A 65,561-nucleotide genomic window follows, 5' to 3' on the forward strand; every position below is an offset into this window, starting at 1 on the left:
TTTTTTACTCTTTACCTATTTGTTGGTAAATTTTGATTTTATGCTATTTATCTTTGAGTGAATTTGATTAATAAAACAATTGCAAGTTCTATAAAATTCATAGAGAACCAATTCAAACGAACATGCCATCAAAAATACTAAATCACATTTTTAAAAAAAGATCGTCGCTTTTCGCTTTCCATCATAAAAATCTTTTTAATTAAGAAATTTATAGAAACAAAAAGGAAAATGGCGCGTTGTGACACCACAATTTGAATCCATCATATTTCGAAAATGTCTTCATCCAGAAAAAATCTTTAAAAATTCATATGGCGCGCTTTAAATAATGCATTTCTAGACAGTTTTTTCAGTGTTAGACACGACCAACTCTAAATTTTACAAAAGAATAACCAAAAAATCCTAAAACTATATCGCTTACTGCTGAATAAGTCTGAGTTTTTAGGTAAGTTGACAACTTGATTGTCGTTAAACATTTTTGCCCCATCTCTAGTAGTACAGAATGATTTTTTTAAAGATTTTTAAGATTTTCAGGTAAAAAGCACCTTGTGCTAACCTGATCTCTATTTTTGAAATTGGAGTTCAGATTTAATATTGTTTATTCGATTGTGGAAATTTATTGAAAATTATTGCTACTCCAAACATGCTACGTCTTGAATGATGTTTTCTTTAATCGTTTATGATATTTCACCTGTTGTTTTGTATAGATTGTGCTTTTCAAATACAGTTTTTTTCTTTACTTAAGAAGAGTGCTTTGCTTTGAAGCATGTATGTAACATTTTTAATATTTTCAAGCTATTTTTGAAAATAAGGTGTAAATTTCTCAAAGAATAAAAAACGTAAGATCTTACCAGGGGGGGAGGGAGGGTTTTGAAAAATCTTACTTTGTCTTACCAGGGGGGGAGGGAGGGTTGGAAATTTCCAAAATCGTGCTTACGTAATTAGTGAACGGCCCCTTACTAACTTTAGCGCTACTCTAGACTTATCGCTGAATGATTCCAACTGTGCCGTAGTAGAAAGGTCGATGGCGTGAAATGTTCACTACATAGCACATTTCGTGCAGCTATACGTATTTATGACGGCTCTTAACAGTACCGATGACGTGCAATAATGTGGCGACTTTTGCCTCCAAAATTGTGTGCAGGAAAACACGCTTCCCGGGTCGAATAATCATTTACAAAAAAACCTCTCTGCTTTATGGTGAAAATCATAGAACAGTGGTAGGAGAACATGATTAGGCAATTATTATCTGTCTAAACTGAATGAGAAGCGTTCGTATGGTATTTATTTTTTCGTTGCACAGTAGATATCCAACAGAGAATCATCCCCCCTTTCCCCCGTACTATTCGTCCCGACGTACTAATTCGAGAAACAGCTGTCGCGTGATGTATTACTGCTCTAATTTGACGCACCACTGTGTGAGCTCAGCTTGTTAGTTGTATTTTGGGAGTTTTAACTAAGAATTCAGAAATGTCAATTCTTTTTGGCTGTATTTGAAAAAAAATGCTCATTTATGTTCATATGCGGTCAAAGGTCCTTAATCTACTTCAGATGTGTTGTACATTGGAGACTTGATATTGGTTTATTTGAAAAAATATATTCAGTGTAACTACAAGACACTAATGAAGTACTTCACGGTGTCTTTTTTGAGACAAATAATAATTTTAAAAAATCTGCATCTCTGAAAATATGCCACATTACAGAGGAGAGTCTCCCCTATCCAGTGCCATATTCACAAAAATAACCGATTAAGGTGTCTAGAACATTTTTTTTTTGAAAATTTGCAAACAAAATACATAAGCAATTTTTCTAAAATTCAATAATAATTATTGCAAAAGACTTAATATTTTGCTTTTTTAAGCTTAGAGATGTATTGATTGCTTAAAATTTATAAATAATCCCAAACATTTGGCGGTTGGTTTTGATGACAACACTTTTCCGATAACATTTTTTGAGCAATTCATTCAGAAAGAATATTTAAAAAAATTGAAGGTTTTATGTTATTATTTTGCTTTGAATTATTTTCAATAAATGTTAGGTATTTATTTTATTCTATATATATAAAAATGAATGATTGTCTGTCCATATTTCTGTTCCCTATAGACTCAGAAACTACTAACCGGCCATCGTCAAAGTTGGCGTCTGAGGGTTTTTGGGGCCGGAGATAGTTTCTGTAATAGTTACTAACCCCTCCGACTTGAGGGAGGAGTTGGCTCCCATACAAAGTTTACATAAAATATGACACAATCCATACAGTTTGTTAATAATTTTCATCAAATTTCCCACACCATCGTATTTTGAGATGATTAAATGATCTATTAAGTATGGTGGTGGACAGGCTTTGATATATTTTGACCGATAATTGTGTTTACAAATATTTTTATAGGAAAGGGGAGGGGGGGGGGGGTGGGGGGGTTATTACGTATTCGTTGTAAAATATATCAGAACTCGAAAAATTTTTCGAATGATTTTGACCAAATTTGGCACATAATGAAATTCTTGGTGTCATGAAATCATTAAAAAGTTTTAAACGTTTACTGTTTTTGTAGAAACAATTTTCAAAAATATGATTAATGTCCAACAAATTTTGTTGAAAATTGATAAAAATGAACGTTTTAACACGATAAAATGATTTATTGATTTGGAAAATTATATGATACGTTGTATTGAAACACTCTTTCCGGTTTAATAATGAGAGCACTCATCTCTCTGTAGGAAAAAAATTATCTGTTTAACCCGTTTGTTTCGTCGAAATTACTTATCTATCTATATATATAAAAATGAATGTTTGTCTGTCTGTCTGTTACCTATAGACTCGGAAACTACTGAACCGATCATCGTGAAACTTGGCATCTAAGGGTTTTTGATGCCGGGGATGGTTTCTATGATAGTTCCAAACCGCTCCGACTTAAGGGAGAGGGGGCTTCCATACAAAACATGTAGTTTTTCGAAACAAATTAAAGTCATGACATCCATTTTCTCGATGTTTTATTTTCCTTTGGGCGGTTTGTTTTTCGTCTCCATGGTCGAGGCGTCGCAAACATACGTTGCGAGAGGATAGTAACCATGGCATAGCATACTGATCAGTGGGAATATTTTGGTGGCGATATGAAGCCTTGATGTGATTTTTTTTCTACTTGATTCCTAGCTCATTTGTACAGCACATGATTATGAATGACGCCTAGATGTTATCCAGATTGGCATTTTGCCGATCGAATAAAACATATACATTTTTTTTTGCCAAAATCTGAAATTGAAAAGTCATGGCATCCATTTTTAGAGATTTTCTTTTCTTTGAAGGGTTTGTTTTTCGTCTCTATGGTCAAGCAAATGTCGTCGCAAGTGGATAGTAACCAAAGCTGTTCGTTGATCGCTGGAAAAATTGAACAATTAGGCGCCTGTTTCTCAACCAAGTTTCTATATTTCTTATGCACGTGGGGGCGATATGCAACCTAGATGTGCTTTTCTTGCCTAATTGTACACAGCACGTGGAAATAAAAAATATATATTTAGTTCTGATGCCAATGAAATAATGGTATGACACTTTGCGGACAATTGAAAAAAAAAAACACTGAAATAAAAGAATTTACATACAATTTTTTAACCCAAGGTTATTTTTGAATCATATTGAAAACAGAAATATGAATAAGCTGTCTACATAGGTAGATCGGAAACATTTTGTTGATCATGTAAAAATGTACTTAACTGAAAAAGAAGATAAAAAAATCTGATCCGACACATGAACTGATCAAGAGCCCTTTCTTTAAATTAGATAAGATAGGACTGACGTGTTCATAAGTGAAAGGTATCAGTGAAATAAACTGATTTTTATTGACCAAAAGTGAAGGAATTCATTTTTCGAAAGAATTTTCATTAAAGTAACACTAGAGCATATTCAAAGGTTCAACTTTTCTCTGTTCCAAAAAAAATATAAAATTATGTTTTCTTCTAAAAATTGTTACTTCAGCCCAAATACACAACAGAAACGAATTTAGAAATAAAAATGGGAGCTTTTAATTTGAAATAATTCTGAAATAAACATCGTACTTTTTGCTTACATACCAATTTAAGTACGTAAATACTTAACATGAAAAGTGTTTTTGTGTTACATGGCTGCATAAAAGAGACTTTTGGTCCGCTTCTTTTTTGAAAAGTGAGACTTTAAAACTCATATTCAACTGGAAGCAAATTTTTTATGAGAAATTTTAAGTATGCTTTGAAAGTGTTCAAAACAATATCCCCTCCTGTCAACTTGGGGCAAGGGCAAACGTCGAACTTTTAAGAAATTCATCTTTAAAATGATTCAATATGTTGAAAAGACCAGAAGGGGTATTCCGAAAGTTGAAACTGAAGCGGATATTTAAAATTCTTAAATGTCTTTGTAAATGAAAGTCATTTTCTTTGAACAGCATTCGTTTAAAGTGGAATAACAAACATAAATTTATGCTGCTAGAATACTGCAGATATATAAATGAAACTTGACAACAAACAAACAGATAAACGTTTTAAATCCATTTTAAAGCCATTACTTTAAGCTTTGCATCTACACTTGCCCCAATATACGGGACAACGTTAACTTAGAAATTTGTTTTTGCCAACTTTTTTGAATATTTGACTTTCAAAGAGAAAATAAAAAAAACGCGGAGAATTTATTTAGTGATGCAACTGATATTTTTTGCTTTAATAAATTAACTAAAAAGAAAAAAATTGCACTGTATGAAATCGATAATTTTCATACCATGATAAGTGTTATTTGGGAAAACTTCAAGCTATAATGTCTCATGTCCACGAGTTTGGCATATGGCGATACATTTTTTAACATAATTTTGACGCAAAAGGATAGATATTTAAACTGCTTCGAAGGGCGAGGATGGTGAAAAAAGCTGTTTGATAATGTTTATAAAAAAATCCTTTTCATCGTTTTTTTTTTTTCAAATTTCGATAGCTTATTTTTTTTAACTTAAAAATTACATCATCTAAAGCTTATCAGGGGCAGGAAGTGCTCATAATACAGAAAACCAGGAATATACTCAAAAAACTGTCCCGATTCACGCTATTGATCGGTTTTCAAAATTATATTTCCATCAAGTACAATGTGCAATAAATTCCAATATGCGAATCATTTTCTTTCAATTAGAAATTTATGTAAACTCGAGCCGGATAAATCAGCCTACCTTCTTCAAGCAGTGGGGGACAAAATTGGAAAAGATGGGGGAGCTCCCATGTAAGTTTAAGATAAAGAGCTTTTAAAAGAAGGGATCATATTTTAAAAGAGGGTTTTCTTGCGTACGGATATTAAGCATAACTCAAAAATAGATGTGACAAATGTTTTTATAGAAGTTCGTAACTTCCCATTTTGGGGAAAAAGGTGCAAAATCCATAAATATTGACATTATTTGAGTCATTATGAAGCTTTAAAAACAGAATACAAATTTCAGACCTTGAAAAACAAGTTTAGAGATCAAGCTTCAGTAAATAATATATACCATATTTGAATTGCAATTCTGAACTCCAGCTGCAGCTCTCATCTCAAAGTTGTTGGTTCTAAACCATGATGAGGTTTGATTTAAAAAAAATGCTTACAAATATCAAAATTTGAATAAATTTTTGCAAGGTGTAGCAATGCACACCGGGTCAGCTAGTTTTTCATAAATGTTGGGTGGTACTTTTCAACAGGGATAGCATTTCATCAAAAACGATCGATGCGCACTCTGGAATCCACATTGCGTACTGCTGCAAAAAATATCGAACAAACTAAATCGAGTGTCAAGTCAGTATGGTCAGAGGTATAACTTCCCTCATTAAATTCGCATTTGTATTTATAACAATTTTTTTTGGACAGTATTGTGAAGCTCCTTGAATCTCCTAAAACCTATTCTCAATATATGAAGTTTTGAACTAGGTTTCGGAATATGGCTATTTTGGCTACCTCGATTATAAAATTATTTTCAGAAAAAGTGAAAGAAATTTCAACAGGAAAATTTAACTAACGTATATAAAACAGATGTCTGCTCATGCGCATATTTTTTTTTTTACAGATTCCTATCTATTGGAATATGGGAGAAAATGAGTACTTTTCTTTAATATACGCATTAAGCCTGCCTCTCCCCTACAACCCTTCAAATTGAGCCATGCCATTCTTCCATTTTTCCTTGCTTCCTTCAGTTCGATGAAATAAATTCGAAAAAGCAGGCGAGTCAAAATTCAAAAGTGCCTTCTGCGTCACCCAAGCAGCACAGAAGCTTTAACCAAAGCAACCAAAAGTTCGAATAACATTCCTCTGTCAGGTTTGATCAGCTCTATCGTGTATGCAACTTCTTTTCAGCTCAATTTTCAAGTAGCTGAACGAACTTTAAAGTTGACAAAAAGTTAGCATAAATTGCTAAACAACTTCTAACCAACTTTAAAAAACACTTCTATAAGCAGCGCAAAAAATCGACAAAATACTCTTTTTGCTCCTTCGATGCCTTCTTAAGTCTGCTAATTTGATTAATATCAATCAACCATATTTGTTACTAGCTCACATTTAAATAACATGTTCTTACCAAGCCTCGAACTCGAGCTCACCGCCGCTTGAAAGTCGAGCTCCATACTTGCTGCTCTATATGAACATCATGAGTAGGCAACGATTTTACTTGATGTGATGATTTTCCTTAAAACGACTTTCAGGTTCTTAATTTCTACTCAGTTCCCACTTTCATGTTGTTAAAAAGTTCTTCCGGAACTAAATGTGGACTTCACATTGTCGTTTCCGAAGTAAAGGTGTGTTTATTTATGCAAACACGGGTTGAAGTTCGAAACAAGTAGATTTAAGCCTTTAAATCTACTTCAATGTTCCTATATTCCTGATATTTTCCATCTTTTCGGGTACCGTTTACTTAGCCTAATAATGTGAATTTAGAAAGGTCCTGTTTAAGTCATTATGTACCTTTCGGATACTTGGGGGATATTTTCTAAAAAATTAAATATGCAGAAAACAGCCCAAGTAACAAACTTGAAGCTATATGGCTATATTGAAATCATTGTTTTCTGAAGGTTTATGTATCACAGTTTTTTCACTGTTTTGTATAAATTTTAGGAAGTGTTTGAAATATTATATTTGTTATTTTCGGCACTTGAGCCTTTTATTTTTAAAATTACCTTTAATTTATTTCAACGTTTCAAGATTGATTTGTCTCATCTTCATTTAAACTACGAAAATTGAAATTAAAAAAAAAACACATTTTTGTAATCGTTTTTATTTTTTTTAAACATTACAAATGAATGATTCTCAGAACTCAAGCGGTACAAATTTGCCACCCATCAGAGTAAACGCACGACACAAAGGTATGATTCATTCATCGGGCGCCGTATTGCATCCATTTGTTGTCTTTTTTGCCACTTCTCCTTAGGTAGGTACCTACCTATGTTTTCCAAGTTTCGTCATAAGACGACATTCAGCTACTTAGCTTTAGACATTCGAGTGTTTCGCTCCTATCCAGATCGTGATGGTGTTTACTACTATTTGTTGATAAGTTTGCTACGAGTTGGACCCATTTTGGTAGCTACATATGTCTGAACGAACAGTTCCCTGAAAGAGAATTCAATTTCGGTTATCTGTGCAAAAGATAAAAATACAAATATGTAGGGGTTCATATCAGCTTTGGAGTAGAATGTCACAAAAAAGCGGCTCATTGAAGCCCGGAGTTCTTATCGGGTTTTTATTTTCATTCCGTTTCACTGAACCGTAGTGTGTTGATGTATTTAAAGCACACATTACTACATTTAGCTGATAAACATATTTGCTTCAAGTTGAATATTGAAAGACATTTTTGGGATTCCTCACATGTTTCTTTCATTATTTTTTTTTTGTTAATTGCCTACAAGATCAGTTACATGTAAAATGTAGAAACATACGCGAACATTCTCTTCTAAACCACAATACCTTGAGTCACACTTGGGTAACCATCAAATATGTATGAGTAAGAAGAACGAAATCAAATTGTGGCATTTAGCACAGTGGGCAGCCAGCAATATTTATGAGCATTCATCAGTGTTGCTTCCAGATACAAATACCGCAATAAATAGCTAGGCGTTTTTAATTGAATCGACATCCAAGTGAGATTTTTTGATTCACCAATGACGTCAAAAGCCGGGCATCAACCTATTGAATATCTGGCCTTTTCCCGATACCGCCAATCAAACTGTCTATATCTCTCAATTAAGGGGATCAATATTTTTGACGGCCGACTTGCTGGGAATATGCTGTGTTGATTCTCATATTGTTTCCGATTTTTGCACATGGAGGGTCAAAAAATCTTAATTTTTTGTGAACACACAACTGATTTTTTAAATGAATACTCGGTGCAAAAAAAACTTCATGAGTTCAATGCCCTAAGAAAATGTATAGATATGTAAATGTATAAACACCTAGGTTTTTTTTACGCGGTTTTTTACACGGCTTTTTTTAAACGGTTTTCGGGAATTAGTACGATTTTTTTTATGGTTTTCGCGAATTAACACGGTTTTTGAGAGAAAATATTCCTTTTCAAATAAATAATAAGGGGGCATCCATAAATTACGTAACGCTCCTAGGGGGGGGAGGGAGTAAGTTCGAGCGTTACGAATTGTGACATAGGGGAGGGGGGGAGGTATGCTCATCGTTACGTAACGATTTTTTCCCTTGAAATTTTCAGTTTACTTAATCGCAGCTATTTTGATGTCATGCCATTTTCGCAGGATAATAAACATACCAAAATCTGCTAAGAATTTGTAGGCTTCAACATGATTGAAACTGGTTTGTATCCTTTCCGCTTTAAAGATTCTGAGATAGACACCGACATTGATTGAATATCCGTGAAATAACCGTTGGAAAACCGAATATTAGGTTCATTTATTCCCAAGAACTCAGTTCAACCTTAAGACGGAAATTTTACTTTTTTTTCTCAATTGATTTAAAAAAAAAATGCAATTTTGATTATTCCGACGAATACTACTAAGTGGAATATATTTTGCATAACAAGTTATACTCCTTTAGCAAACTAAAGTAAACAAGGTAGATCATCAGTGAACAAGCACAGAGCAACTCGAATTAAGACAATCAATTTATTTTATCAAAAAGTTATCATCATTGAATACTAAGAAGCGATTTGAATGGATATAAATTCCGTTTTGTAAAACGTTAAAAAAAATTATGTCAAAATCTTTTTTTGATCTTCGAAAATCAGTATTTAAAAACATTAGAAGATAGGAGGGGGGGGGGGGGTAACTATCAGCGTTACGTAATTTTTAAAGGGGGGTACGTCGTAGCGTTACGATTTGTGACATACGGGGGGAGGGGGTCGGAAAACTGCATTTTTTGCGTTACGTAATTTACGGATGCCGCCTTAGTCCTTTTCAAAGGAAAACACTTAGAATCTTTTTGAAGTTGGGAAAATCTTAGCTCTGAGAATAAGAACGTGAAACATGAGACCTGAGACTTGAGACATGAGACTTGAGACCTGAGAAATGAGACCTGAGACCTGAGGCCTGAGACCTGAGACATTAGACCTAGAACTTGAGACCTGAAATATGAGACCTGAGATTTCAGAAATGAGACATGAGATATTAGACCTGAGACATGAGACCTGAGACCTGAGACTTAAGACATCAGACCTGAGACTTGAGACCTGAAATATGAGACCTGAGATCTCAGACATGAGACACGAGACATGAGACTTTAGACCTGATACATGAGACTTGAGGCCTGAGACCTGAGACCTGAGACCTGAGAAAAGAGACATGAGACATGAGACATGAGACATGAGACCTGAGGCCTGAGACATTAGACCTGAGACTTGAGACCTGAAATATGAGACCTGAGATCTCAGACACGAGACATGAGACATTAGACCTGAGACATGGGACCTGAGACCTGAGACTTCAGACCAGAAATATGAGACCTGAGATCTCAGACACGAGACACGAGACATGAGACTTTAGACCTGAGACATGAGACATGAGACATTAGACCTGAGACATGGAACATGAGACCCATATCTCATGTCTAATGTCTCATGTCTCATGTCTCAGGTCTAATGTCTCTGTCCCATGTCTCATGTCTCAGGGCTAATGTCTCATGTCTCAGGTCTAATGTCTCATGTCCCATGTCCCATGTCTCATGTCTCAGAACTAACGTCTCATGTCTCAGAACTAATGTCTCATGTCGCATGTCTCATGTCGCATGTCTCATGTCTCATGTCTCATGTCTCATGTCTCATGTCTCATGTCTCATGTCTCATGTCTCATGTCTCATGTCTCATGTCTCATGTCTCATGTCTCATGTCTCATGTCTCATGTCTCATGTCTCATGTCTCATGTCTCATGTCTCATGTCTTAGCTCTCATATCTCATGTCTCATGTCTAACGTTTCATGTCTCATGTCTCATGTTGCATGTCTCATGTCTCAGCTCTCAGCTCTCATGTCTCATGTCTCACGTCTCACTTCTCAGGTCTCAGGTCTCAGGTCTCAGGTCTCAGGTCTCAGGTCTCATGTGTCAGGTCTCAGGTCTCAGGACTCATGTTTTGTGTTTCAGGATTCAGGTCTAATGTCTCATGTCTTAGGTCTCATGTCTCAGGTCTCAGGTCTTAGGTCTCAGGTCTCAGGTCTTAGGTCTCAGGTCTCAGGTCTTAGGTCTCAGGTCTCAGGTCTCAGGTATCAGTTATAGGGTCTCATGTCTCAATTGTCAGATCCCAAGTCTCAGGTACCAGTTCGCAGGTCTCAGAGCTCAGGTCTCATGTCTTAAGTCTAAAGTTTCAAGTTTCAGGTCTCAAGCCTCAGGTCTCAGGTGTCAGGTCTCTGGTCTAAAGTCTCAAATTACATGTCTTATTGTTTCAAGTTTCAGAGCTGCATAAATTTAAAGATCTTTTTTTGCACGGTTTTCCGGAATTACCCCGTTTTTTTTTACACGGTTTTCGGGAAGTAGCACGGTTTTTTTTTACACGGATTTCGGGAATTAACACGGTTTTTTTTTGCACGGTTTTTTTTACGCGGTAGGTATAAACCAAGGTAAAAAGACCTTGGTGTATATAAATATCCGAAATCACAGATTTAAACCATTTAAATGGTGAAGTTTGAAAATAGTTATATCTATTCCTATGAACACATTAACTTTGAACCAAAACGAGGGTGATAAATTCAAAATTGACTCCAAATCGAGTCCGTCTACTCCCCATTTTTTGGTATTAATTCACAATATAAAAACAACCTAGAATGGAATTCGAGTGAAATGAAAACTACTATTCTTCCATATTTTAATTTAAAGACCGCGTTTAATTACATGCCCTGGTGATTCTGATGAATGGTGCGCTCTGTTTAAATGGAACTGTTATTGCGGACGAGTTTTTTGCGGAAGTGTTTTTCGAACTCTTAATCGATAAAGCAAAGGTATTTTCCGGAGTAGGAAAACAAATTGAATTTCACTAAAACAACTGGACGCCTCCGGGAGAGTTCAACACCCGAAGCTGGAAGCACCGCAATTGACAGCTAACGTTATCCGACTGTCGAATCTAGATAGGACAACCAAAGCAAAGAATGAAAACTCATTTCAATTTCCTTCTCTTGGGGCTGGTTAAAAAAATTGAATCAACCACTCACTTTGTAGTTGGTTTATGTATGGGAATTGTTCCCAGAACGAATCTCAACGCTGCACCTTTCAACCGGGTTCATGCCGGTACAGATCGCTTGGATGTTGATATCTTACTCAGCCGGTCTGTTTACCGGGAATGCTTCATATGGCGGCACATATGGGAGCTACTCCTGCGAATTGCCTACGTTCGTTCCTGCTATAGGTATAGGTAACAGGCTAAACATTCTCGATTGAACCCTGTTTCAGTCTTTTGTGTTGTACGCAAATCTCAACCGCACCTTCCTCACTCCAGTTCTGTTCAGTCAGAAGGGTTCGGAATTCCCCGATCTGAAGTTTATACCTACTCCTATAGGATAGGTGCGGCCATGCCGGGCTAGACAAATAATTTCAATCGCACAGAGCCGACTCATCATGGTCACCATCGAGCAGCGTGCTTTATGATACATTCATTGCCCGCGGAACGAAAACACAACCCGTTCAACATCATCGATTTAATGGCGAACTTAAATTAATTACTGTTTACCGAAGTAAGTACGTACAACAACAGACAGAACACGAGTATCGTTCTAGGAGCTGCTTGTTTTATTGTCGGTACAGACTTCTCTGGGATCGAAAATCATCGAACATCCTATCGTGAAGTTTACTTCATTGGAGATTAAGTAATAATAACACTAGTTTACAAAATTTTAAAAAAATCGTGAACTTGATTAACTGACCAACATTTTTAATGTAAAATCGTGCGCTGAATCCGATAATGAAATTCAAAAAAATCTCAGTAGAACCGTTTTTGAGTTATGCTCCAAATATGAAATTTCGGAAAAATTAATAAAGTTCTTGTACTTAGATTAAAATATCTCGGACGGCATAACAGTAATTTGAAATCTCTCGTTTGCATATTGAAGGTGAATAAATTTTCTATCGATCATCTGAACACTGTTTTTGCGTTTGACTAACAGTATTGTTGATATTAGTGACTTTATGAGGAAAAAATTTATAAAAAACGTATTTTTTTAGAGAAAATTTTGTTTCTACGAAAGTTTTAAACTCGACGGTAGCATTTAAAAAATCTGATTTTCTTTTGCTTCTAAATGTCAATTTAAAACGAAGATTTCAAGTGGTTATTTATTAAAATAGGTTGAAATTTGAAGAAGTTATGGCTACTTTACCATAACTGTAATTTTTGCAGTTTTTAATAATTCAACGAACCGCAGTACACTTATCATAGTATAGGAAGAATGAAACATGATAAATCTCACTCGCACCAAGTCAAAATTATTTATTAGCTTACCAGAAGGTCTCATGCCAAGTTTCAGGAAGATCTGACCATAGGAAGGGGTTGCTTGAGTCTCAAACGTGAATAAAATTTTGAGGTATTTTGCCCGGAAGGAACGAAAAATACTGGTTTTTCATCAATAACTTTTTTCATCACTAGCTGATTGTTTTTTATGGTTAATTTTCTTAAAGCCTAAGTTGAGACAAATATTTCACCCGAAGACTGTAACTCGATTGGATTTGAAACAGAAAAGTTATTTCGGTTCAAAGGCCGCAAATTTTGTCCAACACGCAATGAGTACTTTTTACCCATTGCGATTTATACGACAATTTTCGACCAAAATACAATCTTTGAACCGCAATAACTTTTCTGTTTCAAATCCAATCGAGTTACACTCTTCGGGCGAAATATTTGTCTCAACTTAGGCTTTAAGAAAATTAACCATAAAAAACAATCAGCTAGTAATGAAAAAAGTTATTGATGAAAAACCAGTATTTTTCGTTCCTTCCGGGCAAAATACCTCAAAATTTTATTCACGTTTGAGACTCAAGCAACCCCTTCCTATGGTCAGATCTTCCTGAAACTTGGCATGAGACCTTCTGGTAAGCTAATAAATAATTTTGACTTGGTGCGAGTGAGATTTATCATGTTTCATTCTTCCTATACTATGATAAGTGTACTGCCGGTCGTTAAATTATTAAAAACTGCAAGAAATACAGTTATGGTAAAGTAGCCATAACTTCTTCAAATTTCAACCTATTTTAATAAATAACCACTTGAAATCTTCGTTTTAAATTGACATTTAGAAGCAAAAGAAAATCAGATTTTTTAAATGCTACCATCGAGTTTAAAACTTTCGTAGAAACAAAATTTTCTCTAAAAAAATGCGTTTTTTATAATTTTTTTCCTCATAAAGTCACTAATATCAACAATACTGTTAGTCAAACGCAAAAACAGTGTTCAGATGATCGATAGAAAATTTATTCACCTTCAATATGCAAAAGAGATATTTCAAATTACTGTTATGCCGTCCGAGATATTTTAATCTAAGTACAAGAACTTTATTAATTTTTGCGAAATTTCATATTTGGAGCATAACTCAAAAACCGTTCTACTGAGATTTTTTTGAATTTCATTTTCGGATTCAGCGCCCGATTTTACATTGGAAATAACCGTCAGTTTACTGAGTTCAAAAATGCTGTAAACTAGTGTAATCGGCTGACGATGTTCAAGAGCCACTTGCCATAAGGTTCCGTCAACAGAAGAATGCCAATGTCTCATGGAAAGTTCTTGAGAAAAATATTTCCACCCAGAGTAACAATTATCGCGACACAATCAATTAGGCTGCTACCCGAGACGGACGTTAAGTGAAAAAAGAATAAGAGAGAAACTTCGTTCTATAAGACGATTCAATTTAGAATCCGATCATATGTTACGGAGAACCTCGGAACGTTTACTACACAGACTATTTAGAAAGAGAGAGAACATCGATCGAGTGTACACTGGCTGTACAGTGTACAGTCGACGATGCACTTCGCATAAAATGTCTTACACCCCAGTGATCGTTGGAAGGTTCACTACTCACTACACCAAATGTGATATCGCTATCTCCCGTGGAGGAAGTTTGTTTTCTTGTTTGTGATGATGGTGTTATTGCAATCAATCGGTCACAAATACTTGCACATTGGGTTTCGCGTTTTGGTGTGTAGAGCTGTTTACAAATTACATAGGTTATGATCTATAGAATCACAAGTGTTTTCCACTGGGTGCGGTTTTCTTCAATATGGTTTAAGCAGAATCATTTTGTAATTCATTCAACGCAGGAAATACTGTGTTGAAAACACCAGTAATATTTTACTTGAGTTCCGAGTAAGCTTCAAACGTTTCAAAGAAGAATAAGGTTTGTTCCACTTAGTATTTGGCCGTTTTTAATTTTCTGCAGCGCCTCTATTTGTCGCACCAAGAAACTACTGTTAGTATTTTGATATGAAAGGTTTGTTCACTTAGTGGTGAAAATTTCATCAGGATTGGTACACGCGTTGGAGAGTATTATCTACAATAGAACGCGAGAAGCGAGAAAACCGTGCACACCCATATTGAAGACCCAAATTCTTGGGTCTGGGGGAATGATCACAAAGGCCCTGAAACGAAATCGACCGTGAATACCGTGCTTAAATACACAAACCAAACGCAGGTAGAAGTGGAACATTGAACCGGAAATGATCCTGGGGATTCCTTCCCTAATTTGACGAAAAGGTTCATATTACAGCTCGTCGAATCTGTATGCGTGAAGGATTACAGTCGAATCATCTCAGCAAACAACTCGACAGGATGCTGAAACAGAACCTAGTTACCAAAACCCAAGCAAGGAAGCTATACGACCAAGTCCTGGCAGAGTTTTACAACGGAAGAGTATTCATGCCGCGGAATACTCTCGGATAAGCCACTGAGCCGGGTAGGATGACATCACCCTCAGGATTTATCTGAGTCGTAAGCATAAAGGCTCGTACGTATGCTGTAACAGGCGCTAGCCTAGTATTAGCTGCTCTCGATCAACACACGGCGGCAAAAAGCCTACGGTTGCCAGTCCCAAAGTCTCCATCCAAAGGAAGGAGGAAGACCGGATCACGGTTGTAGTAGAGTGCGTCCGATCCTAGCAGTAATGCATACAAAGATATGACTTTACCTTCTGCGTATGCCGAGCTGCTAGGTACATCGTGAACGCTGTGTAGGTTACCTCCACTGCCGCAGAGTTTCCGAGTAGAACGCGCTTCCTACGACTACGACGGAAGCTGCGGGGATAAGACTTTACCTTCTCCGCAGTAGAACTAGTAGGGAGAACAGTATTCACGCCGCGGAATACTCTCGGATAGAGTGACTTCACGTCTTCGACGAGTAACTCACTCGAGTCGGTGAAGGATGACGTTTTCGTCGGACATCACCCGAGTAGTTTCGTCATGCCCCGGACGTGTGCCTTGACATGCGCGAGTCTAGAATAAGCTGCTCTCGATCGGCACATGGACGGGCAAAGAAGAGAGTCCTCGAGCCAAACCAAGAAAAGCCAAGACCTCAAGTCGTTAGATGCGAGGTTATTGGTCTCTAGCAGTGGTTTTGAACAGAGGCGGAGCGCACGATAGACGTGGTAAACAAGCAAGCCTCGAGTTACAAGTAAAGGCTGGACCTCAAGTTGTCAGAGGAGAGTTCCTTAGTCTTGAATCGTAACAAGAGGCAGGGTCTATATGCTGGAGTTATAACTTGAAATCATGTAAGCCGATGAGCGCAAAACCGCAGACTTGGTCTCCCATCACGGGTACAGCCTTCGTTGTAGATCCAGATGGGAATTATGGCCAGAAGCCCCAGGCAAGGTTGCTGATCTTCGCTCAGAATGGTTTTTCACCCCGATCCCAGTCACCATCGATTTTACTCCTCAACATAGAAAGTATGTTTTCTTTAGAAACGACGCTTTTCAGCATCGAACGACGCAAACTTAGTTTGTTTTTCTTCCCCTCTTTAGTGATCAGTTATTTTCTGAGTTACTATTGGTAACCATCAAACCATCAATTCGTTTCTGATGAAAACAGTGCGCGTAGACGGCGTCGAATTCTTCGACATCTACTCAACTCGACTCGGAAAACTATTTAATTCTTGGAACGCAAGAGATGTCCAAAAACCAAATTTATGCCAAAATTGGCTTATTTTCCTCTCAATGTGTGTTAATTATTTTATGAGATATCGGTCTTAGTCTTTATCCCAGGAATTGATCCCTTGTAGCATTCTTCCTTGAAGGTCTGATTTTGGGCATGAATCAACAGCATCGTCATCAACTCGCGCCGAATCAACTCGCAAACGAATTTATTCAGTAGCGAAGCGAATGATTGCTGGAGTAAAAAATGACTAAAAATCGGAAGGAGAAAATCAACAAGGAACGCTAGGCAACATAAACAGAACGTAAATTCATAGTACATGGTTCACTAAGACGGCGTTCTTATGTTGTATGTTTTGATTCGCTCGCAAGTCAATGCTTAGCAGCGTCGTTACTGTGATTGCGTCCATAACGATTGGAAATATTGAAGTAAACGAAGCGATTATCAGTAACCCTGGCCCCAGGTGGACTTTATGGCATAGGGGTACACAGTATACTAAGCTAATCTCTGTGCCGAATATGCGCTGAAAAACATACATAATGTGCCAAAGATGATATGATTGGAAAAGCACTACTGGCATAAAGACTCGATCTCGCAAGCTAAATAATGCATGACCATTACATTCAAGCGAAAGAAGAAAAACATTTTGTGGGATTTTCATCCTATTGCATAATTCAACCCGAAAAAAATTTTGTGAGTTTCGAACTCACTACAACATCTCATCTCGGCTTGGCAGTCCGATATCTTACCCAGTGCACCATCTGAGTCGGTTAGTAAATGAAAGTTTATCAACGAAAGATAACCAAAAACCCACTGAACAGGCCGTCTGCCGTTTGCCCGGTGGTTTTCATTTCATCCTCGTTGGTTTGTGAATTGGAAAGGGATGAGAATTGGAGAGGAATGGGGTGAGAAGGGAATCAAGCAAAGAATGTTTTTTTTGTCTTGTGATAATAGGGTAACAGACCTATTTTGGACAGCTTTGGGAAGTGGCTTTGCTTTTTTCTGGAATAAAAAAATACATGTTACAATTTTTGATTGCTTTATTCGTTCATTACGAAGATCAAGGGTTTTTCTATCGAAACATATCGTCGTTTGCTGCAATGTAACAAGATTTAAGCTTAAAAACGCGTTTCTTCGATCATTACTCTGGTCAGTATTTTAGACCACCAGGTTCCTATTTTGGACCACCCTTAAACTAAATAAGTTCAATTTTCTTCTTAATTTTGCTATATTTCGACAGCGATGGATGCGTAATTATGCGAATTATTCAGTTAATCTAGTCTTTTTTTTATTCTTGAAGTCAAGTTTCAATGATAAGTTAAGAAAGTTTGACATCATAAAGTCCGCGACATCAATTGATGCATTTTGACTTCCAAAACCTTAGTGGATTTGGTTTGGCTTCAGTTCTGTATATAGATTCAAAAACATAAAAATGCTATCTTTTAAACCATCTAAAATAAGATTTTTTTCGCTGGAAAATTCACAAAAATTCAGTTTTGAGTTTAATACTAACTTTGTTCTAGGAAAAAATTACCACTGGAGTAATTCAACAGTTTTTTTTAAATTTCATAACCACAGAGGCTGAAAAACTAGATTTTCAGCTTGTAAACTTTACACATTTCAACTTTTCTTTTCCCAAGTTTTTGAAACATATATAGCTTTAATTGAATATATTTTTGTTAAAATTGTTCTAATATAAACTGAGATATTTCAATTTTTACAAAAATTGTCGTTTTTTCCAAACCCCTCCTTTAGACGGGTTTATATTTCGTCACAGAGAACAGAGGTCGGGCTGGAGCTCAAAACTTGTGTAAAAATGCCAACCGTTACTTTAAAGAAAAAAATTACTCAGCATATAGCCACTAGATGTCGCTAAAAACAACTTAACGAAGATTTGTTTATTTTCGTTAAACATGCACGCTAAGGTAAAAATCACTTTCAAGCCTTAATGTACAACCTGTCTGAACATTTTTGAATGGTTATTTGGCATTTAACATCCATCGCATTAACTTATGAAATTGAATATAAAAATATAAAAGTTTCATTATGTATACAAACGACAAAGTTTTAGATGGTTTACTTACTAACTTGATCGGCAGTTGAAAAGCTATCGATCCAACATTTTAAAGGAATGGCTGTAAAATCTTTATCTCTTGTTTGCATTTTACTGTGCAAACTTTATCAGACTTGATGAACTATAATTATCAACAAGAAAAACACAAATTTTCTTCATATATTTTACAGAGGTATTGATAACACAGGTCTACAAAATTTACTTTTTCCGAGATGCACATAGTTATGACTTATTTGGAGGCGTCTTAGGTTTTTCCTTCAATGAGCTCTCATTTTTTTTTACTTTTGAAGCAAAATAGAAATCCTTGAAAAAGAATGGTAGACCTAAAAGCCACGCTATGCATCCAAGAAGAATAAAGAAACCTTAATTGACTAGAGGATAAAAAATTGATTCAAAATTAGTATTTTTTTCATAAAGGTGTGTTGGTTTATCAGTGACAAATGATTAATTTACTAGAAACTAAGGAATTTGAGCATTTTCGAGCGCCTAAATATTAGAATTTAGAACACCAGACACTTGAATATTTGTTTTGAATCGTAGGAAACAAAAATGGTGCTTGCTGTGTAAGTTATAAATAGTATTCAAAACCAATTATTGAATGATTGATTGTATGATTTGCAGTGATGAAAACGCTCATTTGAGCTTCAGGATTCAAACCATTCAAACTCAACCAACTTTTTTTTATGCATCGATTCCAACAGTTACATTTTATGTGAGTAAAATGTAAAACTAGTTAATAAATTAAAATTAGTGAGAAAATTGGAGCGTGTGAAACGCAAATTTTTATGTAAACAACAATTTTCGACCACGTGGCGACGAAAATTCAAAACATTATCAGGGATGCCAATTCGATGAAAATTTCTTTTTTCCTTAGAAATCTTAGGCCACCATTCGATTCACATTACTTTGAGATTTTGAATTCCTCTAAAGAAATGCTTTCTAGTGTAATGATACCAGATTGGTCGGTTTCATTTACGAGCTTACCCGGATTTTCAAAGAAAAAAATTAGGAAAGCGAGGTTTGGGGGTGGTATGGATTTCGAGGAAAAAAGCTCGGTTTTTACTGGGATATATACACAATTTTGGCTAAATCAAAACCAAAAGCTCCAATAAAACTAACGATTTATGATTTTTGCATCAAATAACAATTTTTGCTTAATCAAATTGAACTTATAACCATTTTACAAAATTTTAAATAAGATCAATGCCACTGAGGTGTCTCGAGAAAAAAAAAATTCATGTTCACTCCTGAAACTGATCAGCCCGGTTTTTAATTTTAAAATTTTGAGTTCCTATAATTTTGCAAAGATTTCTGGTAAAAATGTCCGGGTTTGTTCGGCCTGGAAAGGTTTATCATGTGACATTTTGGATTTTGTCACTGTCGCAAATATATTCAAAACCCTTTTTGATTTCACACCCAATCGAATTCCAAATCCAATCAAAAATATAAATCCCTCTAAAAATTAACTTAATTATGATATTGGCTGCGTTTTAGGAAGTTGAGGATTAGTTGCATAAGACTTAAAGCAGTTGAAAAAAAACACTTGGCAGCCCTGCTCAGTAACGGGGCAGTTCGTTTAGTTTTTGTTCACTTAGCAATCAGCACCATCTAGTGGCGATATGCCGAGTAATATTTCAACGAAATATTAACGTATTTGGATTCAAATTCTTACACACGTTTTCGGCTCATTTTTGTTCTGGGCCAGACCTCTGTTCTCTGTGATTTCGTCTCTTCTACCTAACCAAGTTTATTTTTCGAAAATCAATCCTCAGTGGCTGTATTTTTTAGACCAAACTTTCAATAATTTTTCATGAAGCATAAAAAACAATGACTTTAAAAAATAGGAGCAAGTCCAGTTTATTCATGTTTTTGAGCTTCTTTAAGCTGTAGCTTTTAACAACTGCTTATCAGTTGCCATTAATGTAGATAGTTAGATTAACGTGATTTAAAGCATATTGCACAAAAAGTAAGTTAAAACTATGATTGGCTTGGTTTTATGCCGACTGAAGTGACCCTCGTCTAATGGCGAGTTGATTAAATAAAATCATGCTTAAATTCCAAATTTTATTTATAATGAGTTATTGAAACAGTCAAAAACATGAAATCCAACAAAGCAACTGGGATCGATTGCATCCCTGCTGAAATGCTGAAAGCCGACCCTGCCCTGTCAGCACAAATGTTGCACCGTCTTTTCGCTGACATCTGGGATACTGCAACATTCCCGGCCGACTGGATGCAGGGTATCCTCGTAAAGGTCCCGAAGAAAGGAGACCTGACAGAGTGCGGTAACTGGCGAGGCATAACGTTGATCTGTACAACCCTCAAAGTACTCTGCAAAGTGATCCTGAACAGGATCCAGGAGAAAATCGACGCTACACTCCGACGGCAACAAGCTGGATTCCGATCCGGACGATCATGTGTGGACCACATCACAACGCTCCGAATCATACTGGAACAAATCAACGAATTCCAGGACTCTCTTCTGCTGGTGTTCGTTGATTTCGAAAAAGCATTCGACCGACTTAACCATGAAAACATCTGGGCGGCTCTAAGGCGACAAGGGGTCCCAGAGAAATTAGTCCATCTCATCGAAGCACAATACGAGTGCAAGGTCTTGCACGACGGTGTCTTGTCCGAACCAATCCCGGTAACTGCTGGAGTGAGACAAGGATGTATTTTATCAACGCTACTTTTTCTCGTCGTAATGGATGAGATTCTGACTGGATCGATTGACTGTGCACCGAACCGAGGATTGCTGTGGAATCCTTCAACAATGGAGCAACTGAACGACCTTGACTTGGCTGACGATATTGTTTTGCTCGCCCAAACACAACCGGACATGCAGAGCAAACTCGACGACCTCACCGAAAGTTCCAAGGCAGCAGGTCTCAAAGTTAATGTCGGAAAGACCAAGTCGATGGAGATCACACAAGAAATACCTCCAGTTTCATGGTAGCTGGGCAACAAGTTGAGAAAGTGGAGTGCTTCCAGTATCTTGGTAGCCAGACAACGCCTGATGGTGGTACCAGGAAAGACATCGAAACCCGGATCAGAAAGGCCCGTTTCGCATTTGCGAGTCTTCGAAACATCTGGCGGCCACGCCAGATCTCTCTACGAACGAAAATCCGAATGTTCAACTCAAACGTCAGATCCGTATTGCTGTACGGGTGCGAAACTTGGTGCACATATGCGGTAACGACGCGAAAACTGCAAGTATTTGTAAACCGCTGCCTGCGGAATATCATCCGCGCTTGGTGGTCTGGCAACTGGATCTCGAATGAGGAACAACATCGCCGGTGTCATCAAAGGCCGCTAGAAATCGAGATTCGGGAACGTAAGTGGAGATGGATTGGGCACACGCTACGAAAAGATGAAAACGAGATTTGCAGAGAGGCTCTAGATTGGAATCCAGAAGGTCATCGAAGAAGAGGCAGACCCAGAAACTCGTGGCGGCGAAGCCTAGCCGCTGAAATCCGAACTGTCGACGAGAATCTTGACTGGGACCAGGTGAAGACGCTGGCCCCGGATCGTCAACAGTGGAGGTCTTTTACCACGGCCCTATGCACCGGAGGATCGGCGCGGGATCATTAAGTAAGTAAGTATTGAAACAGTTTGCATTATTCTTTCATATCGTCGTACAACGTCTTATTACGTTCATAAACATTTAACAGCGAGCTTAATACCCAGGTTATGTTGAGTGGTCCAAAATAAGTCCTAAAGGAATAGAGTAGGACCTATTTTTGACATGGGTCAAATTGCTATTAAACAAGTTTTTTATGCTTTTCGAGCTTGCAAAATAGATTTTATGAGTTCGATTGTAGCTGTGAACATGTTTGTATTTGTTAAATTCATCACAGCTATGAAGCAAACCTCTTGAATGTTGACTCCAATAATGGCACGTTCTCCTGAAATGGCCCTGATTCGGTCCAACTGTGAAAAATCAAAACTTTATTTTCAATTTTCTCTCCGTTATCAGCTTATTTAAATGAAATGCTAGTTATAATTAAAAACATAAGTAGCTTTAACTATATTTGTTCAAAATTTTCATGATTAACATGATTTATGAGAGAAATATTGGCAAAAAGCTACAAGCTGGTCCAAAATATGCACCCGTTCCAAAATAAGTCTGTTACCCTATATGTTTTATTTGTTTTTTTTTAGACACATGCATTGCGGTTGTGCTGGAATGATAATTCCTGTTATTGGAATGCTTGATGATGCCGGTCTGGCATAGAATCTTACACCGATAATACCACCCGCAAGGTTGTTCATTATTGGATTAGAGTCTGATTCGTGGGTGTAGTTATTTCCCTATACCGAAAATACCGGATATTATGTATTGGGAAAATAGTCCGGTATTACCGGTTTCGGTATTGTCGGTATCGCTATTCCTATTTTCAAGGTATTTTTTTCATTTCATTTAATCTTTTATCAGTCTATTATTTTCCAAAATCTTGAAACGTTGTTTTTGAAAAAAAATCACTGAAAAAAAAGTCAACAAACAAAACTTACGATTAATTATTATTTTCCATTTTTATTATTATTCATTTGAAAAAAAATTAAGGTACACCGGGGTAAGTGGGGACGGTGGCTATTAAAACAATACTGTGAACTATTTTTTCAAACTTTTAATGCAGAATGTTAAATTTACTTGTAATCTATCCAGTAACTGTAAAAGAGATACGGTTCCGACAATTGCGGATGTTTACGGTGACTTTTTGTAAATTTTCTATTATTAACTACGATGTGGAGTTGATGTGCATCTTTTTCAATCGCAAATTTCTCGTAAACTAGCTGGCTCTTGACGAAAAACTCTACATTGAAACAATCCTTACATTCGGAACAACCAGTTAGGAAAAGAAACGACGGTTAAAAATTGCGAAAAATGGGTTTATTTGCAAAAATCTAAAATTGTGTCTCCAAACCCTACCTGGGGTAAGTGGGGACGGCTTTATACATAATTGATGTTTACACATTTTTTCAATTTTCTCTCCTTCATTCAATACAATTTTGCTTTATTTAGCATTCAGATCATGAAAAGTTGGAAAAAGTACTTGTTATTTATAAAATAAGTATATATTTTCGATAATATCGGGTTACACACAATAATCATTGAAAGATGCCTTATTAATAGTACCATGAACTTTTTTCAAAATTTCGGACGGTTCGAGCAATAAAGTAACGTATTCAACCAAAAAAACACATATTTGTTGAAAATTTCCTGAGAAATCAAAGGGAAAATCTACCGTCCCCACTTACGCCATAAAGCGGGGTAAGTGAAGACACCAGCCGTCCATTACAATTTACGTGATAACTTTTTTCGCTTTGCGTCTATCAAGCTCAACTCTTCAGCATATGCGAACAACATGTTCTGCATCACATTGAACGCGATTTTATCAAAATTCACCCACTGCTGATTTTTTAATGATTTTTTAAAGTTGAACTATACGAAAAACCGTCCCCACTTACCCCGGTGTACCTTAACCCTTTTTAAATTTCGAAACGTTTGGGTTTTAAAAACATTTTTATTTTCATACTTTTAAAATGAGATAAATTTGAACTTCGGTAGGGGTACGTCTGTTTATTAAAAATATAATCCAAATAAATCTCTGAATAAAATAACCGGCATCGATATGATTCGTTCAATGCTCTTTAAGGCATGCGTCACTAGCTCATTTTTTAACACCCATAGCAAACAGACACAGACCGATCGGCTCATTGGACATCTTCTTCGCCATGAACCTCATAATTCCACGTTTTGGTCCATGATCGTTAAATCAACATTTGTCAGCAAAAAATGCCGGTATCCAAACAAAACGAGCTCACGTCCACGTATTCGCAAAAATAAACCGGAATATTATGTGCTCAACGCACCGCACAAACACAAAGCTGAATAAGCTTAAAACAGCGCGTCAAGGTAAATTAAGTATGGAAAAACGCCAATTCTGAGCCAGGCCATTCACAAGTCTGCCAGAACTCATCTGACGGGGATCTTGAAAGGCGGACTGAAAAAAAAAAATGGCAACAAAAAAACCGGTTGATGATCAAACCCCATCATCATGGTTATAGGTCGGTATTCCCGACCCTCATGAAGTGTTGCAAAATAAAAAAAACATTTCGCAAGTATGGGTGATTCTGACGTTTGCCTTCTGGTTATAGAGATGGTGAATCAACCGGTAGCCTTTCGATTGTGGTGAACAGCGTCAGGTAAAATATAAGCGGTTTGAACGGTTCAGTTTTGTTGTTTTGCTCGTTGTTTCAAATCAGTCTTTGCTAGACCATAGATAGTGTTTAAATTGATGTTGAAAGATATTCTTGCCTAATCGAATAATTCAAGGAATTCTATGATAAAATGATAGAAATGATGAATGAAATGATAAAAAATTCGTTATAGTTTTGTGATGAACGGCTGCTTAGCCTGCCTTTAGGATGTTGGAATTCGAATATTGTATGTAAAGTGAATTGTGTGCCATTACAAGTAGAAGTATTCTGAATAATTCTGTTTGAAACTAAACGAAATCTAAATTGGGATCAAATTTTAAATTAAAATGAAAACCAAAAAATATTCTTTTTGATTTGTTTATTAAAAGAGGATTTTAAGAAACTTGCAATCCGTCTTTGTAAACAGAATATATACCTTCAATTTAGTTGTTCGAAAAATTTGGATTGAAATTTGAATTACGGAAGGTAATTGAAAAAATATTTTGGACAAGATCACGAAAAATCCAGGAAAGTTCCAGTCGGAGACTCAAAAACAGCTAAAAATCAACTATTCGACAAAAATTCACATAGTAAGTCGTTTAAAGACACCTATAGGATCTAAAAGTGTGCTAATTCATCCTCATTTGAACTATTCATGAAGCGAATATTGAAGGTAGGGAACATTAGAGATTTTATCAAGCGCAAATATAAAATTTCGATTATGGAAGTGATAAAACAATATTGTTATACAAGTTCATCTAGCTGACTAATAAAGACGCATGACTCCATTTCTGCAAGAGAAAAAAGCTGCCCACCGTGAAAGGGAACAAATTACGGTGGTCAAATCGTGCGCAAATTATTGGAACAGTTAGCGTGGAAATATTTTGAAAAATTACGTTAAGGACAGCAAAACGAACTCTTAAGCGGGCACTTGGGCAATTTTTGTTGACTAGTTTCACCTGGATGTTCCGAAGATGAACAAAAAGAAAAATTTGATGTCTGACACTTGAGGTGGCTGGCGATCTGTGGAAGCTACAAATCAGTCAGTTTTACAGTTTTACTATTTACACATGGAATGGCTAATTATACAAAGAAGGTTGCCTTCAAACTCGACCTTTTTCCCCGAATAACACTTTTATAGATCCTTTAAAGTTGATACTATATTTTGGTTGGATCTGGAATGGTGCAACTACTCAAAAACAGAGGTAGATTGATTCAAAGTCAAATATGTTGGTTTAGTGTCGATGGAGTACAATCTGATTCAATTGTCATAACTTCGATCAAAATAAATTTTTTCAGTGGTTTTGAAAAGCAAGCTTTAGAAAAAAGAAAAAGTATGAGAAAAAGCCTTGATCTGGAAAAAGGTTTGTTCCTATTATGCATTATAGATGGTGCACGTGACCCCCAAAAATTAATGTCCACGAACTTCTTCACATGACGCTATCTCAAAAACCATTTGTCCACTTCACATAAGAATATTACATGTCTACGTAGTTTCACTTCAAATTTCATCAATTTCTATGCATGTATTCAAAAGTTATTCACAAAACAAAGTGTTGCATTTTTTTCGAGTATACTCCTTAGAACTCCTCAAAGTTTGAACTGCTCTAACAAGTTAAGTTCTACGTATTCGCTGTTCTCAAAGCAATTGTAAGGCGCAAAGATAGGTAGGCATACGAATGATTGATGATTGCCGGTTGATAGTCGTGTAGAGATAAATAAAGGTGTGTGGATGGAGGATGATGATTGTAATGATGATACACTGTCGTTAATACCATATGGATGATTGAAAGTGCGTGGGTGACTAATATGACGTGTTTAAAAAAGAATAGATTTGTTTTACTTACATAGGAGGGTTAAGTTTGTCGTTTCTCACTTTGAACCATCTATTAAGCCTTTCTAAAACCGTTAAGACCGATATCAAAGGATTGAAAGCAGCTTTTCCTTTATTAGTATCTTCAATCACATACGTAGCTATCGGCACACACATCCATATCGCTTAGCGATAAAATATTTCTTCCCTTGCTCCCAGAAAGCCATTTAGTAACTTTTAAATAAATTCTTCGTCGGCCTCTTCTCGGATTTTAACTTATGAACGAATGCGACAAATAACGTTAATTTCATCCAGCACGTTTTTGGCTTCTTCCATCAGACACTTAGTATCGGCTATCCGGGAATGTGCTCGTTGACTTTCGGACTAGCGGTCGCGACCAATGACCACCCAAAAAAAAAAAAAGATATGAAAAACTTGTATTCTGGTTCCCGTTCTTGTCGACTTTCTTCTTCTGCCTTTCGTACATTCTCTTGGAAGAATGTTGCCCATCATTTGGGAGGACCACTTTATGTGTTGGATCTCCTCTTCTGCTCCCACGACTCGTTCCCGGACGTAAATGAAATCCAGTGTTCGGCGTGGTCCACTCGCATGCGAACACTTGCCCAGTCCTCTTCACATTTGGATGCTATAAAGATCTCCCAAGAATAATATATCAATCCGGAGAGGGAAACACTTGAGAATACTACACTTGGCGAGGAGGAAAAAACATTCAACTGCACATTTTATCGCTACCATAGGCACGATTCGATAACAGACAAGCTTTTCATGTTTGTACAATTCTACAAAATCCCAAAGAAAAACACCCACAATCTTTCCCCAAAAACCAGCCCCAATTTTAGAGGAAATCAAAAGAACCCATCAAATGTGCATGCATAGATAGGCACCTAGGAATATATCTTCTTCAAAAAAATTAAACCCTTCAACGACACACACTTGTAGGATTCCCGAGTAGCAACAATAACAATCTCGACGGAGCGCGTGATTTCTTCACATACGCGAGAAATGCAGCAGGTAAAATTTAGCTGTGTATTTAGAACCGAACCAAAATACACATATCGGCACCGGAACCACCAGAAACACACTACCGTTCAAGTGGGAACGCGCGCGCGTTTAACTGTCTCGAGGCGCAGGAAATTTTAAACAACACGTCCGCTACCGGCGACGTTTCACTCGGGACTGAAACAGTCGAGGCGTACGCGATGCCACCGACCGACCGCGTACGTTGTTGGCCATATCAGTTGTTGTTCGGTTGCATGCAGCGGCTCCACGAGTTGTCTGCAATGTTCCTTGCAAGCTTTTGCCGGAAGACGTCGCGACGCCTCGGATTTTACTCCATATGTAAATTGAATGTTCATTTTCGGTTTGTTTGTTTTGCCGTCGTCTCGTTGCGAATGCCGGCTTAAACACTCAGTGGCGTCGCGGCATAAGCGTGTATTCTCAACAACAAAAATTTTGCTAGTACACGCTCTTTTTTTTAAACTCAAAATTAAGTAGTTTTGGTTCAAAACAGCACTTCGGTGGCTTCCCTCAACTTTGAGTTTGACTGGGCAACAGCAAAACTAAGTTCTGATAGGCATACTCAATACTAAGTTCGGCAGCCGAACTCGAATTAATCCTTTTTTTTCGAGGGTAGCTGATTTTCAGGGAATTAAAGGATGATTAAAATTTGTTGTACCCGGATGTTGCTGTTCCGGTACATTGCATTGCAATTACAGAGCGGTGGAAAGTTTTGACACTCCCGGCCAAAGAAAACTTCCGGATGTTACTTACCACGGGAAGTAAATAACATCTGGAAGTTTCCGAACATTCCCAGCCGCTCACCATATGATGACAATGGCGGACAGAATTTTACGCTGACACGGTGAACATGCATTCCATTATGAAGTTCCTTCATATCTTCCGTTAATTGTTCCGGAACGACAAAATTTTGCGACGTGTTCGTTGGTTGCTGCTCCGGTTCGGAATGAACTCGCTAAGTGTTTTCAGTCCAACAAAGAGAGTTCAATTTTTAGTTCATAAGGTCGAACTCAGCTTTGAACCCTCGCCGAAGGAAAAAAAGGGATCAATTTTGAGTTCGCAGTTCGAACTCCTTTTTGATCCATCGCAAGGAGGAAAAAGGGTACTTAAATTTAAGTTCATAGAATCGAACTATGTTTTGAACCTCGGTCATACTTAATTTTGAGTTAAAAAAAAAGAGCGTGTACCTACAAGTGAACACAGTGGGTTGAAAAAATTCAACAAGAAATATAGTTATCCTCCCAGGGAACCAAAGTTCATTGCCTGGCACAGAAACTCTTATTCGCTAATCGCAAACTTTTTGTTAGCAATTTTATTAACCTTATTCTGCAATCTGCAGACCACTAATTTTGTTTTTAAGTCATAAATTATAAAGTTGATCAATTCGTCATTATTCAAGCACGGAGAAGAAAGTATAGTTTTCCCAACAATATTACGCTTATATTCAACTATATTTCTGATTGCTTCTCGCCATTCAAACTGAATTTTTTAACTATATTTATAAAGGATTATCTTATTCATATTTTGGGTCCAACAATCCATATGATAGATTCAACTATATTTGTATAATTGATTTTATGCATTCAACTATAAAAGTAATAGATTCAACTGGAATCGCATGATTGATAATATTCATTAAATAATAAATATAGTAGATTCAACTATAAAGGTAAAGTAGATTTAACTGTAAACATGATAGATTCAATTATATTTCTATGATTAATTTCATGAGTTCAACTGTATGCATTGTAGATGCTAAGGGTATGTTTATTATGAATGTCATCATATTTATTGTAATTGATTGCTGAAAATTATTCAATTATTTTTTAAATTTATATTTCTTAATTTTTTTTCAATAAATGCAAATTAACCTTCAATTTCTGCGCGCTCCAAGTCCAACTTTCGCCAGCATTTAGCCATCGCTGCCATCGGTTTGACCGATTTGTATGCAACAGAAACATTTTATAAATATCAGGAACCCACTTGGTCCTATGGGTTGATTGACAAATGTTTCCTGCAAACAAGGTCTTATTTTAAAAAGCAAAAATTGAAAATAAGGTCCAAATTTACCACATTACCGATGGAAAGAGTCTATTTGCGTACCTGACCACTAGGGTGTCCCAAAATTGCATAATGTCTGGGAATCTGGAGGCTGGCCCTTCAAATGGTAGATTAGGATGTGGAGAACAAACTTTTGTATGGAGCCGACTAAAAAAAATCACGTTTAGAGTTTCCGCAAGCGCGATCTTTGAAGAAAAGTCCACTTTCAAAATATTTGATTTTAAATTAATTCTGGGTCCAAAAATTTTCATAAAATTTATATATTTTATATTTTTTAAATTTAGTTTGGATTAAATACTACACGCAAAAAATGAAAAAAGAACCAAGTTTGTATCAAAATTGAAGATAAACACGCTATTTTGATGAAAAAAAATTTTTTTGGTCCAAAAATTTTGTATTCAAATGACCAAAATTGTAAATTGTACCTAGCGTAAAATATTTTTAATACCATTGCCATCAAAAGATGCGGATTTTGTGCACTTAAATTTTGCTGAACAAAGCATGTTGTTTGTATCATTGTTTGAAGAGCTATTCACGGTTTAATCCTTAATAAAAATCACAATTACCTTTAATATGGTAAGGATTACGTTACTAATTTGACTTAGAAAGGCAAATAGTTCATTAATTGATTACGGCATAATTCAACAAATTTACCTTTCGTGACGACAATATAATTTATTCCTTTTTGCTACTGCTAGAAAACACTTCATGCATATGTAATAATACTTAAAAATTAGTTCAAATATATCTTGTTGCGAAAGTTTTTGGTTTAATCTATTATATTTATAGTTGAATGCCAAAAATCAATCATACAATTGTAGTTGAAACTATCATATTTACAGTTGAATCAATTATACCATTACAGTTGAATCTATTATATTCACAGTTGATTGCGTATGGTCGACCAGCAGTTTGTAGTTTAATCTTTTAAATTTACAATTGAATGCGAAAAAAACAACTAGGTACATCTTGATGATTGGTATAAATAGCTGAAATAATTGTAATAATAAATAGCCAATAAAAGCCAATAAAGTTAAGTCATTATTTCAGATTAAGAATCAATCTACATTGCCATTACTATTCGTACTTTAAGAAGTAGCTTTCTTTTAAAGAGGTTGTTTTAGATGTTCACATTCCAATTGAAAACGATAAACTATCTTATAAACAAAAATTCAAATTGTTTTACACACATTCCTTCAGTTTTACAAAGTGTAGCAAAGCACACCGGGTTAGTTATTTTATAATACTCCACGATTCAATTGGTGGCATGGTATTGAAAACCTTTCCGATTCCCTTGTGTTTGACTTTACACTTGAGCTTGAACTAGAAATCGGTTTGAGAAATACTTGTTTTATCAGTTGAGCTAAATAATTAATGTTTCCATAAATTTTTAATATACATAAATATTAACGTGATTCATAAGAAACTGAAATTTATTATAAACTTTATTCTATGAATGAGTTGCTTAGAGCAAAGTTTCCGAAATCACAGAAATGTCTGTTATTTCACAGAATTTGGAGGAAACTTTTCAACACCACTCTTATGATTTGTCTTGGTACATCTTTGTGCCGGAGATTGTGGGTTCAAGTCCTGCCGGTGAGCCTTTGTATCTTTTTCGAAAATTTTATGATATTTACGGCTTGTGTTCTTTCATTCTTTGATACCTTATGTTTCTCTAATACTTTCCATCACCTTCGAAAATTAGGAAACTTTTATCACAGCATCTGTGTGACAGAACACGAGATTTTGAAATATTTACAGAGTTCACAGAATTTTAGAATTCTGAATGGATTTCCATAATTGTATTTTTTTTTGGTCAATATAAAATTAAGGTTTCTTGCTTTGAATTAGAAAAGTATGAAAAGATTTTCAACGTTAACTGATTTTTCCCAAATAAAATGTAAAAGAAAAATTATGAAAAGATTTTCAACGTAAACTGATTTTTCCCAACTAAAATATAAAATTGATCCAATTTATCATAAATTTCCAATAAAATTAAAGGAAGAAATAATAAAAATTAGATTTTTTATTTAGAGCAATGCACATTTGCGTTTTGCAAAATCTGTAATTAAAGGCATCTTCTTTTGTATTAATCACTTTGTCGTTACCTTCAAAAGTTTTTCGGGGCAATATGACCCTAAACACGCACATTCCAAAAATCAATCAAATATATTAAGAAATTTAATTTATGAGATAAAAAAACTAAAATTTGAGTTTAGAGAATCGATTCTTTCAAAACAGGATACAGTGAATCAAAGTGAAAATTTGACTTTTTTTTAAGCAAGAAATAAATATAAATAAAAACAGATATTCTGAGAACAACTTTGAAAACGCAAAGTTTCTTTTTTTTACGTAAAAACATTAATTTTTGAACTTAAAATCTACAAAGATGAAATTTAATTGAAGTTTTCACAGTTACACATGTGTTAGGAATAACAGCTTTTAAAGATGTTGACAGAAGAAAATGGTTCCGCTCAAGATCATATTTAAGTTCCGCTCAAGATCAGCGTGGTTCCGCTCAAGATCAGAATTCTTACTTCAGTAAAACAGCTCTAGAGTTATTAGGATTTACTCTAAAATATTCTTAAAATCATCATTAGAAAGTAGAAACCAAGATCTATCCGCTGAACTGAAAAAAATTTTGGTCGGGTATTTACAGATACCGCTTGATCAACTGTTCCGAGTTGCGTCGAATTGAGCCAATTAGTTCCGCTCAAGATCATTTACCCTATCACTGAAATTATCGTCCAAAGCATCAATTTTCCAGATCATTTTACCCCTAGATTTATGAATCTCCAATTGCTTTCTAATTTGACAGTATGAACAGAAAAACAATAATATTACCTTATACACAGTACAAACGATTTCTTTGAAAAAAATGTCATCTTTGATTTGTTCCTAAACATAATAGCACAAATTTCATACAGTTTCTAGTCCATCAGTGATGTTTTTCTTTTTGTTTTCTATTGGAAGACAATCCGATCCAGGGTGAGTCAGTAGGGTGGGTGCATATTGAGGAAAAGTAGGCAAGGGGTACCAAAAGTTTCTCATTGGTGGGGGGTGGAGACGGAGCATTTTTTGACAGCGAATTGTTCGTCTACCATGCCTACGATTACGATTGCCTGTCACAAGATGGACGATTCCGTGCATTGGTATAAGAACACACCTGAAGCTTTACCCGCCTTGATCCGATCATCCGGTATTGTGTTTCTCATCAAAAGTTTGGTTCAATTTATCAAATCAAACAATTTTCTAAAAGTTTCGAGTAAAACTACACCCTTAACTACACCCCAACTTTTGGTTGTTAAAAAGATATTATTTAATTAAAATAAACCTCTACAGTGAATTTTCATACAGGAAAATTACCCTAAAATAGCATTGAACTGGCCAGGAACAACTGCAAATGTCATAAAAAAGTAATTATAGACAATTAAAAACGTTTTTGAAACACCCCTTTCTTTGAAAAACTTTTGTAAAACAGTTTACAGGTGGAATGAACTGCAGAATAGAGCCAACACTAGACCTTTTTAAAAATCAGACCGAAAAATCTTTCTGAAGGTTCCAAAAAAGCTTGAATGATTATTTGTTATTGTTTTCATCTTTCAAATGCGAGATTCTTATCAAAAACAAGACATTTCAAGTGTACCTGGAGAGCCCAGATTGAGTATTTGTAGAGAAGATGCCAACAAAGAATCAATTTTCCCCGATCATTCACTGGCACTGTATCCACTCTGTATCGAACAACTATTCTTTCAGTGATGAAATACGATAGTTTCTGTTGCCAGTCAGCTGCCAAAACTCACCTCATCAAATTCGAGCGTATCCAATACCGTTGTCTCCGCATCGCTTGAGCTGTATGCCCTCAACGCATATGCATTATATGAGTCTTGAAATTTGAATATATTAAATTTGATAAAAATTAAAAGAATTACTAAAAAGAATCCTGAAAATTGTTCAAACTTAACTGACAAAATAATTTTTGTCATTGTTGTCATTTTTGTCGTTTTTGTCAATTTTGTCGTGATGTCGGCATTGTGACGATGAAAAAGGAAATAACAATTTGGCAATTCTATGTTTAAAACTTATAATCTATATATATAAAAATGAATGTTTGTCTGTCTGTCTGTTACCTATAGACTCGGAAACTACTGAACCGATCATCGTGAAACTTGGCATCTAAGGGTTTTTAATGCCGGGGATGGTTTCTATGATAGTTACAAACCGCTCCGACTTAAGGGAGAGGGGGCTTCCATACAAAACATGTAGTTTTTCGAAACAAATTAAAGTCATGACATCCATTTTCTCGAGGTTTTTTATTCCTTTGGGCGGTTTGTTTTTCGTCTCCATGGTCGAGGCGTCGCAAACATACGTCGCGAGAGGATAGTAACCATGGCATAGCATACTGATCAGTGGGAATATTTTGGCGCGTATTTCTCAACCAAGCATTTTTTCAATGCAAGGGGTGGCGATATGAAGCCTTGATGTGATTTTTTTTCTACTTGATTCCTAGCTCATTTGTACAGCACATGATTATGAATGACGCCTAGATGTTATCCAGATTGACATTTTGCCGATCGAATAAAACATATACATTTTTTTTTTGCCAAAATCTGAAATTGAAAAGTCATGGCATCCATTTTCAGAGATTTTCTTTTCTTTGAAGGGTTTGTTTTTCGTCTCTATGGTCAAGCAAATGTCGTCGCAAGTGGATAGTAACCAAAGCTGTTCGTTGATCGCTGGAAAAATTGAACAATTAGGCGCCTGTTTCTCAACCAAGTATCTATATTTCTTATGCACGTGGGGGCGATATGCAACCTAGATGTGCTTTTCTTGCCTAATTGTACACAGCACGTGAAAATAAAAAATATATATTTAGTTCTGATGCTAATGAAATAATGGTATGACACTTTGCGGACAATTGAAAAAAAAAAAACACCGAATTAAAAGAATTTACATACAATTTTTTAACCCAAGGTTATTTTTGAATCATATTGAAAACAGAAATATGAATGAGCTGTCTACATAGGTAGATCGGAAACATTTTGTTGATCATGTAAAAATGTACTTAACTGATAATGAAGATAAAAAAATCTGATCCGACACATGAACTGATCAAGAGCCTTTTCTTAAAATTAGATAAGATAGGACTGACATGTTCATAAGTGAAAGGTATCAGTGAAATAAACTGATTTTTATTGACCAAAAGTGAAGGAATTCATTTTTCGAAAGAATTTTCATTAAAGTAACACTAGAGCATATTCAAAGGTTCAACTTTTCTCTGTTCCAAAAAAATATAAAATTATGTTTTCTTCTAAAAATTGTTACTTCAGCCCAAATACACAACAGAAACGAATTTAGAAATGAAAATGAGAGCTTTTAATTTTAAATAATTCTGAAAAAAACATCGTACTCCTTGCTTATATACCAATTTAAGTACGTACTTAACATGAAAAGTGTTTTTGTGTTACATGGCTGCATAAAAGAGACTTTTGGTCCGCTTCTTTTTTGAAAAGTGAGACTTTAAAACTCATATTCAACTGGAAGCAAATTTTTTATGAGAAATTTTAAGTATACTTTGAAAGTGTTAAAGACAATATCCCCTCCTGTCAACTTACACGATGGGGCAAGGGCAAACGTCGAACTTTTGAGAAATTCATCTTTAAAATGATTCAATATGTTGAAAAGACCAGAAGGGGTATTCCGAAAGTTGAAACTGAAGCGGATATTTAAAATTCTTAAATGTCTTTGTAAATGAAAGTCATTTTCTTTGAACAGCATTCGTTAAAAGTGGAATAACAAACTTAAATTTATACTGCTAGAAACCTGCAGATATATAAATGAAACTTGATTAAACAAACAAACAGATAATCGTATTAAATCCATTTTAAAGCCATTACTCTGACGCATCTGAAAATAAGCTTTGCATCTACACTTGCCCCAATATACGGGACAACGTTAACTTAAAAATTTGTTTTTGCCGACTTTTTTGAATATTTGACTTTCAAAAAGAAAATAAAAAAAACGCGGAGAATTTATTAAGTGATGCAACTGATATTTTTTGCTTTAATAAATTTACTAAAAAGAAAAAAATTGAACTGTATGAAATCGATAATTTTCATACCATGATAAGTGTTTTTTGGGAAAACTTCAAGCTATAATGTCTCATGTCCACGAGTTTGGCATATGGCGATACATTTTTTTTAACATAATTTTGACGCAAAATGATAGATATTTAAACTGCTTCGAAGGGCGAGGATGGTGAAAAAAGCTGTTTGATAATGTTTATAAAAAATCCTTTTCATCGTTTTTTTTTCAAATTTCGATAGCTTATTTTTTTTAACTTAAAAAATACATCATCTAAAGCTAATCAGGGGCAGGAAGTGCTCATAATACAGAAAATCAGGAATATACTCAAAAAACTGTCCCGATTCACGCTATTGATCGGTTTTCAAAATTATATTTCCATCAAGTACAATGTGCAATAAATTCCAATATGCGAATCATTTTCTTTCAATTAGAAATTTATGTAAACTCGAGCCGGATAAATCAGCCTACCTTCTTCAAGCAGTGGGGGACAAAATTGGAAAAGATGGGGGAGCTCCCATGTAAGTTTAAGATCAAGAGCTTTTAAAAGAAGGGACCATATTTTAAAAGAGGGTTTTCTTGCGTACGGATATTAAGCATAACTCAAAAATAGATGTGATGTGTGTTTGTTTTTGCAACTTTTTTGAACATTTGACTTTCAAAGAGAAAATAAAAAAACGCGGAGAATTTATTAAGTGATGCAACTGATATTTTTTGCTTTAATAAATTTACTTAAAAGAAAAAAAAATTGCACTGTATAAAATCGATAATTTTCATACCATGATAAGTGTTTTTTGGGAAAACTTCAAGCTATAATGTCTCATGTCCACAATTTTGGCATATGGCGAAAAAAATTTTTAGCATAATTTTGACGCAAAAAGGATAGATATTCAAACTGCTTCGAAGGGCGAAGATACCATATTTGAATTGCAATTCTGAACTCCAGCTGCAGTTCTCATCTCAAAGCTGTTGGTGCTAAACCATGATGAGGTTTGATTTAAAAAAAAATGCTTACAAATATCTAAATTTGAATAAATTTTTACAAATTACATTTATTTTTGCAAGGTGTAGCAATGCACACCGGGTCAGCTAGTATAAAATAAAAACAAAATGAACTGTTATGATTGAATGTAAAGTTGAGCAAACTTTCTATAGTAAAATATATTTTTTTCTTTTTATTTTACTCTTCCTGCTCCTATATACAACTGTTTATTTACAATTAATATATATGCGTACAAGACAGATGTTCAATTGGACAACAATTGCATTGAGAAGTTACTGAAATCACGATTATTTCTGCTAGCTGCAGTTGAGTAGAGGTTGAAAAAAAGTTACTGGGAGAGAGCCATCAGCTGAAATAATATTAGTTAACTAGTGATCACGCTTAGCCAGCTCCGGATGAAAATTGATTAGGAATCCCCAGTAGCAGTAGGTAGTAGTTTTCCGATGTGATGCCGCCAGAATTGCAACAAAGTGGCAGCTTTTAATTGATTATCATTATTAATGCGCGATCCGCTTGCCGGGAAATTAATTCCTGGGACGCCCGATTGATTATTCTCCCCCTCTTTTCCGATTACTTGACGATATCAAACTGCATTCGGATGCAACTTTTGCCCTGTTGAGGATCGATAAGAAACGTGACCCATTAGATATGATCGGTTGATTTGCATGGAGAGATAACTCATTTGTTTTTCTCTTCTTAAGAATATAAAACCAGTTAAATTATGCCAATCCGGGAGGAGAAAAGTGATGACCTGCGACTTACCGTGTCGTGCTGAATTTCTGCCTCCACCTCGATTCTTCCCCGGGCAAGGGACAGCATCTGTTTGTACGGTTCAATGCTGATGATTTGAGTTGGATCCGAACAAATCGTTCCCTAAAATTATGAATGTTAGATTTTTTACCCCTTTATATCAAACAATGACTCACAGCTTGAACCGGGCACTTTTCCGGAAGATTGAGCGTCTTCATCATGGGTCCAATAGTAGGATGGCTACGAGCGTTTTCCATCCTTTCGCACAAATCCTCCGATCCCTCCATCACTTTGACGCCATCCTTCTTGATAGCATACTTAACCGTGGCCTGTTTGAACGCCTTCATTTCCACGCATCCGCGCATCTTGATCTCGCACTTCTTCGTCAGCACTGCGGTGCCATTTTCATGAGGTATCAGTATCCCTTCCGCTCCAGCACAGTTCTGGATCTTGCGCACCTTCAGCTTGTAGCCGCCATTCTGGAATTAAACAATAAGGTCGATGATTAATTTTGTTGTCTATTAATAAATTTTGAACATCTTTATTGGTTTATTTCCCAACGTTGAATAAATTAAAACATACACATAAAATAGGTATTGGAACAATACCTAGTATAATTTTTTCTTTATGATTAGGCTGGAACAAATATTAATTTCTTCTTTTGTAACCCCCCTCCCCCCCCTTCGAAATTTCTAAAAACCCGAAGGGGCGAAAAAATAAAGTTTAAAGTATGGGAGAGTGGGGAATCATGGGCCACTTTTTTTCGTTGTTCCATTACTTCTTTAATATAAAAGATAAAATGAAAATAAAAAATGGTATGGTATTCTACATTTTCAAGGTATCAAGGTATTTTTTTAAATTTTTAAATAAGTTATTTTCCCCAAATTCTGACTGTTTGAAAAAAAGCATTTTTTTTTGGATTTTGAAAAATGGTGGGGAATCGTGGGCCACCAAATCCAAATTGACCAAATAACATGCAAAGTTTATGAGTTGACCCAAAACTTTGATTTCCTAATTCATTTCGTTATTTAAAAGCAATTTCAGATGATGAAATAAAAATGAGAGCTGTGTATGATCGCATAGATTCCAAAACCTGGCTCGCGAACGTTTTGGCAAAATGTCTTATATAGGATGGACAAAATATTTTTCATAACTCTTCATTTGGCATAAGAAAACTTTACAGATCGGAAAAACGTATTTTAAGTTCTGAATGTGTATAAAAACATAAAAATATAGGTGATTCAAGATGTGTGGCCCACGATTCCCCACAAGCTATGATTTGCAAATTGGTTGCGTTTGTGTGACTTATTGATGTTTCATCAAAAATTCCTTTTCCACGTGAAAGATTATGGACAAAACTAAGATCATAAGCGTATGAGCATATTTTTGTTATGCACTTTAGGTTCCCCATCGATGATATTAGCGGGTGTTTTTTTAATTATGCAAGTAAATTTTTCCAACTTTTTTTAGCTTTATAAATAAAAGAAGCATATGATGCGTATTTCAGTCAACAACATATAGGAATACCTGCTCACGCAAAGTGACGACGATGACAGTTGGTTTGAGATTTTTATCTCAACACACATCTGAGATATTAAAAGTGGCCCACGTTTCCCCATGGCCCACGATACCCCACTCTCCCCTATTTTATGTTAATTTCGACAAAAAATTCAAATATCCGCAAGATAACAAGACCAAAATACAAATTTTGGAAGATGGGAGTTTTTCCACCTTTTCTAATTTTGATTTTATTGAATTATTCGATAAAAAAAAGTTCTTGATTTAAAGGTTTTGTGCAATGATAGAGTATGCTATTTTGTTGCATACAAGCTTTCGTGCGATTTATTCCAATTTATTTGTTTTTCGCATTATTTTTTAATGTCCCCCCCCTTGCGATGTTCCAACTCCGAGTGACAAAAGAAGGATTTGAAATTTGTTCCGGCCTTATAGTAGTTTTACGGTAAAACTTTTACCATCTTTCTGGTATTGGCCACTTTATATCAACGTTGTAGTTGGCGGAAAATTATTATTATTATTTTTTTTTATTAGTTGATCACCCAGGTGGTAAATCCTTTTTACGGATTTCATTCCAAGGCACGGCGAGCGACCGAGTCCCCCAAGTATTCTACTCTGGATCCATGAGTGCAATTGGACGACTCATGATACTAAAAGTACCCCTACGCCATAAAGTCCACCTGGGGCCTCTGGTCATAATTCCCATCCGGACCTGCAACGAATGCTATACCCGAGATGGGAGACCAAGTCCGTGCTTAAGCGCTCATCGGCAACTCTAGTTCGAGTCAAACTCCAGCATATATACCCTGCCTCTCGTTACGATTCAAGACTAAGAACCTCTCATCTAACGACTCGAGATCTTGGCTTCGCTTGGCTTGGCTCGAGGCCCTCTCCTCTTTGCCCGTTCGTGTGCTTTACAAAAGACTACTCGGATGATTCCCGGCGAAGAATTCATCCTACACCGACTCAGGTGACTCACCCGCCGACGACGTGAAGTCACCCTACCCGAGAGTCTACGTTCGACTACGAAGAAGGTCATGTCTTATCCCTCGTAGGGAGCGCGTTTTACTCAGACACACCGCGGCGGTGGAGGTATCCTACACAACGATCGCGACGTACCTATGCAACTCGGTATACGCAGAAGGTATTGTCTTATCTTTGTATGCTTTACTGCTAGGATCGGACGCACACTACTCAAATGCCTCCCGCCGAAAGGGCATTCTACTCCGATCGTGGTCCGGTCTTCCTCCTCCGTTTTTGGCTGGCAACCCTAGGCTTTTGCCCGCCGTGTGCCGAATCGAGAGCAGCTTATCCTAGACTCGCGCCTGTCACAGCACACGTACGGGTCTTAGACGCTTGCAACTCAGATGAATCCCAACGGTGATGTCATCCTACCCGACTCGAGTGGCTCATCCGACGGCGATGTGAGACCACTCTACCCGAGAGTATTCCGCGACGTGAATACTCTTCCCCCTACGAGTTCAACTGTGGAGAAGGTATTGTCTTATCCTCACAGCTTCCGTCGCAGAGAGCGCGTTCGACTCGGATACTCCGGGACGGTTACGTCGGAGGTATCCTGCACACAGACGCGCGACGTACCTAGCAGCTCGGCATACGCAGAAGGTATTGTCTTATCTTTGTATGCTTTACTGCCAGGGTCGGACGCACACTACTCAGGTGCTCCCCGACGAAGGAGTCACCTTACACCGATCGCGGACTGGTGCTGGTTCCAACTCCTCTGCAGGGCAGTCATGATCCGGGTGAACCCATCGCTGACCACGCGCCAAGTATTGGCGTCCTCACATATCCTCCGCATGATGTTGTCGGCTGTCGTATCTGGTCCGCAGATGGCAAGCATGTTAGCATGTACCTCTTCGAACCTTGGACAGTTGAACACTACGTGCTCTGGTGTCTCTTCTATGTCTCCGCAGGTTAGACAGGATGGCGAGGCCACGTGTCCAAACCGATGGTGGTACTGCATGAAACATCCGTGACCAGTCAGGAACTGTGTCATGCAAAAGTCCACCTCTCCATGTCTCCGATCCATCCAGGATCCAATATTAGGGATCAAGCGATGGGTCCACCGGCCACGTTCCGAGCTGTCCCACTGGTGCTGCCAGTTGGACAGCGAGGCCTCTCTGGCAATTATTGAAAAACTGTCCGATACACCTGTATTCGATATTTACTCTAGGGTTTGAACTCGCGGACATCGGATTACCTTGCAGATGCAATTCGATTAATATATGCCATCGTAACTGATTTTTTTATTTTTTTTTATAGGAAAATGTATTATAAATAATAAATTTAGAAGTTCAAAACACGTTTCCCCAGAGTTTCAAATTAAATTCAAATTAAAAAAAAATAGAGATCTAACTCTTGAGACAAAAATGGGAAAAAATTATAGAAAATGTTTCAACAGAGTTAAAAAAAAAAGAGTTTCGCAAATGTCCTGCTAAATATACTGATAAACAAATTTGATTCACAAATTATAGCGAGTATATTATTCGCTGATGTGTTTAAATACCAGTTCTACATATGTGAATAATTGCTATTTCTAAATAAAACAAGAATGAAGTTCCTACCAATTTTCAAGATTCTAAATTTTGATTTTGTGAAAGAAAAAAACCTAGAGCACATGAATTACAAAGTTTTTCATATAAACATCCGTCGAAAAAAGAATGAAATCGTCTGTTTGGCTAGAATATGCCTCATTATCTACCCTCCACCATTTTTGATCGCGTTTATCGATTTTGACGAAACTTGGCCTGGTATTAGATCAAACATCATTACATCTTTCGACTAAATTTCTAGATTGTTCAATGAAAGTTGCCGAAGATACAGCAAATTCAGTGAAGCAATTCCAAAATTCTCTTTTTCACGGGAATAGCTGTATCTTTGTTTCCAGTCATTGAAAAGACTTCAAGTTTCGTAGAACGTTCACGGAAAATAATAAAAAGGTAAAATTTACCGAAATAGCGAGGTGAACGCTCGTGAAAGCCAAAAAGGTAACTTCTACCTCTTCGAGGTGAAACTCACCTCACAGCGAGGTAAAATTTACCTGAATCGAGGTTGGAAAAAAGGTACAATTCACCGAGAAAAAAGGTGAATCCAAAAAAGGTAAATCTTACCTCGTAGCGAGGTGAATTGAGCTGAATAAAAAAGTATAATTCACCTAGAAAAAAAGGTAAATCCAAATAAGGTAAAACTTACTTCTTAGCGAGGTGAAGTTGACCTGAATTGAGCTAAACAAAACGGTACAATTCTTCTAGAAAAAAGTAACTATTCACCGAACCCGTTTATTGAGGTTAAGCTGTTTGTCATTCAGGAACAAGTTTTGCTTTGTGCCTAATATGTGAAAATCGGAATAGAATGGTAAGTGTTTTCTTAGATATCATTTAGTTGTGCTGGTTCTCGTCATAATACATTGCTTTTGTTTCAGATCGACCCATAGAGCTTTGAGGTGTATTCCACGTCATCCTCCAGCCGGAAAGCCGAACCTGACCGGATTAGTCGAACGGAAGGGGTCATGAATGTACGCAACGCAGGAGGATTCAGCGGCCATGGCGGCTCAGAAGAACGCGAAGCCGAATTACCAGTCCCTATTTATCTCCAATAAATATCATTTTTGAAAGAATTTGGTATTTTTTGAATTCTTATTGAAGAAACCAATCAAACCAACCAGCATTTACCTTTTAATTCAGTAAATGGGAAAACGGTATTATTTACTATTTTGCTAGGTGAATAAGAAAAAGGTAAAATTTACCTTTTTGCTAGGTGAATGAAAAAAAGGTAAAATTTACCTCGAAAGAGGGGTGGAAAAAATTCACCTCGCAAAAAGGTAAATTTTACCTTTTTTTTATTTTCCGTGTTAATTGAATAAAGTGATACGGTCAAAATTTGGTCAATATCAACTTGACGTATTTCTTTCAATTTTACTTTTAAAAAACCTGAACACCCCTCATTTTGAAGGTGTGTGTGTGTGTGTGTGTAAAATGTTGCTCCTATTTCGATTTTGGAATTCACTCTTCAGTTGTCAAATTCCGTCCAAGGAAGAAGAGCAGCGTATCAAAATTTGGCTCGCGCATCGCGAAAATCCGAGCTACTCGCCCGCAAAGCTGGCAAACTCGCTAAAAGTTGCCAAATCAACCGGTACAAATGTAATTAAAGTGTTTGGGGAACGTTTGTCGACAGCCAGGAAGTCTGGATCGGGGGGAAATCGAAAACCGGAAGCCGCTGAGACGGCAAAGAGAGTTGCCGGTAGTTTCAAGCGAAACCCTAACCTCTCTCTCCAAGATGCCGCAAATAAGCTGGGTGTATCGTCTACAACCGTGCATCGAGCCAAAAAACGAGCCGGACTATCGACTTACAAGAAGGTAGTGACTCTAAATCGCGATGATAAACAAAATACGACGGCCAAAGCGCGATCCCGGAGGCTGACACGACGATGCTGACGAAGTTTGACTGCGTGGTAATGGACGACGAAACCTACGTCAAAGCCGACTACAAGCAGCTTCTGGGACTGGAGTTTTATACGACAAAAGGAAAGGGAAAGGTAGCAGATATTTTCAAGCACATGAAACTGTCAAAGTTAGCGAAGAAATATCTGGTTTGGCAAGCCATCTCAGCATTTTCATAGCTTCCGGGATTGTCAACCAAGAAATTTACGTGAATGAGTGTTTGAATAAACGTGTGCTGCCTTTTTTGAAGAAACACGGTTATTCCGTACTGTTTTGGCCGGATTTGGAATCTTGCTATTACGGTTAAAAGGCCATGGAGTGGTACGCCGCCAATAACGTGCAGGTGGTTCCCAAGGACAGGAACCCTCCCAACACGCCAGAACTCCGCCCAATTGAGAAATACTGGGCTATTGTCAAGCGGAACCTAAAGAAGACAAAAAAAACTGCTAAGGACGAGCAGCAGTTCAAGGCAAACTGGCTTTCTGCGGCGAAGAAGGTGGACAAGGTGGCTGTGCAAAATCTGATGGCAGGGATTAAGCGTAAGACCCGGCAATTCGGATTTGGAAAAGCGGAAGCCTAACTGAATATTTTTCCTGAAGTTAATACTAATTGAACTTGAAAAAGAAATTTAATTCGATTTTTTAAATAAACGATTTCCCCAATTACACGCGTTTTCCCTTGACCAAATTTGGACCATATCACCCTTTACACGAAGGTTTTCTTACGCGGTTTTTTTACACGGTTTTCGGGAATTAACTCGGTTTTTTCTACACGGATTTCGCGAATTGATACGGTTTTTGGCAGAAAATAGTCCTTTTGAACGGAAAACACTTAAAAGTTGGGAAAATTTTTAAGTTGGGAAAATATTAGTTCTATGACTATGAACGTGATACATGAGAGCTCAGACCTGACACCTGAGATAAGGGACCTAAGACATGAGACCTGAGACATGAGACTTGAGACCTAAGAAATAAGACCTGAGACCTGAGACCAAAGATATGAGACTTGAGACCTGAGACTTGATATATGAGACATAAGACATGAGACCTGAGACTTGAGACAAGAGCCATGAAACATGAGACCTGAGACCTGAGACATGAGACTTTAGACCTGAGTATTTTTTACAAAACCACCAAACCAAATTAACTAGAGACTTTGCCACGAGCAGAAATAATTTAGGATCCAACCGAAAGATTTTTTTAAAAGAGTGTTTCACAAGTTTTTTTCGTCCATCAGAAATCATCTGTCTCATTGCCTCGGTACCGCCTTTACAATTTACGAGCTGTGGAAAAAGCAAAAGCAATTTATTCTTGAGGTTAATTCAATGCTAGGCATCACTTTAAGCTTCTCGGAGAAAAATTTACGGGACATTTCTGCGATCTACACTTAGTTTTTCGCTTATAAAAATTCAAAGCTCTGGCATAAGCTCTGATTTCCCTGATAACCCTTAACCGTAGTTACAGATCACGTGCTTCACTTCAACGCATGACTTTTACTTTGTGGACATTTTTGACAGTGTATGAACACTTTTCCACCACTTGGGCACAGAATTTTTTTGAATTAACTATGCACGGGTTTTCCAGCTATCGATAATGATGGATTTTAAAGGAAACTATGCATCGTAAATATCTCAAAAACCACTTTAATTTTTAAATTTGAATAAAGGTCGAATAGCACTTTTTTCAGGCAACAAAATGCTGTCAAAATTTTGTATGTCCGATAATTAGGAACTAGCCATCAGTAAAATAAAGCGTCCCATTTCTAAATGAACTAAGCTTAAGCCTTCATTCCATTTTTTTCGGAAAAAAATCACATAAGATAAGTTTCATTGAATTCAAAATTTTTCAACCCGAGCAAGCTATTTCTGAATTAATTGAAAAATGTAGGGAAATTAAGTATAAAACAGCTCATACAACCTTCATTCGATTCCTCGGAAAAATCACACAAGATAAGTTTCATTTGGTTAAATGTTTTCAATTCGGAACATTTTTTTTTTGTTTCGATTTTAGTCGTTTTACCATCTTTATGGCTTTCGCGACTTCATCAACGTTGCAGTTGGCGGATCGTTATTGTAAAACTTTTCCGGTACAACTGTGTTCGATGTTTACTCTTGGGTTCGAACTCGCGGACATCGGCTCAGGAAACTACAGACTTGCCAACTGAGCTATATCACAAGCCACAACAGTTTTTTTTTAAATATTCAAAAAATGTAGGGGAACTAAGGTTAAAACAGCAATAACTCCGTTTTCCAAAGCGTGAATTGGCTCAAACAACCTTCATTTGATTCCTCGGAAAAAAATAACACTAGAACATGCTTTTTCTGAACTATTTGAAAAATTTCTTTTTTTTTCCGGTGCGTGTGGTGGCTTAAAGAGCCTTCACTTGATTCCTAGGAAAAAAATCGCACAAGATAGGGGTCATTTGATTCAAAATTTTCAAGTCCGAACATACTTGTTTTATAAAATTATTGAAAAATATAGTGGAATCGAGGGTAAAATCAGCCGTAACTTCATTTTCCGAAGCGTGCGGAGGCTCAAACAGCCTTCATTCGATTTCTTGGAGACAATTACACTAGATAGGTCTATTTTTTTAGATTTTCCAGTCCCAATTAGTTTTATTTTGAATTGTTTACAAAATATAGGTGAATGAGTAGTTAAAAAGGCACTATATCTCTGTTCGTAAGCTTGTGCGGCGTCTAAAATATGGTTGCCAGAATTTTTTTCAGCACGTACCCGGCCCGAACAAAACCAGGCCATTTTATCTAAAAACTTGGCAAAATCAGGACATTTGATTACAAAAGGTCTACAAAAAATCCTGTCAAAATCCTGGCAAATTTTATCAAAATCCAGAAATGACTCAACAAGACAAATCAAGAAAATATCTTGAAATTTTTTTATCAGCAGTTTCTAAATTGTAATTTAAGGATGGTTTTTATAAAACTTGCTCAAAAAATTTAGTTTTGGACGCATAAATAAAAAAAATTAACAACATTTGAAGTAATTGTTTTTTTTAACAAAATTATCAAAATAAATATGATCGATTTTTTAAAGGCATTAAATACGATTTAAAATCTGCTCATTGTTTCGATTAAAAAATAATATTTCAAGAGTTTTTCTTCTTGAGTTTTAAAAACGGACGATTGTGTCAGTGAGTGTTTGGCCTCAGCCTTTTCCTCAAAAGATATTTGCTGGAAGCCTCATCATTGGTGCCATGGGGCTGTGACGAAAATTGTGTTAAGCTGTTTCGAAATGATTCAACAACTTTAAATTGATTAAAACCAAATCTTATGCTCTGAATTCGTCTTCGTACGTTTCGTACTTGAAAAGTATCAAATTTTCGAAGGTAATGGAAAGTATTAGAGAAACATGATTTATGAAAGAAAAAAAAGAACATAAGCCGTAAATATCATGAATTTTTCAAAAAACCATTTGTTCAACTTTTTTTGAAGCGAGTTTTGAGGCCGACTTTGCATGGGGAAATTGTGACAGTTGTAAAATTGCACAACTTCAATGGAGTTGTCGACAAAATATTTTGAAGTTTAATTGTACTTTTGGAGTGATTCCATGTTTTTAATTACACTAGTTTACAAAATTTAAAAAAAATCGTGAACTTGATTAACTGACCAACATTTTTAATGTAAAATCGGGCGCTGAATTCGAAAATGAAATTCAAAAAAATCTCAGTAGAACCGTTTTTGAGCTATGCTCAAAATATGAAATTTCGAAAAAATTAAAAAAGTTCTTGTACTTAGATTAAAATATCTCGGACGGCATAACAGTAATTTGAAATCCCTCTTTTGCATATTGAAGGAGATTGAGTTTTCTATCGATCATCTGAACACTGTTTTTGCGTTTGACCAACAGTATTGTTGATATTAGTGACTTTATGAGAAAAAAAATTAAAAAAACGCATTTTTTTAGAGAAAATTTTGTTTCAACGAAGGTTTTAGACTCGATGGTAGCATTTTAAAAATCTGATTTTCTTTTGCGCTTAAATGTCAATTTAAAACAAAGATTTCAAGTGGTTATTTATCAAAATCGGTTGAAAATTGAAGAAGTTATGGCTACTTTACCATAACTGAAAATTTTGGAGTTTTTAATAATTTAACGAACCGCAGTACACTTATCATAGTACAAGAAGAATGAAACATGATAAATCTCACTCGCTCCAAGTCAAAATTATTTATTAGCTTACCAGAAGGTCACATGCCAAGTTTCAGGAAGATCTGACCATAGGAAGGGGTTGCTTAAGTCTCAAACGTGAATTAAATTTTGAGGTATTTTGCCCGGAAGGACGAAAAATACTGGTTTTTCATCAATAACTTTTTTCATCCCTAGCTGATTGTTTTTTATGGTTGATTTTCTTAAAGCCTAAGTTGAGACAAATATTTCACCTGAAGACTGTAACTCGATTGGATTTGAAACAGAAAAGTTATTGCGGTTCAAAGGCCGCAAATTTTGTCCAACACGCAATGAGTACTTTTTACCCATTGCGTTTTATACGACAATTTTTGACCAAAATACAATCTTTGAACCGCAATAACTTTTCTGTTTCAAATCCAATCGAGTTACAGTCTTGAGGTGAAATATTTGTCTCAACTTAGGCTTTAAGAAAATCAACCATAAAAAACAATCAGCTAGGGATGAAAAAAGTTATTGATGAAAAACCAGTATTTTTCGTCCTTCCGGGCAAAATACCTCAAAATTTAATTCACGTTTGAGACTTAAGCAACCCCTCCCTATGGTCAGATCTTCCTGAAACTTGGTATGTGACCTTCTGGTAAGCTAATAAATAATTTTGACTTGGAGCGAGTGAGATTTATCATGTTTCATTCTTCCTGTACTATGATAAGTGTACTGCGGTTCGTTAAATTATTAAAAACTCCAAAATTTTCAGTTATGGTAAAGTAGTCATAACTTCTTCAATTTTCAACCGATTTTGATAAATAACCACTTGAAATCTTTGTTTTAAATTGACATTTAAGCGCAAAAGAAAATCAGATTTTTTAAATGCTACCATCGAGTCTAAAACCTTCGTTGAAACAAAATTTTCTCTAAAAAAATTCGTTTTTTATAATTTTTTTTCTCATAAAGTCACTCATATCAACAATACTGTTGGTCAAACGCAAAAACAGTGTTCAGATGATCGATAGAAAACTTAATCATCTTCAATATGCAAAAGAGGGATTTCAAATTACTGTTATGCCGTCTGAGATATTTTAATCTAAGTACAAGAACTTTTTTAATTTTTTCGAAATTTCATATTTGGAGCATAGCTCAAAAACGGTTCTACTGAGATTTTTTTGAATTTCATTTTCAAATTCAGCGCCCGATTTTACATTGGAAATGACCTTCAGTTTACTGAGTTCAAAAATGCTGTAAACTAGTGTTATCAATATCTCCAAAGGTTGCAACCATTTTAAAAACAAAAACATATGCATTTAAAAAGGCAATATTTAAACTTTCATGAACATATAATTTTATTTTAAGCATAGTTTCAATAGAATTCTTGATAAGTTCATAGAATTTAATTATTAATCTTATTTTTGTAATTTCCTCCAAAGAAGAAAATCTACAATTAATTGTCGAAAATATGGATTCGAGAATATAAGATTATTTTTAACATTATTACTTATCGACAAACTTAAATTTTCTCTTAAATATTCTTATTGGTGGGATAGCTTATGTCTCAAGAGTATTGGATTATAAAAAAATAATTGAGGAAACGTAAATATTTCATCAATCAAATGTTAAAAAATACCACCCAAACTACTTTACCCCCTGTATCTGGCTTACGAATTCTGTTATAAAATTGCTGTAAATTTTCTGAGATCAATAAACTGGTCAAAATTTTCAATTAAAACATAGACATGCGAAGATTTTTCTAAATTGAAAACTTGCAATGCCCTTTTAGGACCCTTAGTGTTTAATGAAACAGAAGAAAGAGAACGAAAAATGATTTAAAAACTATCATTTCCTAACCAAACATTCCAAAGCTAAGGGTTTATCGGATACTCTTTTAGACTTTTTATATGTGTATATTACGGTGGCAGTGAGAAAAGGGTCATGTCGTATTTAAGAACCGATATTTTTTTTCCTATTTTATAGAAATTGAATCCGTTAAGCTCATTCTTCCTTCAACCGACCATATCCATTTTGTAGAAAGGATAAAAAAAAATTAACTGTACAAAATTTCAGCTCAATCGAACTTGATTTAGGGGTGCCTTGAAGTTTCAATTGTTTACCCTTAAAAATTATCTTAGGGGGATCTAAAGGAAATCAAAAAAATTCTAAAATCTAAAACCTCTACATTTTAGGCATTTTAAGTCATTTAACATTAAAATAAAAATTACAATTTTTCCAATTTCATTTGGTCACCCTTTGAGGGTAAAAAAATCGAAACTTTGAGCGCTTTAAGCCATCCCTGAATCAAGTCCGATTTAGTTGAAATTTCGATCAATCTACAAAATGTTTGCGAAATTCGACATGGCCCACTTGACTGCCATCCTAGTCAACATTAGTTCTCACGTTCAAGCATCTATGAATTCAAATATCCTTACACAGGCAAACACCACACCAAAAACACTTATCAAAAGGACATAAAACACCACCGAAAGATTCTTCGACATCGCGAGGGACATTGTGAGGCAACTTTGACAACTTTGGCAACTTCGGCGACTAATTAATCGGAACTAAACCAGACACACTCGACGGCACTGAGGAGATCTCTGAACAACACCAGACTATCCCGATCGGTGGCTTCCGGAAAACTGAACGTCCAGCGAGATGATCTTGAAAATCCTAGCCTCGCAAAAATAACAATATATTCCCGGCATCATCATCACTCATCATCATCCATCTCTCATCACGAGCCAGAACGCGCCACCATGACTAAATACCTAACTAGAATGAATGTTTGTACGTTCGTTGGTACCTACGGTAGTTAAGATTCGGAAGTGCTTAGCCTGATCAATTTAATCCAGTCGAAAGGGTTCCCAGCTGGGCGGTTGAAAACTTTTCGAATTTATTTTAAAGAATTTAATGCAAAAAAATTAAATGAATACATTTCTGATATAAATCTGTAAATAAAATTAAGAATTTCCCCTTACTTCGAAATATATATTTTTTCAATAAAATTAAAAAAAAAGATATTTGAAAATGGAACTGTGCGGGTTCTCGTCTAAAGACTAAAAGAAGTAAATACACAATCGCCTTGATGTATGCAGAAATATAGTTAAAGTAAATTTTGTTGAAGGTGTTTACGCGCAACCTTATCTTTTGAAATATTCCTGAATTTCAAAATTTTAAAATGATAGCATTGTTTTAATCAAATTTCTCAGATGTGACTTTTCCGCATGGTATAGTTGATCGTACGTCATTAAATTGATCGCAATAATTCCGATAAAAGGTTCAAGTTACCTGGAGCTTTCATGTCGAAAATTCCCAGCTAGATGAAAACAAAAACCAGAAAAAACTATCACCTTCCGATCGTCACAGATCAGCTAATTTAGATTCGGGCAATTTTCCGTTGAAATTGTTTTCAACCGACCAGGGTGTGTCGCATGGAACATTGAGCATGCTTATGGGATCAGTAAACAACTCGTGCGTCACCTGCGGGATTGATCAATCAGTAAATCACCGACTGGTTAACTTATAACCTACACTGGGCAAATGATACATTGGAAATTGTTATAATGAGACAATTTTTTGGATTCGCAGACAAAAAATATTACCTTTTTTTGTTGACTGGATCCAAAATATCAGTTTAAAATTTCCTAATTTTTTTATAAACTATTTATTAGTTCTTCATCAAGTTTTAATAATACAAACAGGTAAAAGATAAACGAAAAAATTATGACGCCTTAACGCTAAAGGTTAATAACCGACATTGGTTGACCCTTCGAAGTCAGCACGTGTTAGTTGGCTTGAAGGGAAAACTATTGTAAATAAAAGCAATAAGCCAGATTGATCAGGTTGGGAGGAAACCGACCTTGCTCTGATGATGCCTTATCTGAATGAAGGGAATTAATTTTTTTTTAAATTATTTTAGTGCATCGAAAAGCCATAACTGAAAATAACTACGACAAAGATTTCCAAATAATCCAGTTTCTGAATGATAAAAACCCCGTCCCGTTGGAACAGTTTTAAAGTACTTTTTATAAAAAATATTCTGCGGTGTGTAAAAGATATTTTTACTATTTTTCTCTGTTGGGAAAACTGTACAAAACGCACCAGCGCGTTAAGATGGCCCATTCCATTATTTTTCAAAAATACGCCAACTTATGGCTACGAATGATGCTTTTCTTTATTTTTAATGCGGCAAACAAGCTTCTCTATCATTTTTTAGGTGAAAATTTTATTGAAATGACTTAAATTCTTACAAACAGAAGGATAAATCGAATCTGCGTGAAACTAGTAATTTTTCATTATTAACACTTAAGGTTTTATGGAAAACCAGACAATGCAGACTAATTAAATTTCGACTTTACAATTTTCCAATCGTAAAGGGTGATACGGTCAAATTTGGTCAAGAAAAAAAACGCGTGTAAATCGGTGAAATCGTTTATTTAAAAAATCAAATTTAATTTCTTTTTTAAGTTTAATTAGTATAAAATTCAGGAAAAATATTCAGTTAGGCTTCAGATTTTCCAAATGCGAATTTCCAGGCCTTACGGTTAACCCCTACCATCAGATTTTGTACAGCAACCTTGTTCACCTTCTTCGCCGCAGAAAGCGGCGAAAGTTTTTTTTGGTCTTCTTTAGGTTCCGCTTGACAATAGCCCAGTATTCTCAATTGGGCGGAGCTCCGGCGTGTTGGGAGGGTTCTTGTCCTTGGGAACCACCTGCACGTTGTTGGCGGCGTACCACTCAATGGCCTTTTTACCGTAATAGCAAGATTCCCAATCCGGCCAAAACAGTACGGAACAACCGTGATTCTTCAGGAAAGGCAGCAGACGTTTATTCAAACACTCTTTCACGTATATTTCTTGGTTGACAGTCCCGGAAGCTATGAAAATGCTGCTTTTCAAGCCACAAGTACAGATGGCTTGCCAAACCAGATATTTCTTCGCGAACTTTGACAGTTTCATGTGCTTGAAAATATCTGCTACCTTTCCCCTCCCTCTTGCCGTATAAAACTTCGTCAGCATCGTCGTGAACAGCCTCCGGGATCGCGCTTTGGCCGTCGTATTTTGTTTATCATCGCGATTTGGAGTCACTACCTTCTTGTAAGTCGATAGTCCGGTTCGTTTTTTGGCTCGATGCACGGTTGTAGACGATACACCCAGCTTATTTGCGGCATCTCGGAGAGAGAGGTTAGGGTTTCGTTTGAAACTACCGGCAACTCTCTTTGTCGTCTCAGCCGCTTCCGGTTTCCCCTCGATCCAGACTTCCTGGCTGTCGACAAACGTTGCCCAATCTATTTAATTACATTTGTAACGGTTGATTTGGCAACTTTTAGTGATTTTGCCAGCTGCTCTTCTTCCTTGGACGGAATTTTGACAACTGAAGAGTGAATTCCAAAATCAAAATAGGAGCAACATTCTACACACACACATCTTCAAAATGAGGGGTGTTCAGGTTTTTTAAATGCAAAATTGAAAGAAATACGTCAAGTTGATATTGACCAAATTTTGACCGTATCACCCTTTATTATTTTAAGTAATTTATGTTCAATCTTCAGTTATTTTCAGTTTTATGAAAAATAATTTATGCCAACTTTTAGCGGCCTGTTGCCTGAATATTTCTAGTGCAGCCTTTCGCAATCAAAGCGTTGGATATAGGATTACTTTAAAATTGTCAGGAAACCGCTGGTAAGATAATACCCAAGTAACCAAAAGTCGCATAGATACTTAATCTTGAGCATTAAAAGTTCACATTTGGCTGAGTAAAAGGTCCTCGAGAGAATTGAAAATAAGTGCTTGATTCGGACTTCTGAACGAACATAAAAAGTCTAAAAAAGTAGCATAGAACATTTTTGTGCGTTCTAAGTACCTTTAAAAATCCAGAATTAAATTTGGACAATCGTGCTTCGTTACGAACTTCTTACGAATTTTTTGGTTCCATGAAGAACTTCTTACGAACTTTTCGGTTCCATGCAGCACTTGTTACGAACGTTTTGGTTCCATGAGGAACTTCTAAAGAACTTCAATGCAAACGTATAAATTATCTATAAAAAAATAAAAGAATGGTTTGTTTTACTGTCGGCGATTGGAACAAAAATGATGTTAGGATAAGAACATTGGAATGGAAAAGTCCAGGTACATAAGTAAATGATACTAAGGGAATACTTTACTAAGCCCCAAATAAGTTTCTGCACTAGCTTTCCACAAATTCTATAGTTTTTTAACATGAATAATCCATAGTTTAGTTTTTGAGCCAAACAAACAAAAAAATCCGGTTTTGTTTTCAAATTTTGCTTTCAAATTGTTTTCAATGATAGTATATATTCACACCGAATCAGTTTTTCTCATTTACATTGCTATGCTTCCTCATTTTCGTTAATTTTCTTCATGGAGTTTTGTGGAAGTTTTCCATTTAATTTTTTCACATCACTTGGATTTTTTTTTTCAAAATCGTTTTAACTAGTAACAGCTCAGTCAATCATGTTTATCTAGATATTTCACTCAAACAAAGCTTTTTTTCTCGGTCAATGGTGAATATGACAAAAAAAAGGTTAGGAGAGGAACATAAAACAGTAAAAATAATTTAGAATATGTATATTCATCAGCAATATTCATAACTTATAAATTTAATTTATATTCACAATCTTACTACATTTCAAAGTTTTTACGTTTTCCACAGCGGTTCCGACTCTTCTTATTTTCCTCCTCGATAAAAGAACTCTCACATCAACCGCATTTGTGTTTCAGCTAAGAGCAACCGAAAATAATGCATTCTTCAAATTTTTTTTCCTGATACATTTTGAAGAATTGCGATTGTTTTCTCCCATCAAGAATCTAAAATTTACAAAATTATCGTTAGTGAAACGGTACAAAATAAAACTCCTTCAAAAAATCGTACTTTTTCACGAGCTTAATTTGGCTTTCATTTTCTCTTGTTGAAGATTCAGCAGCACTTCATTGTCGGATGTTTCTTAAAAGAACTCGTTGATTCACCGCTTGGAGTTATTTTTTTTTTCAATTAGAATTTTAAAGAAAAAGTAAGGCACACATATCACAAAAAAACAAAACCAAACTTTGAAAAACTTACGTTTGTTCTCGAATCGTGCGAGTCTGGGTTGGAAGAAATTGATTGATCATTAATGAATACAAATGTTTACGTTTTTTTTATATTTAGCCTACTTTGAAAACGTGATAACATGAATCAACTTTAAATTGATGTTTAAAATCAGTTCAATATAAGCATTGCCCATGGTCAGAGGTAGCGTGTTCAGTTCTCACCACGAAGGTCCAGGTTCAAATCTACAAGCATACACGTTGTTAAAGTAAGTATGAAATTCATTTAAAGAGGAGGTAAGTAATAGTCCTACACAGATTTGAGAACATGGTAGATTCCAAATTAAGTAAAAATACATGATAGCGTTATTTTTTTTCTTTTTTTGTTTTATTGATGGTTTCCTGTAAAGGCTGAGTAGCCTTTTATTCAGCTTTGATTATAGAACTTAAAAGTGTGGATAAGAACTTAAATTTTCAGCTGAATAGAATGTATATAGCGCTCTAGCAGGGCTGAGTAAGCTTTTAAGAGACTGTTTTATGGAACTTTTGATTACTTGGGTAATCTCCAATATTATTTATTACTTTTGAAAGAAACAAATGAAATATTTTAAGATGCGTGCTGAGTTTTTAGGAATTGTTACCGGACCAAATTTTTAACGTCACCTCAACTAGTGTTCTGATATCAACTGCTAAGAGTGAGAATATTCCGTGTGTAAAAAAGTTTGATTATCATTGCTTATCAAAACCAGAAGGCAATTGGCGAAAAGAAGTGATTGAAACTGTTAACGATTTCGATTCAATCAATCATTTGCCCAAAACACAACAGCAACAGCAACTCTACTACTCAAAATGTCATATGAATTGAAATTACGTCCCACAAAGTTTTCAAAAATAAAGACTAAAAAAAACATCAAATTCTGCTATAAAATGTGATGATAAGCAATCAATATGAATATCTAATAGAACGATTATATTTTATAATAACAAAAAATCAAGATGAACTGACAATTATCCACAACTGATTGAGATTTTTTTGTTTAAATAGTTTAAATAACATTTTCTGAAGTAGAGGACTAGCGGTGAATATAACCGTTGTCAGGTACAATAAAAATATTTAAAAATTGAGGGAAACGAGTTTAAATAAGAAGTTAATTAAATTCTGATTTCCCAAAGTTAAAATTGGTTTTCTCGAGTGATTTGAATCTGAAAAGTGTAACATAGTCATTTCAACACAGCTGGAGAGTAAATTTCAACTTTATTACATTAATGTAGATCAGGGGTGAGCAACGCGTGGCCCTCGAGGCGTCCTTGTGCGGCCCGCGAAGCATTTTCAAATTTCTTTTTTTTTCTGCGATTGTTTGTAATAAAACACTAGTCCATATAAAAAAATAAATAAATAAGATGTCAGTTACTTGACCATTCATTCATTCAGTATTTAACTTTTTTTTTTCTGGCATTTCTATCGTTCTTTTAAAGGAAAAAGTTCAATATTATTTATACGCAAACACAAATATTTGAGATTTCCTGATTCAGATGACATTTTTCCCTTGTTATTGAACTATCACTTAAAAATTTGGAAAAAAAAACATGGAGGGACCCAGGAGAACAAACAAAAAAATTGGAGGGCTATATACTGTCACAGGCGTTTCTAAATCCGTTGCTCAAATACTGACAAAAAAAACCTGACCAAGAGCACTATTTTTGTTCTTAAATGTTGAGAGCTCATGTCGACTTGGCCGACATGGGATTCTAATCAACATGACTTAGAATCAAAAGAAAAATGTCGTTTGACTGAAGAATTTTGAGACGTTTATTTTCAGACATTTCATAGCAAAATCATGCCACATTATCTAAGTTAGAGTAGCTTTAAAAATCCGATCCCAGCGGTATCTGAATTTATAAAGGAAATCCACGAAAGCAGTAAAGTTTTATCTAGAAACATATATGTTACATGTAATTTTTGGAGGAATTTGATTAGAAATCTGCTAAGTTATGATTTTTTTTTAGAAACCTTATTGAAAATCTCAATACAAGGATTTAATACGGAACTTCGGATAAAAAAACAGGTTTTAAAACCGTTTGTATGGAAAAATGAGCGCTTTGTGGGAAAATGTCTCGAAGATAGGCACAGAAATGGAATTTATGTAAAAAATTTCCAATAACTTCCAATGCTGAAGAAACAGTGATTTCTCGTAGAACTCAAAATATTGTTATTTAATATAGCGTCAGACTTCTGAAAAAAATATGTAGAAAAGAACCATCTGTTTGATAAAAAATAACTTGTCACGAATAAACGGTTCAAACTGAAATACTTAAAGATTGCCTGGGATTCAAGAAATGAAGATTTAGAACTGGAACTTGAACAAAATTCGCTTAAAAATCTATGAATTTGCTCGAGGCCAAATTTAAACGGAATTTTGAAATAAAAATTGGGTTTTCACCGATTTGTAGCGATAAATTCTGTCTTCAGGAAAATTCCAACAATGAAAAATCGTATTTTTGTCAATTATTTCGACAAAGATTCACCGTCCAACGCTTGAAGGAGAGTGATTTCCAAAAGAAAAATATCTTTCCAGATGACTTTGAAGTGATAGGAAGTAGTACAATTGGAATCATTGTTTTTAGAAAGCAGTTCAATTTTTTATAAACATTATAAAGGCCGCGTGTTTTTGCTAAAAAAAAAAGTGGATAAAAAGATTTCTCTGTTCAGAAGACCAGATGTTTTCAAAAAATCTATCAACATATCTCTGTATAAACAAACTAATATTAAGTGATGTACCTTATCAATTCCAGCTGTCTATTGTCAGTTTTACTTTTGAAAAAAAAAACCGTTTTAAATATTTTTTGAACAATTTCAAATAAATGATACGCGAGTCCATTTTTTCTTTTCTTTTTCAGGTTTTATTCGTAAACATTTGTTATCATAAAAAAATCACGTTTAATTTCAATATTTCACTATCCATGAGGCTTTACAAATTGTCAGTAAGTGATATCTTGAGTGTGGCCCGCCAAAACAATTTCAAATTCAAATTGGCCCGTTGATTCAGAAGTTTGCTCACCCCTGATGTAGATAATGATTTTTAATGTTTTTCATTAAAATTATCTATTCATCTCTCTGAAATCATTCCAACGAATTACTTACATTGTCTAACACATGCACCAGAATTTATCTCTATCGAAAAAAAATCTTCATGGTTCAATTGAAAATAATTGAAAATTGGATGTTAGGAAAACCAAGAAACAGAGTATTTGATTATGCCCCAAGCACTAAAAAGATTTAATAAGTGATTTTCTTACCAAATTCAGTCATTTTTACTGTCCAAAGCTCAAGAGTTTTCCCAGAAATCTGAATTCCAAAAACGATTTGTATACACATCCGTGTTAAAATTCAGCTATCATCCCCCTTTTGTAAGTTTCGAATGTGAGAATCAGTTGGCGCTGCATGCGAAAAAATGTTTTGCTCCAAATCGCCAAGTGCAGTTAGAAACGACTCTCAGAGGGCACTGCGATTGAAATGATGATGTTATCGATTCAAACGTCATTCTTCATAGTATTTTTTCAATACACTAAAGAAATTTGGAAAATTTCTTTATTCAAAGAAATGCTAGTTAAGATTATTTATTTTATTATTTACATAGTATTCCGTCTCACGACATAACTTGACGAACATAATTCCTAAAATTCACTCGATCCATGGCAACCGTTCTCCAATTTCTCGGGCACCCCACGTTCGCCAGATCACGCTCCACTTGGTCTAACCACCTCGCTCGTTGCGCTCCCGCTCGTCTTGTTCCTACCGGATTCGTAGCGAACACCTGTTTTGCAGGACAGTCGTCCGGCATTCTCGCAACATGTCCCGCCCAGCGTATCCGGCCAGCCTTCACCACCTTCTGGATACTGGGTTCGCCGTAGAGGCGCGCGAGCTTGTGGTTCATCCTTCGCCTCCACACTCCGTTCTCCTGTACGCCGCCAAAGATGGTTCTTAACACTCGTCGCTCGAATACTCCGAGTGTACGCAGGTCCTCCTCGAGCAATATCCATGTCTCGTGCCCGTAGAGAACAACCGGTCTAATGAGCGTCATATACAGGTTACACTTCGTGCGAGGGCTAAGTCTTCTCGACCGCAGTTGCTTGTGGAGTCCATAGTAGGCACGACTTCCGCTGATAATTCGCCTCCGGACCTCACGGCTGATGTCATTGTCTGCAGTCACCAGTGAGCCGAGATAGACAAAGTCTTCGACTATCTCCAGCTCGTCGCCGTCGATCGTGACCTTGTTATTACTGGACAAGCGGGTTCGGTCGGTCTCGGATCCGCAGGCCAGCATGTACTTCGTCTTGGACGTATTAATCATCAACCCAATCCTTCCTGCTTCGCGTTTCAGTTTGCGGTAGATCTCCTCCACCGCCGCAGATGATCTGCCGACTATATCAATGTCATCGGCAAAGCAGATAAGTTGACTGGATCTGTTGAAAATCGTGCCCCGCATTTCGCCCACCGCTCGTCGAATAACACCTTCTAGCGCCACGTTGAACATCATGCAGGATAGACCATCACCTTGTCGAAGCCCCCTGCGCGATTCGAATGAACTCGACAATTCACCCGAAATCCGCACACAGCACTGCGTTCCATCCATCGTCGCCTTGATCAGTCTGATCAGCTTCCCGGAAAAGCCGTTCTCGTCCATGATTTTCCATAGCTCGTTACGGTCGATCGTGTCGTATGCGGCTTTGAAGTCGATGAATAGATGATGCGTAGGGACTTGGTGTTCACGGCATTTTTGGAGGATTTGCCGCAATGTGAATATCTGGTCCGTCGTAGACCGTCCCTCCATGAAGCCGGCCTGATGACTTCCCACGAATCTGTTTGCTTGTGGCGTTAGGCGGCGGAGTAGGATTCGGGATAACACTTTGTAGGCGGCATTGAGGACAGTGATCGCTCGGTAGTTCTCACAGTCCAATTTGTCGCCCATCTTGTAGATGGGGCATATTACCCCCTCCTTCCACTCCTCCGGTAGCTGTTCTATGTCCCAGATCCGGATTATCAACCGATGTAGGCAATCGGCCAACCTGTCCGGGCCCATTTTGATGAGTTCAGCTGCGATGCCATCCTTCCCAGCCGACTTGTTTCTATTCAGCTGGCGAATGGCTTCCTTAACTTCACTCATCGTTGGGAGTGGCTCATCTTCGTCGTTGGCTACGCCGGCGATGTACCTTCCCCCACCGTCTTGATCTCCTGCATGTGCGCCGTTCAGGTGTTCATCGAAGTGCTGCTTCCACCTTTTGATCACCTCACGATTGTCCGTCAGGATACCCCCGTCCTTATCCCGGCACATTTCGGCTTGCGGCACGAAGCCTTTGCGGGATGCGTTGAGTTTCTGATAGAACTTTCGTGTTTCTTGGGAACGATGCAGCTGCTCCAGCTCCTGGAGCTCCTCCTCCTCCAGGCGGCGCTTTTTCTCCTGGAAAAGTCGGACTCGCTGCCTCTTCCGCTGTCGGTGATTTTCCACATTTCGACGGGTGCCTCTTTGCACTACTGCCGCCCGTGCGGCATTTTCTTCGTCCATCACCCTCCTACACTCCTCGTCGAACCAGTCGTTCCGTCGAGATCGCTCCACATAACCGATGACGTTCTCCGCCGCACTGTTGATGGCTGTTTTGATGGTATCCCAACAGTCCTCGAGAGGGGCTTCGTCAAGCTCGCCCTCTGCCGGCAGCGCTGCTTCGACCGATTGCGCGTAGTCTGCCGCGACCTCAGGTTGTTTCAGTCGCGCGATGTTTAACCGAGGCGGGCGCCGGTTTCGCTTGTTGTTCACTACGAAGAGTTTTGGGCGCATCTTCACCATCACCAGATAATGGTCCGACTCGATGTTGGCGCCCCGACAGGATCTGACGTCGATGATGTCCGAAAAGTGCCGGCTGTCGATCAAAACGTGGTCGATCTGTGATTGCGTTTGGTACGGTGATCTCCAGGTGTACTTGTGTGGGAGGCGGTGCTGAAAAAAGGTACTACGTACGGCCATTCGTTTGGAGGCGGCGAAATCAATAAGTCTAAGGCCGTTTTCGTTGGTCAGCTGGTGCGCGCTGAACCTTCCAATTGTCGGTTTAAATTCCTCCTCCTGGCCGACCTGAGCATTGAAATCCCCGATGACGATCTTGATATCATGTTTTGGGCAACGGTCGTATTCACGCTCCAGCTGCGCGTAGAATTCGTCTTTGTCGTCACCGGTACTTCCGAGGTGAGGGCTGTGCACGTTGATGATGCTGATGTTGAAGAACCGGCCCTTGATTCTCAACCGGCACATTCGTGAGTTGATCGGCCACCACCCGATCACGCGCTTTTGCATCTTTCCCATCACTATAAAAGCTGTTCCAAGCTCGTGTGTGTTGCCGCAGCTCTGGTAGATGGCACGACCATCTGGATACGTTCGTACCGTGGAGCCCTTCCAGCATACCTCCTGCAGCGCTACGATGTCGAATTTGCGGCTCTTCAATTCGTTGGAGAGCACGTGGGTACTGCCCACAAAATTTAGAGATCGGCAGTTCCATGTTCCAAGTTTCCAATCGCTAGTCCCTTTCCGTCGCATGGGTCTTTGCCGATTTCCATCCGAAATTTGCTGTTCGTTATTCGTTGTTTATGTTTTTTTTAGTAGTCACAGGCTCGCAAGGCCCGCAGCTAACCCCACTATCTCGCAGGAGGACCGTCGTGATGTTGCTGTTTTGGGTCCCGAACACCACCAGGACGTTGTTGCACTCCGCACGCCGCCCCTAACATGGAGAACAGACGCGTACGAAGCCCCCTAACTCATTCTGCATGCGACCAAAGCATCCACCGGGGTTGGGTACCCGATCTCCGCTAAGGTTGCTCGCACCCCAGCTAGTACCACGGGGAGGTAGAGAATCGGAGTTGCAGACAAGAGGTGATATGACCACTACCCGAGGGTTGGGTGTATGGGGTCTCGAGTTGCAACTAAGATAGTTAAGATAGGATTGGTGAATAAGGTAAGAAAAAGTGATGCTCATGATTGTTAATAGTTTTTAAAATCAGTTAATTCTTATATCTCTAGTTATTTTTAGTATTCTGAAAAAAAATGTGCCGTTCCAATTTGAAACAACCCGGAGTCCCAAAGCTATCAAGTTTCCTGTTCAACCATGTACCATCAATGTACCATCTACCTTATTTTATTGAAATTTGTTGATACACGTTATTCCAATAAACTTGAAATTTTTTAATCATTTTACTCTATCTCTGCATCATGCTCGTGCATTATCCGTAGACAAAAGCACTACTTTTCGGAAAATAAAAAAAATATTTTTGAAAACCATTTATAAGATAAGATCTCAAATTACCGAATCAAAACCGGTAAAAAGACCAAACCTATATTTGATTTACGTATCCTGAACCTGATTTTTGTTCCAAATCTGGATCCATTTTGCCTGAAAACGTCGAATAGAATCACCAACAAAGTTTTGCATATTTATTAAAATGATTTCTAACAGGAAAGCCTGTTCAAATGTTTAAATTGTCATTGGTGTATCGGTTCAGCGAAAGTGATGAGGTGGCTCCACCAAACAGCGGCGATCGTCAACAGAACATTCCAATGGAGACCGATGGTGGCGAGCAAAATTTTTCAGAAAAAAGCATGTGATAGTTTAACACGTTCGTCGCCACGGCACCCATATTCGGGTGACGGGTGTATTTCCTGGGGGTCCCGTCACATCAAAAAGCGTGTGACGCTCTCTTACTTAGGTTTACCGCTCAGCTTTGCCATACGTTTCAAATATGAGAGTTCTCCCGCTTTGCTTTCTCTCTCTGAAAATTTCTTTGGGCCCGGCTAGTAAAACTACCAAAATGAGCGTGGCGACGAACGTGTTAAAGTTTAAAAATTTTGATGAATAGTTTTGTCCCGAGTCGACTTTGATACTTGAATCGATAGCGAAAAATGAGCTATCAAAATGAAAGCATAATTTAGTATCGCATTTTTCCGCGACGACAAAATATGGTTTCGTTGAAGCATCAATATGTCGAAGTATGATGCCAAATCTATACCTAAATAAGACATTGAGACCAAAATAAGAGCAGGCCTTTTCAAAACCAAGAACCAAGTAAAGAAAAATAAACATTTTAGTACTGAGTTGAACAAAAAAAGTATGAAGTGATTACACTAGTTTACAGCAATTTTGAACTCAGTAAACTGAAGGTCATTTCCAATGTGAAATCGGGCGCTGAATCCGAAAATGAAATTCAAAAAAATCTCAGTAGAACCGTTTTTGAGTTATGCTCCAAATACGAAATTTCGAAAAAATTAAAAAAGTTCATGTACTTAGATTAAAATATCTCGGACGGCATAACAGTAATGTGAAATCCCTCTTTTGCATATTGAAGGTGAATAAGTTTTCTATCGATCATCTGAACACTGTTTTTGCGTTTGACCAACAGTTTTGTTGATATTAGTGACTTTATAAGAAAAAAAAAATATAAAAAACGCATTTTTTTAGAGAAAATTTTGTTTCAACGAAAGTTTTAGACTCGATGGTAGCATTCAAAAAATCTGATTTTCTTTTGCGCTTAAATGTCAATTCAAAACAAAGATTTCCAGTGGTTATTTATCAAAATCGGTTCAAAATTGAAGAAGTTATGGCTACTTTACCATAACTGAAATTTTTGAAGTTTTCAATAATTTAATGAACCGCAGTACACTTATCATAGTATAGGAAGAATGAAACATGATAAATCTCACTCGCTCCAAGTCAAAATTATTCATTAGCTTACCAGAAGGTCACATGCCAAGTTTCTGGAAGATCTGACCATAGGGAAGGGTTGCTTAAGTCTAAAACGTGAATAAAATTTAGGTATTTTGCCCGGAAGGAACGAAAAATACTGGTTTTTCATCAATAACTTTTTTCATCACTAGCTGATTGTTTTTTATGGTTGATTTTTTTAAAGCCTAAATTGAGACAAATATTTCACCCGAAGACTGTAACTCGATTGGATTTGAAACAGAAAAGTTATTGCGGTTAAAAGGCCGTAAATTTTGTCCAACACGCAATGAGTACTTTTTACGCATTGCGTTTTATACGACAATTTTCGACCAAAATACGATCTTTGAACCGCAATAACTTTTCGGGTTCAAATCCAATCGAGTTACAGTCTTGAAGTGAAATATTTGTCTCAATTTAGGCTTTAAGAAAATCAACCATAAAAAACAATCAGCTAGTGATGAAAAAAGTTATTGATGAAAAACCAGTATTTTTCGTTCCTTCCGGGCAAAATACCTCAAAATTTTATTCACGTTTTAGACTTAAGCAACCCCTCCCTATGGCCAGATCTTCCAGAAACTTGGCATGTGACCTTCTGGTAAGCTAATGAATAATTTTGACTTGGAGCGAGTGAGATATATCATGTTTCATTCTTCCTATACTATGATAAGTGTACTGCGGTTCATTAAATTATTAAAAACTTCAAAAATTTCAGTTATGGTAAAGTAGCCATAACTTCTTTAATTTCCAACAGATTTTGATAAATAGCCACTTGAAATCCTTGTTTTGAATTGATATTTAAGTGCAAAAGAAAATCAGATTTTTTAAATGCTACCATCGAGTCTAAAACTTTCGTTGAAACAAAATTTTCTCTAAAAAAATGCGTTTTTTATATTTTTTTTTTCTCATAAAGTCACTAATATCAACAAAACTGTTGGTCAAACGCAAAAACAGTGTTCAGATGATCGATAGAAAACTTATTCACCTTCAATATGCAAAAGAGGGATTTCACATTACTGTTATGCCGTCCGAGATATTTTAATCTAAGTACATGAACTTTTTAAATTTTTTCGAAATTTCGTATTTGGAGCATAACTCAAAAACGGTTCTACTGAGATTTTTTTGAATTTCATTTTCGGATTCAGCGCCCGATTTTACATTAAAAATGTTGGTCAGTTAATCAAGTTCACGATTTTTTTTAAAATTTTGTAAACTAGTGTTATTATCGTATCTTATAAAATTTAATTTTTTATTTTATGTATGGTTTTGTTACTTGTTTTTACAATATACCGTCAACTGGGGCAACATGCAACAATTTTCAACTTCAATGGCTTCTAAAAAACTTATGTTCACAATTAATCCTACCCCTTATGCATCAAAAGTTTTAAGGATGCTGGGGCATTAAATTGGCGTAGTTAGAAAAATTATAGGTTTCTTCAGTTTTTTTTAATTTTCTAAAAAACATGCGATTTTCACCCTCCTTAGAAAATGGGGTAACTTGCAACAAACTTTGTTTTCAATGAAAAATCTTATGATCACGTACGAAAATTTATAGTCTTTAATATAAAGATCATTACGCATGACAACACCAATTGCAGTAGTTTTTGGGTCTGTAATAACTAATTTTCACATTTTTTCTGAAAATGAAGATGCTGCATACATTTAGGGGTTAAATAATACTACGAAAAATTCTAAAAGCTGAAATCATTAAAATAAATGTTTAGATGAATGAAATTCCAATGTTTACAAACGCGTGATGCAAAACATTCATATTCCAACACATGGAAACGAGATTTACAAGGTATTTCTTTGATTTGCATTTTGTTGCATTTAACCCCAGACACCTAACGGAATTTTGAAAATATTTATTTAAAAAATTGGGTGATTGTTCGAAAAATATTTTTACACAAACAATGTTGGTATAACATGAGGAAACCAGTAAAAAGTTTGTAGGTAATATTATCAAGCCGATCCGTCATACTGAGTAAAGTTTTTTTCGGCATAAAAAAATTTAATAATTTGTACATTTATTGCTCGATTTTTCAAATTTCACATAAAAATAAAAAAACTTAAGAAAACTAGCTTAAGATGTGAGAAATTATGTCATCATCA

General features: G+C 36.4%; 1 protein-coding gene across 1 annotated transcript; it reads right to left on the reverse strand.

The window, feature by feature from the left end:
• Window positions 1-36,564: 36,564 nt before the first annotated feature.
• LOC129748806 (uncharacterized) lies at window positions 36,565-50,273 on the reverse strand. The gene is made up of 4 exons (XM_055743557.1): window positions 50,076-50,273; window positions 37,721-38,023; window positions 37,557-37,667; window positions 36,565-37,406 (listed from the first exon to the last, which is right to left on the reverse strand). The coding sequence occupies exons 1-4, from the start codon at window positions 50,154-50,156 to the stop codon at window positions 37,365-37,367; spliced, it is 537 nt and encodes a 178-aa protein (XP_055599532.1). The 5' UTR covers window positions 50,157-50,273; the 3' UTR covers window positions 36,565-37,364.
• Window positions 50,274-65,561: the final 15,288 nt, after the last annotated feature.

Source organism: Uranotaenia lowii, chromosome 2 (assembly GCF_029784155.1).
Source record: "Uranotaenia lowii strain MFRU-FL chromosome 2, ASM2978415v1, whole genome shotgun sequence".
NCBI lineage: Eukaryota > Metazoa > Arthropoda > Insecta > Diptera > Culicidae > Uranotaenia > Uranotaenia lowii.

Excerpts from the sequence above, each read along its gene's own strand:
- LOC129748806 (XM_055743557.1), bottom strand. The coding sequence starts at position 50,156 with ATGTCCCTCGCGATGTCGAAGAATCTTTCGGTGGTGTTTTATGTCCTT. Across the intron at positions 37,668-37,720 it reads AAAAGTGCCCGGTTCAAGCT|GGAACGATTTGTTCGGATCC; the intron begins GTGAGTCATTGT and ends TCATAATTTTAG. Across the intron at positions 37,407-37,556 it reads CAGAAATTCAGCACGACACG|GGCAAAAGTTGCATCCGAAT; the intron begins GTAAGTCGCAGG and ends GATCCTCAACAG.